At 37.9% G+C, this 72,089-nt stretch overlaps 1 protein-coding gene across 1 annotated transcript; it reads left to right on the plus strand.

Annotated features, from left to right (window-relative positions):
- Nucleotides 1-1,489: 1,489 nt before the first annotated feature.
- TRPA1 (transient receptor potential cation channel, subfamily A, member 1) lies at nt 1,490-35,098 on the plus strand. The gene is made up of 27 exons (XM_009071717.1): nt 1,490-1,540; nt 2,582-2,744; nt 3,791-3,966; nt 5,612-5,719; nt 6,147-6,255; nt 6,597-6,742; nt 7,839-7,975; nt 10,235-10,283; nt 13,981-14,080; nt 14,965-15,065; nt 16,389-16,558; nt 16,647-16,811; nt 17,881-17,995; nt 19,220-19,386; nt 20,226-20,319; nt 20,930-20,989; nt 21,908-22,006; nt 22,853-22,923; nt 23,397-23,544; nt 25,012-25,101; nt 25,313-25,482; nt 27,241-27,370; nt 27,503-27,685; nt 28,575-28,643; nt 30,532-30,642; nt 32,083-32,180; nt 34,674-35,098. The coding sequence occupies exons 1-27, from the start codon at nt 1,520-1,522 to the stop codon at nt 34,903-34,905; spliced, it is 3,282 nt and encodes a 1,093-aa protein (XP_009069965.1). The 5' UTR covers nt 1,490-1,519; the 3' UTR covers nt 34,906-35,098.
- Nucleotides 35,099-72,089: the final 36,991 nt, after the last annotated feature.

Consider the following 72,089-nt stretch of genomic DNA (forward strand, 5'->3'; position numbering starts at 1 on the left):
GTGCGGGACACGGGGATGTGCGGGACACCGGGATGTGCGGGACACGGGGATGTGCGGGACAAGAGGATGTGCAGGACACGGGGATGTACAGGATAAGAGAATGTGCAGGACAAATTAATGTGCAGGACAAGGTAATGTGCACGACTTGGACTCCTGTGAAGGTGTTGGGAAAAGGAAGGGTGCAGGTGTAGAGTGAGGTGGGTGAGAGTGAGATCGGTCTCCAGAATCACCTGTGTATTCTCAACAGAGGTTATGTCCCAGGAACCCTTTCCTCCAGGAGTCCCTTTCTCCTCACTTCTCAGTAGACCCATGAGGAAAGAGCTGTGCAGGGTGGGAGACAGGCTGAGAGCTGCTCTGGCCGTGGCACATGAAGGCACAGGACGTCCTGGTGTTGTGTGGCCAAGTCTGGACTGGGGGAAGCAGGAAGGCATGAGAGGAGGTGAAGGAGGATGCAGGTGGCTGCTGTAAGGCTCACATCCCACCTGGGCACATCTCCCCAGAAAGAGACACCCCTCTTAAAGGGAAGTCCAGAGGTCATGACAGACATGAGTAAACCATCTAGCAAAAATGACCCAAGAGGAAAGTTTAGTCGCACTGGAACTGTTATGGAGGGTGAGGGAACCAGCAATGAAATCCCAGCCAGGAAGGATGTGAAATCTTCCCGTTTTAAATAAAGAATAGGATGAAAAGTGATGTATTTATATTGCTACTAGGGAGACCTAGACTAGACTTCAGAGAGGCCTTTTATAGGGGTAAGAATAATTAAGCAAAAGAAGAGGCTGCTTACAGGATGGAAGACTTGGGTAACTTTGAAGATTATCAGGAACAGGCTGAACAAATTTGTCAAAGTTTGTAGGTGGGATTAAATAACTCTTGAGGTCATTTCCAGACATGTTTTCTGTGTGCTAGCTGTAGTCCTGAGCAACATAACATGGTTTGTCACTCCAGAGCGTGATCTGCTGCTACAGAGCTGTTTAGACAAAGGGCAAGTGAGCTGCTGTTGTTTAAAATAACTTGCTTTGCTGTTTTGCACCAACTGAAGTACTGAGAACACCCAGCTGATTTCTTCCTCTCCTGTTAATGAAACACTGCTGTATTGGCTGATAGATCTTACTTTTGTTGATAGAAATTGTCATCATGCCACATTTTGCCTTACATTGGCAAAAAAATCCAATGTTGAGTGGCAAAATGTGGTCTAAATCAAAAGAAATATTAAAGGTAGAATATTAGAAGAAATAGGAAATACTGGGGTCTGTAATAAGGTTTTTTTAAATAGCTTTTTAATGTGCATGAAATGTATAGATATTTGTGTATGTAATTGACGTCTTATTTTTGTGACAGTTGAGTCATTCTAAATACCCTTTCCACTATTATATCACGTGTTTTCTATTAGCTACCCCTCTGTTTGGCCCTAGTCTTCTAAATCTTCAAACACATTGGTAACATTATTGACATGAGCAACCTCACTGCAGTCAATGGGTCTATTAAGCTGAATGAAGTTAAACATGTGCTTAAGTGCATGAATGAGCTGCCCTATAATGTATATTTGCTTAATGACAGCAGAAATTGTTGAGTCTTTGTGACTCAGGGGGATCCTGGAGAGCAAAGTTTACCTTTTCTTTTGCAGCTGAGAAGAGAGATGTACTTTTATAGGATTTCCCTTTTTTTTATCCTTTACTTACTTACATGTCTTTGGGAAGGTTTGCATTACTTTTGATATGTATTTTTCTCTTTTTTTTCCCCCTCCTAATTCTTCTGAATTATTTTTCTTTCTTATTTCTTTTCTTTCTTAATTTTTAATATCTGTTTGTTAAATTCCTCCCCGTTCAACTGTATTAATTTTTTAATCACTTTTCTTCACATAGAAATATGGGACTTGAAACACTCTAATGAAAATATTAGGAGAATATCACAAAGTAGGAATCAGAAGGGTTTCCATAATGGGCTTTTGTTGCAAAGTACGATACCAGAGATGTATTCAGTTGTCAGTGGGCTCAGCTTTCGGAGTATAATTGCGCAGATACTGCAGTGTTTCAAACTGACATAGTAGCCTGTGGGATGCTCTGAGCATGCTGCTGAAAGTAAAAAACATACTGGCTGCTCTGACGTAAAGAACATCACAGAAACCCAATGGCTGAACTTGAAAGCCCAGGACATAGTATCAGACTCTGTAGCAAGGTCTAAAAAAGGAATTTATCAAGATTTCTCCTCTCTGTTGAATTCATTTGACATGGCCACCGCAGGAAGGAGTATAAAGATGTAAGTGATGAATTTGCTTGTTTGAGATTTTCCATGGTGGAGGAAACATCTTGAGCTCACTGCAGAAGAGAAAATAATGTATTGAAGATTATTTCCATTTTAGTTATTTTTATGTTTCTCCTCTGGATCTGATTTTGCAATCAACTAAATCAATCTGAGTTTCACTGTTGGCTCAATCTGATCAAGATTTGTGAACTTCTATATGAAACCAGTTGGGAGAGAATTATTGAGTGACAGCATGTCTATTGAAACACATTATAGCATTGCTAAATTCTTGCCTATTAGGAGAATGAGAAAATGAGAATATTTGTATCCAAAATAGGTTATTTCAGATGGAAGTGCCTGTAGGCTACGGAGCTTCATAAAGAAGAATCGTTCTGGGCTTGCAAAAGTGGATGAATTAAATGCCACCCCACTGCATCATGCTGCAGAAGGAGGACAAATAGAATTAATGCAGTTGATCATAGACGATTCTTCCTGTGAAGGTAAGATGCTTTTTATGGACAATTTTATTTAACAGAAGAAAAAAGTTCAATAATCAAAGTGTCTGTTATCCAACTGAAGTAGAACTGGCTCATCTTATTTCCATTTATATATCAAATATGATTCCAACTCTATGCCACAGTTTGCACTGCTTATGGGTGCAGTTTGGGTCGCCCTTAATCTGTTAGGACTATTTTCGCTCTAATGCAGTGAATTGGCATGTCTTACTTTATTTGAGATTCAGAGTTACATCTTCAGCTGTGAAAAAGAAAGCTGTAGTGATATACAGTAGGCCTGACTTTCTGTCCTTGTTTATGTTGTGTGTCTGTGACATAATAAGCATTGTGAACTACATTGGACTCCATTGATAAGCTGTAAACTACTGAGCAAACCTACAACAGCTCTAAAAAGCTTAGGGGTTTTTCACCTAATGATGACCATCTAATTTCAGGTTATTCTTGATGAAATATATTCTTTTATTTTTGGTATATAACTTTTGTCCTGATTTTTTAGATTGTTATTGCAGTTTATCTTCAATTTTCAAGCTCAAAATATATGAAGAGCAGACCAGTTTTATAACTGGTGTGAATTGATTTACTACTGTGTTCTTAAGTGAATCAGAATAGATATGGTCTTTATTTTTCTTAAAATTTGCAAGCGATTCTTTGTTGTCTATTTCAGTTATTTGCACTCACTTGTTTTGTGCAGCCTCTAAAGCAATAGATGCAAAGTCAAATAAAATAGGAAAAAGAAGAATCAAGGAAAGAGGGAAATCAAGTAACTCTTGGAGTGAGGAAAAAAGGTATCTAATATAATGGGCAAGAAAGAAAGGTGTTTCACCTCTCCATTTTCTCTCAGCAATACTTGATATTCAGCATAATATTTAATCTATTTAACACAATGCACTGCATGACATGCAATCTTTTCCTTTCTTTCTTCAAAGCAATGCAGTAGCACAGATCTAAACCTTCATTGAAGATACTTTTTATTTTGGAGCAATCAGAACAATTGGGTTTTGTTTTGTTTTGTTTTCTCTCCTTTGACCTAGTATTAAATGTGATGGATTCTTCTGGAAATACCCCACTGCACTGGGCCACAAAGAAAAACCAGATTGAAAGTGTTAGTTTGCTTCTCAGCAGAGGAGCCAATCCAAACATTCTTAACTCTAATATGATGGCACCTTTGCATATGGCTGTTCAGTCCCTGCATAATGAAATTGTTAAGGTAAGTCTAAAGTCCAGGGAAATATACACACTTGATAAGTAGCTCAACAGCAGCTGCATGCAGAACACCAAGACCGTGTTGATGTATGCTGTATGTCCTCATATGCTTTGTTTAGCAAGAAGGATGTGTAACATACGAAGCTTATAGAAATGTTTTGTGTCTTCTTAGCACAGCCAGTAAAAAGTAACTTACTGATTTATAGAAAACCTGATATTTGTGCTATGATAGTAGTCATTATGTTTCATGGAAAATGCTTTTCAATTTTGCAAACACAACGAATTTTCTTTAAAAAGGTTCTTTTTAACACTTAAACTTCATGTAGACATGTTATTTCAAATTATGTTCTGAGGCATTTGTTTCTTGAAATTGTATAGGGAGTCGTAGAAATATCAATGCTTTCTTGAAACTAGTTTTCAATTCATATGCAGTATTTGGATAGAATTTTAGAATTTGCAGAGTTCTTCAATTTATTAGGTGAAGACAACCTTAACACCATATCACTTGCTTTTCCCTTTAAATTTGTCACGTTTCCTAGCTCATTCAAACAAAAGAAAGAAAAAAGTATCCCTGTATTCAATCCTTAAAGTCCTTTAGAAATATTTAAGTGTCCTAACATCTTCTACAAAACCTCTATGTATTATGAATTAAGAACAATAAAAATCGAAGATATAATGGCACTTTTTTAATGGATCAGCTTCTGGATTTGGGTTCTTTTACAGCTCTGCTCTTGACTAAATATGTGCTTGCATTTTTTCCCCACTCTGTTGTTTGTTCAAGATAATTCTCCTTTGATTTTTATTGCCATATTGCCTAAGAATCATTAAAAAGTGCCAGTTCCTTGAGTACAGAAAAAAAAAGAAATCACTGAAATTACTGAGAGGCAATTAAATAAATATGTAAATCGCCTTTGGTATTTAGTGCCAAATTGCCTGAGAGTAAAATGGGCCACTTTCTTCAGTACAAAAAAATTTCAGTGGAATTGCTGAAAGACAGTCAAATAAACAAAGGAATAAAAATATGGTGCAACATGGTCATTATAATTTCCAGATCCTTTGTGTCTCCAAAAATGCTGGAAGCAGTCATAGAGGTACTTGATGATACTGATAGTTCAGTGTCAGCTGTTAGCATAGAGAATGAAGCAGGATTTCAGGACTGGAAGGGTCCCTGTTTTCATCACTGTCTCCCTTCATCTTACATAACTGTCCAATAGATGCCTAGCTGAGCAGATTCCACAGCATTGCCACTTTCCAGGGAATACAGAATATTACAAGACATTGCAAGAAATTTCAATTGAAAATCTCTATGTGCAATTTGCTACAGAAGATATTTTCTCACATTATTGGGGAGTTTGTTAGATCAAACTTTAAACTACTCTGCAGCTATGTGCAGAGTTTAGCTTAGTTCCCCAGCTGTCTGCTGTAAAGAATTGTACTTTGCTTTGTTTGCTCTTACCTGCATTTTTCACCTGAATATTTTTACATTTTCCTGCACTTTGTCCCTCCTCTGCCTATGCATTGTGGGCTTTTGGCACGCAAAATGAACAAGTTGCAGAAGTGTTATGGGTGATAAACAACAAAAATAATGGACTATGCTTTTGTTGTTGTGTTTGGCTTATGATTGACTGAATGTTTTCTTAAATATTTAGATTTTAGTCCAGCATAGCAGTACAGATGTTAATTTGGAAGGCGAAGCAGGGAACACACCTATAATTGTAGCATGTTACAAGGATAATCCTGAAGCACTGACACTCCTGGTAGGTATAACTATCCATCATCTTTTGATGTGACTCTGTCTACCTTGATACAGTGTTAGTCTGTTCATGTGCTCTGTCATTGTTCAGTGCAGGAAGGTTAATCATGGGCCTAGTATTCAAGTAACTTTGCATGGATTACTGAGAAACTCTAATCTTTTAAGAGCATACATATATATATATGTGTTAGTGGCAAACTTAAGGAAAAAGTTAAACTGATTTATAAGCTCATGAGAAGAAAAAATGAAGCGCATGTATGTATAGATGTATGGATATAAAGTGCAAAAGATGTTTGTGTATAAACTTCATAACGCATATACAACATTAAAACAAGGGAGATGGCTACCCAGGAGACTATATCTGTAATAGTGTGTTCATTGGTCAAATTTTTCTGTGTGTCATTAAGCTGTATTGAGGCATTATTTTTCAGATTGAAAATGGAGGGAAAATATGGAAACCAAACAAAACAGGATGTATGCCCATCCATGCAGCTGCATTTTCAGGTGCAAAAACATGTATGGAAATTCTTTTAAAAAAAGGTAAATATGTTGTTCCTAAGCAGTGAGTAGAATGTGGCAATACCAATTTACTGCTTTTGTTCTTGAAGATCTGTGAACACAAGAACCTATAATTGTGTTTGAACCTGCAAGAAGGTAATGTAGTTATTCCTATCAGCAGTTCATGCTCACAACTTTTGTATGACTGCAGCAGCAAACTCACTGCTTTCTATAATGTGTTCATCCACTGTTAGATATGACAGGTTCATATTTTGAGAGGGGAGAATATTATTCCACACACTGTTTTACTTGCTTTGAAAACCTTTATATTTTCTGTTATATCATTCTTGCTTTAAAAAATTCCATTTATTTTCCTCTCTCAGGTGAAGAATTGGGTCACTCTGCTAAAACCCACATCAATTTTACCAATAATGGAAAGTGCAGTCCACTTCATTTGGCAGTTCAAAGTGGAGACCTCGAAATGATTAAAATGTGCATTGAATTTGGAGCCCAAATTGATCTAAAACAGGTAAAACAGTGGAGCAAAATGTAATTTGGATATAACCTAGGTATCTCTAAATCTCTGAGTGGTATGAAAAAAGGATAAGCAAATAGTCATTGTTCATTGTCTCTTCCAATGCAAAGCTGAGGGAGTAGTGAATGGAAACCAGTCTCTAGTTCAAATTAGGCAAAATGTGAAGTTTCTTTGCTCAAGTTACATAGGATCATCCCTTCCCAGAAGTGGATTCTTCAGTCTGACCCTTTCTTATTCTTGTTTATCCTCAGCCTTCCCTTGGCCTTTACAGTATCTTCTTTGTAATCAAACACAAATTCATGATACTACTGCTGCTATAAGGGTGTAGCACTGCTGATGTAAGGGTCTGTGCTTGTCTTCATCCATAAATAAATCTTTCTAAAATTATCTATCATTAATCAAAATATTTGCAAGGCTGAAATAAAAAAAAAGTCAAAATCCTCAGGTATATATCAAAGCTGTTTTGCCTCATGTAACTAAATAAAATCCTGTTTTGGCAAATACTCTTCTAATCATTTATATATTGCTTAATTATTTTATGACTGTCTAATTTATAATAGTTTAATAATATATTAGACCAAGTTATTTTTGACCTGCAGAAAAATTGATTGAAGAATTGCTTCTAAGGAAGATTTCATTTAAGGAAGTAAATGACATTCTAAAAGAATGCATTTTCTGGGTTATATAGGCCCATTTGTTTCCTCATTCATTTGTACTGGCCTACCTATGGTTTTCTGTAGCTTTCCTTTGCTTCATGTCTTATATTAAAGGGTGCTGCATCTGTCTGGTTTTTAACAAACCACAAAAAATTATGAAGAGTATATTCATCTCATATCTTAGGGACTTGGCATAGAATGATAAGAAACTTTGTACCAATCTTTTAAAACAATCTCTTTAGTCTTTTCTGATCTTTACAATCTCTTTAGAATTCTACTACTTTAGTTAAAGACTGAAGCTTCATTACTTGCATAAAAATTTAGGCATTTTTGAGTTATGAGTCCTGGGCTAGACCACTAGTGTGTTTAAGAGATTGAAAGTTAGGTTGTTGAGATTTAAATATTTTAATATTGTCTTCTTTTCCCATTTATAGAATGAAAAATGCACAGCACTTCATTTTGCTGCCACTCAAGGAGCAACCGAGATTGTAAAGTTAATGATGTCATCCTATGCTGGTGAGGAATCCATTATTGACGCTGTAGATGGGAATAAGGAAACATTGCTTCACAGGTAGGAGGCTGCTCTGCCAGACTTCACTATAAATTGTGAGCCATGATTTCTTAGTTCTTCTCTGCATCCAGTTATACTTTCTATAATATACTTTGGAACATGCTTCCACATGACGTGGAACTTCTCCATATTATGGGTGATGGTTTTTGTACAATATGAAGGAGTCAGTAATTTGGACAGAATATTAAATATTATGGTGCCGTTACCAAAATCAAAACAGTTCCAGTTACCTTGGAACCATGTCAAGGAATGGTCACCAACAGTTTGCATTGAAAATTTACTCCAGTAAGTAGTAGAACAAGTTTTTGGAATTGTTAACAATTTCTGATGTTGTGGAAGAAATTCCCCCATCTTATGGGCTGATGTTCTCCAGGAAATTAATGAAAAATAATATAAACCATATAAAAGAATTTTATTTTTTCCCCTGGTCACCTACAAGGACATGTTAGTACCCTATGACTTAAAAATTGCCGATGGCATTTTTTTATGTAACAGTCCTCTAGACTTCCAGTCTCGCATGCTCCACTTGAACCCTGAGCACTAACTAGACTGTGAAGTATCCTCAGTCTTTTCTAGCAGAAAGATACTTAGTTAAACGGGCTGGTTACCAACTCTATGGAATATAATGTCATTCCCCATCTATCCTTTTTTTTTGCAAGAAAGATATGACTCAACTGCATTTAAGTATAATAATTTGCCTGTTATTCTACAAGAAGTTTTACAGTATGAAATAATTAGTAGAATGTCAGAGACAGCAGAGATGATTGTTCTTTGGACACAGTATAAAGTGGAAAGATTCAAAGATAATTGAAGACATTAAAAGAGGAGTGTGTTGTAAAGTTAAGATAGTGTTTGGGTACACTTGGAAATGTTATCACAATAGAACATGATTGAAGACAAAGTGATGACAGAACACCAAATAAAATAGTGCAGACACACGTTCTACTCAGTAGATAACTGGCTGACATAGCCATGAAAATTATTGTCCTTGGAAAAAGCTTTTGAAATGAACGACACTCTTTTTCTCCCTGTGTTGGTGAAACAGGAAAAAAAATTATCATGAATAATCAGAAAGGCAGAAAGTCACCCAAATCTCTTAGAATATAAACTGAATAGGAACTTTAACTTATTGAGAAACAAAGCAGCAGTGAAGCACAGGCAGGAACTGATCCTTTCTCATTCCTACTCTCATGTTTCTATATAAATATTTCATAAAATGACTTTGCTTTCTCTTCAGTCACATTGGAATTTGTTTTGAGTGTGTGTGGAGCTTTCAGCATTTATGCCTGGCTGGAGGGGTCTAGTATAGATAATGGAAGTATCTCTACTTATTTGGAACCATGACTTGATTTTTGAAATGCGTCTTTTGAGTAATCAGTTCTAACTATAGTACACCCGATGTTATTACCTCTTACAGTGCTAAGACAACTGTTATCTTTGAGATACAGTACAACCTTGCAACTGTCCTTCTGTGTTACTTATTGAGACGCAATATTTAACAGAGGTCTGATGCCTGAAAACATTTAGATTGTGTGCATTTACTGTGCTTTGACCATTTTTTCCTGTAATATATAATCCTGTGTGCATTTGCTTCCTGCTTTGACCATTTTTTCCTGTAATGTATAATTCAATGCCTTACTGTTGAATAAAACCTGAGAATTTTTTGTGTGCATTTACAGTTTTAAAATATCTTTGGCAAATCACAACAATTTATCAGTATGTTTAATTAACGTTACTGACTCTGCTCCATTTATACCAATTAATTTTTTCATACTTTTTCAAGTAGCCTTGCCACAGTCAGAACACGTCTAGCCATTGCCTTTTTAACCTCATGCTGCCATTATTACACAAAATATATGGCAAGTTACTTTTGAAGTTCAGAGCAATGAAATGAATTTGAGGCTCTAGATATGCCTGGGACAAACTGCATCTGAAATGTATGGAATTTTGACCTTGTTTGAAAGATCTGACATAGGAAATGACTGGTAAAATGCCTGTTGAGCTACCAATGATGTCTTTGTTTCTCATAGTGAGTTTTCAATGCATTAATTCAAATGAACTTAGTTTAAAAAGAAAAATCCAGGACAAAGATCAAACCAATTTATTAAAAAGAATTACGTAATAAGGCTATATCTCTGTCTTTTTTAAGTTTATTCATTTGAAAATAGAAAATTCAGGCAATAGAGAAGAATGCTGCTCTTGGCTTGAAACGTCTGTGTCCTTTCTAATGTTACTCTATTTCTGCATTTTTCTTCACAGGACGGCGTTGTTTGATCATTATGAACTGGCAGAGTATTTGATTTCAATGGTAAATGTTTAATCAAGCAATATGTTTATAAAGATTATTGTTATCTATTGCTACAGGTCTGCATAGAGAAATTCATAGAGGAGAATGTGTTTGCAGGTATAGGCTATTCAGATGGGCATAATATATAATTGACAGTTGCAGTACAGCAGTAGTTATGTATCCATAATAGCATCCCACAGTTACAGAGGATGAAACCTTGCATTTTTATTTCCATTTTCCTTACTCAGAAAAGTTTCATAAACATCTTTTACCAAATAGGATGAACTGATCTCGTCACCCTCACTTTTCAGATATGAAATATAAAATAAATGTTAAACATGATTGAATTTAATCTGATTTTTTCCAGAAATAAATCTTTTCTTTAGAGAATGTACATATGATTGCTCTGGGATCACATAGCCATATATTGAGGTCTGTGCATGATCTTGAAACATTTTTTATTCTGTGTAGTTTGATTATATTTCTTCACTGAATAATTATGAGGGACAAAGAAAAGGAATGTTATCAGGGATACTACTGGCTATGGTCCCAAAGTCCATTTGTGCCAATTAAACTAAGGCTCACATAATCATTATGTGCCCCACTCTGCTGAGAAAATTTTCAGAAGTCATCAGGCTTCTTTTTTGTTTTATATGTCTTTAGGGTTTTTACTTCGTTTCATGAAAATTCTATTAAGAAAAGTTCTCTTCTACATACATTTTTGCTTCTCTCAGAAACTCTGGCACAGGGATTGGATTTAGTCAGAACTAGATGTGCTTATTTTTGATTCAGATGTGAAATGGTGAGGTTTGACTGCTTAAACTTGTCTGCCAAATAAACCTGTCTACAGAATTTATTACCTGAGAAATTCAAGCACAAGTTTTTGCATGTGGAGGCTTGTGTGCACAAAGTATGATACAAAAATCTCTAACACTGCATTTGCTAAGCACCAACCTTTATTCCTTGTGTGCTATTTGACTATTTTAGCATCTTTCATAGAACCTATGCTGAGGGTTTGTTTGGCTTTCCGTGTAAAGTATGTCAGTTTTGAAGCTTTAGAACCATTTTAATTTGTCCTGTCAAAATGGATCAAAATATGTTAGCTGGGGTTAGCAGGATGCAACATGTACAATCCGTGCTGTCTTCTCCCTTGGAGTCCTGGCAAGATCACTAAGTTTTGCCTATACTATGGTGTACATGAGGGTGAAAAAGAAAATGTGCAGCAATATTACTGCTTAAAAGGACTAGCAAATTCCAGTTCAGAATGGCTTTCTAGTTCTAGTAAATAACAACATTTATTTATTTTATGCATTAAAAATTCACATTTCATGCACATTAACTTACAGTGATTACTTCCTTTATTTTGTTCTTTGTGCATTTTGTGTCTGAGAATGAGAGACATTGTAAGCAGATACAATGTTCCATCTAGGTGTACTAGACAGAAAAGGTGAGACTACCTATGTTAAGCAGAGCTGTCCAGGCACACTATGTGTGTTGTTTGCATTTAAATTGCTCCCATTTTTTTGTCAGCTGTAGCTCAATGTGCTACACAAAAAACTGAGAATTAACTCTACATATGTGTCTTGCAGAGTTTTTCCTTATTTTGCATTTGGACTCAACACAGCATGGCACCAAACACATGCTATTGTTTTATTGAGATGTACAGCAGTGGTCTGACATAACTGAGGGCTAACCAAAGCCTGAAAAAAAAGGGAATAGACAGAGACCTGGATCAATATTCCCAATCTCTAAACATTTCAAAGATTTATAGCTTAAAAGAAATACTTAGAAATTGGCTTTCAAATTAAGCATTTTAACCACAGTGATTTTAACAATAACGTCAAAGTGGCCATTATCTCATCTGACAGTTAGGTGTACAGGGTCTGGGTTGTGCATGCAAATAGTGTGATTGTATCTGCAAGTTATGTACACAACTATAGAGACATGAAAATCAGATAGTTGTCATGATTTAGCTAGTATCTTAGTGTCTTTTAGATGTTTTTTTCTTATGTAGTGGACAATCTAGCACTGAGGTGTCTGGTGCTTCCTGAGTTTACTGGATTTTTTTTTATTGAATTGTGCTTATTCAAAGTCAATAAGCAGTAAATTTTCACATTTTCTTTTTCTTTTTTTTTTCACTTCCTTTGCCCTCTTTTGCTTCTCTTGTCTTCTCTAAAAGAAAAATTAAATATTATATTGGTATAAATACTAATTTATATTTACAAGATTGGCATGTTTATTTTTGAATTAATATATGTTTAATTAAAATATATTACTATATATTAATTTAGAAATTCAAAGGTAAATGGAATTCAGAAACTAAATTTATAAACTCTTAATTCAGCTGTGCCATAAATGTGGTAAATATGTGGCAATATGTAAGTTACTCCTTACTGCGATGAGTAATTATGAATGCTGCCAGATTCATTTCATTGCTGAACAAGTATGTTAGCTGGAAGGAAGGTGATTAAATATTGTGTGAGGAACTGGAAATTGCTGGCCTGTATTCATTGAAATGAATGAGACACTTGGATAAAAAGGTCTTTTTCTTTGATGAATAAGAACATTTTTAAGAGGTTGTGTGACCTTGTAGAAAGGTGACTGAGGGAAAAGGTCCCACATGTATTAATCCCAAATATTTCATCAACATATGTTGGAAACTTCCTGTTCACCATGGTAAAGTAATCATTGTACATTTATTAAATGTTTCTTATTACTACGTTACAGGTGTTGCCATCCTAGAAGGTAAATATTGCTCAGGATTGTGATTAATTCTCTCCTGAATTAACACTGGACACAAAGATGATTCAAGTTAATAGAAAAACTCCCATTGATTTTTTTTTCAATCATCTTTGTATTTTATCTGAAATAATATAGATTTTTTTGTGTACTTTGTTCAGCTCATCAAGTTTGACTTGCAGCTCAATATCTAGAAAAATGATATCTAAACCATCATAAAATATACACACATCTCATTGGTTCATTTGCTTGTCTCTTCATTATTCTTCGCTGGAGGGATTTTTTTAGATAGATCTGTTTATGTTCATTGTAGTATTTTGCTATTATCATCATGGTGATACTATGACCATAGTGACCATATTGGCCCGGCAATATGCATCTAATGCAAAATTAGACAAAACAACAAAAATATGTCCGCTGTTGATACAGCTACTTTGGAGTTAAAATTGACTTCATTTATATACCTTATGATGAAGAATAGAAAATTAAGATAGATTGAACTACATGCCGATTGAGCTATACTAATCTCTGGATGCACTGCTCCTTGAACAGTGTTCTTATAGTGTAGATGTGCAGAAAGGTCTTGTTCTGGTAATTGTTTGATAGGTAAGACCACATCATTCACATTTTTCCATAGCTTCAATCCCACTATTTGCAAGTTAGAATTTTATATTTGGGGTATTTAAGTGCATCAAAAGGTACTGTAATGAAAGATCATGAGGTGTGTTCGGTTTACCTAGAAGTAGGCCACTGTTATTTAGGCACCTAAATTCTTATATATAGATGACTGGGCTGTGGCTGATAGTTAGAAAATGTACTAGTTTTATGTAGAGATGTAATGTGTTTGTTGAAATTACTTGCATGGAGCATCTGGAATTACTAAGTGTGTCTGTATTTCTGCTATGTTTATAAAGGGAAGTACCATTATAAAGTTTCATTCATTTATTATTCACAATAGACTTGAAATTCTTCATTGCAGGGGGCTAATATTGATAGCGTTGACATAGAAGGTCGATCCCCACTTCTGTTGGCCACTTCCTGTGCATCATGGAAAATAGTGAATTTACTGCTCTCAAAAGGTAAAAAGGAATATAAACACATGAAATACTTCCTTTGAGTGGACTCATACATGTTAAAACTGCATCTAACTTCCCTCTCGATTTCAGTTCAGTAGTTCAACATCCAGTCCAGGAGCAGCTGAGCTGAACAGCTGCACAGTGTTGCATCCCCTGAGATAAAGGAAGAATTAGTGTGATGGTTTCACCCTTTTTATTACAGAGTGAACAGGCTGTAGAAAAATGAGTGTGCCATGTGTCATGCTTCTCAAAGTGGCACTGCCAGTCCATCCCTGTATTCCTTTGCAGTTCACAAAGTAAGCAGAACTGCAGAATAAATGCACCACTTGCACAGAGTTATGTTTTGTACCCGCAATCAATCTTAAAGCTCATCTTTCAAGCATTACCTCTGATTTCTTATAATCACAGTCGCCTTGAAAATGTTTGAGCTGTATCTTTCAATTGCCACACTTCTGGTGCAAGCAAATGATTGTTATTGTATATCCTTGTGAGTCATATTACAGCTGATTTTGCAAGGAAACCCTAAAGTAAGTTTTGAAACTGTAGCAAGATTGCAACTTTAAAGATTAGAAGAGGTGATTATCTGCATTTTTAAATCACCTCTTGATTTGTGGGTGCTCAGCATCTTTGAATATAAGGGCCCATATAAATCCCAGTGCTGCAATGAAATGCAAGATGCATGCACACAAGATAATGATGAAATCTGAATGTCAGTAGAGATTGGGGTTTTTTTGAAGTAAAATTATATCTTATAATGTTGACTTGAAAGAATATTTGCTGGTTTATAGATTTATCAACACGTTTGTTCGTTTGTCTTAAACATCTTCATGTAGTGCCAGGGGCCAGCAGTTTTGAAGTTGCTGGTATTTATTTCCATATTTATTTAGGAGCAAATGTATGCTTAAAGGATCATCTTGGTCGGAATTTCTTGCATTTGACGGTACTGCAGCCTGGAGGATTGCAACATCTGAATGAGAAATATCTGCAGGTACAGTAAGCATCAGTGTATGCCTTTCTGTTACCCTTACTAGGAAAACATAAAGAAAAAAGAAACTACCATTTTATTTTGGAATGTTTGTAAAAGTTTGTGGCGCTTGTTAAGTAGCCCAGTATAACAAAAAATGGTTTGAAGAGGTACATATCTCTCATGAAACCATTTCAAAGCAAATAATACAGTTTTCTTATTGCCAGGCAAAGGAATAACATAATCCCATAAATTATTTTGCTGTTGGGGGATTGAATAGCTCAAGAGGTAGGCAATAAACTATAGAACTTTTCACTTCTATTTTCCTAGCTTGCATGCAGTAAAGCTAGGGAACATGCTCATAATCAGTCAAGCTCTAGGATTTAAATAGCTTACAGTATATTTTGCAGGAGCTTTCTGTGGACTGGACCATAATGAAGTCTTGAATTTGGTTTTAAAAAGATTTCAAACATAGATTTGTATTTGGCTGTGTAGAGGTGAAGCACACATATTGATAGAGCCCAAGCTTGCTTGAACAAGTTTTGTTTGCTAGCCTCCAGAGCTACAGAAACAGCCTTTTAAATGTGAATCGACTACAACGGATCTTACAACATCTGCTGAAATCTGTAATCAGCTTTGATTAGTAACGCAGAATGTATTTAACTGCCCATTTCAGCAGATGTAGTGAATCAGTTTTAAAACAGAGTGATAACTCTCAGTTGTCTGCATTGGCTTTCTGATTATCAGTCATATTAATAATTCAGAGAAATAACTGGATTGGACCATGGGAGGAGGCTTTTAGTTTCTTTAAGGAAGTTTAAACATAGGATAGTGTTAGAGATGTTACAAAGGAAAATCAGGGAAATTCAGATGAAAAAGACAAACGGGAAATAAATTTATACTATGAGAAACAGGGGAAATAAATTCACACTGTAAACCAGTGAACTGGTGAGTTTTGACAGCCAAATGTTTTGCTGCTGAATATGGACTATAGCCTACCTTTACATTCTGTAGAAGCCTTCTGCTGCCAGCAGTGAGCATTATGATGGAATGAAAGCAAAGAAGAATTTCCTTTATTGTACTATGAATGGGTTGCAGGAAGGGTGCAAAGTGTCAAATTCCTGTTTCTTTGAAGAGTAGTTGTTTGAAAACATGGTGACCCACAAATCAGAAGACATTAAATGCTCATTATTCCTAAATATACTTTTCCTAAAGTTTGTTTCCTATTTTTAGATACTGCTTTAAATTATTAATGCTATTGTTGCAAGCTGTTAGAAGCTGTGGAACATTAGTGATATAGATGTAAACCTGTGCTTTTGTTTTTGTTTTTTTTTGGGGGGGTAACAGATGGAACATATTAAAAATCTTGTAGTGGATGAAGATAATGAAGGATGCACTCCATTGCATTATGCATGCAGACAAGGTGTGGCCCTCTCTGTAAATAATTTACTCAGCCTCAACGTTTCCATCTACTCTAAGAGCAGGGACAAGAAGTCACCACTACATTTTGCTGCCAGGTTAGTAATGCAGTCTGTGCAATGGAATCCATGTCATGGTTCCCATTTCTATTTTTTTGACATTACTTTTTATATCTATCTTGCAAAGCTATGGACGCATCAATACCTGTCAACGACTTATAAGAGATATGAAGGACACAAGACTTTTGAATGAAGGTGATAAGAAGGGTATGACTCCTCTTCATTTGGCAGCCCAGAATGGTCATGAGAAGGTAGTTCAGTTTCTTCTGAAGAGAGGGGCCCTTTTCCTCTGGTAAGTATACCAGTTCCCATTCATTAAGCCAAAAAAGAACTATCACCCTACATTTTATGTCCATCAGCTGGGAAATTCATGCAATAGAAATCCAAATACAGTATGTTAAAATATTTGATGTATTAATGTACACAAATATAAATATACAGTATAATAGCATAGTCACAAAATATTTGTTAAACCAGCCTGTTTGTGTCTTGCTTCAGCCTGACACATAGAATCATGTCTAGCTATAAAGCAAGGCTTCCAATGCTGGGGAAAGTGAGGTTTCTCTCAATCCAACTAAGAGAAGATTATTGAACATTTTCATGGATAAAAATGTGGTTTTGGAAATACTACAATTACTTCAGCTTCACTTAGAGGCTTGAATAGGGTTTCTTAGGATTGGTGGTTCACAGGCATACCTTGCACAGGCTGCCTTGCACAGTTAAGTCCTGCTTTCAGATCCTCAGGGCATTAACAGCTTTAAAAAGCTTCTAGGCTCACACCTGTAAAGCCACAAAACAAAGGTTGAGAGTCCTGTTCCAAGGTGCAGGTATGTGTGTATGTATTTGGGCTTATTTTGGACTTAAATCTGGTAATTTTTAAAGGAATGTCCTCTTATGTTCTATGAGCTTCATTAGACTAAGATGAAGTAATATTAATAGATTTGTGAACTTATAATGTTTTATATATTCACAATGTGACCATGATCTATGCCACGTTGCTAAGTATTAGTAACAGAATATTGCCAGCATTTGTGTCATTTTCAAGCTATGATCTATGCCACGTTGCATTGCCAGCATTTGTGTCATTTTCAAGCATGATAGAAGAAAATGGGGGCAATCCAGATGTATCTAGGAATAGAGAGAGATGAAAAGAGGGACACCCTAGTTTTATTGAGTTGAACCTTTTACTTATGAATGGTGCATTGATCATCATATAATAGTTGACAGAAGACCTGGACATCTCTGGAATAATTGTGCCAAAGAAAAGAGGTTTGAATCCAATGAGAAGGGATTTACATTTACTTTAACTTTATAAAAAGTTTTTAATTTATCATTGTTAATTTTATACTGTTACATGTAAGTGACTACAAAGGCTGGACAGCCCTGCACCATGCTGCCTTTGGAGGATACACTCGCACAATGCAGATCATTTTGGATACTAATGTGAAGTGTACTGACAGAGTGGATGAAGAAGGGGTATGTGTTCACTTTGAGGCCAAACATTGATGCTAGGCTATTAGTAGTTTTCCACTGTGCGTTACATGTGTAATATTTCATTTCCTGTGGCAGACTTTATGCCTTTATATTTCACCACTGTTAGAGTTCATTGCTTGGATAAATATGTGATTACTGAAATTGTTGTCTGATTCTTTTAAGTGGGAGACAAAAAAGATGTGAATAGCCTAACTGAAAACATAAAATACCAAGTATGTTACACACGTTCCTCTTGCCTCCTTTACAGTGCAAGAATATTTTAACAATGTAGTACAGACATTGGTAATTTAAAGAACTTATGCAGATTTCTAAAAAATTCAATATCAGCTATAGCTGATTAACATTTGTTTTGAATCCATCTGTTCTGCACAGTGCTGTCTAACACATACAGCTCCTATCTTGCTCAGGAGTTTGAACAAATGCAGTGTCTGTTGGGCCAAGACAGAATTCATGTCCTGGATTGGAGGCCTCTTGTATGAACCTGCCTAACATGTTAGAAAATATAAGGTGGCCATTTTAAAGAACTATTCAGTTTCCAACACAGAAGGTGTTGCTAACTTCTCTGAGAATTGGTGTTGAAAACATTTAACATTATTAGATTAGGAAAAAAATCTTGCCTATAAATTAATAAGAAGCCAAAGCTTTGTACTAAATTTCCCTCAGAAAAATCCAGGTGTACTCAGGCAGCTTTCAAAAGTCAGTTTTAGTGTGACTTGATTCCTAAACCTCTCATTGCCCTACTTTTATGAAAATACCAAAGAAAAATACTGTTCCACTTGTAAAACTGTGCCCACATATTTTCTTGCAGATTTGTTTGTATGAACACGTCTGGTTATAATTGGATGGTTCTCTTCCTGATTATCAAATGTGGGTGTTCTGTATCCATAAATATCATCATTTTTACTTATTTGTGACTTGCAGTTTATTAGTTACAAAATTAAAATATATTAGTGAATTGGCTTTTCAGACCTACAGCTTACTTTCCTCTTCAGATTGAGCAAGTCTGTAGCTATAGACATAAAATAAAGACCATGCCTATATTCTCTATCAGAACCTCTGACAATATTCTAATTTTTTATGTTGCTAGTAAAAGTATTCAGGACTTGCAACTGAGAAAAGCATGTGGGTTTTCAATGTGGGAAAGCACTGAAATATACTTTTATTATTTTAATTATTCATGTGCTGCTGTACTGCTTACCTGCACAGAACACAGCTCTGCACCTGGCTGCACGAGAGGGACATGCAAAAGCAGTAAGGTTACTTCTTGACTATGGCGCAAAAATTCTGTTCAACAAAGCAGTGGCTTCTTTTTTCCATGAAGCAATACACAACAGGAGAAAAGACGTAGTGTCTGCTATCATTTTGCACAAAAGGTAAAGTATGCAGAAAATGCTGTTTGAATTTCTTTGCCAGGGTGCTTTGTTCTGTTTTTTTAACCGAGATTAGGTTCTGAAAACCTGTCATTTAATAAGTAAAACTGAGTACATAGTTTAAAATTCCAGAGGCTATATTCTATTCTAAATAAAAAACAGCCTAATTGTAATGGACCTCAATTATGTGACATGTCGTTTTTCATATCGCATCGAGTATTCAGATTCTGTGTAGAAAAATCTTATAGGAGCCATTAGAAATAATTTTGGACTTTCACATATTGCTTCAATACCTACAGAATTTTAAACAGTATGTGAGCACAGCAGATACCATTCAAGAGATGTAATTTAAAATTGTTTTTTTAAATGTTGGAAATATTTAATAATGTGTGAGTTCAGCTGCAGTTTAGAATATTTTTATTACAACATAGTGAAGTCCCTCTTCAGGATTAAAGTGTTGTACCATTGCCTAATGATCATATCTTTGCCTAAGAGTAACAGGAACATCGACAGTATTTTACTGTATTTATTATTACTTGCCTAATCTTGTATCCCAAGACTCCAGAATTAGTTCCATTTTCATTTTTTAGAGGTCTTAGCATAGTTGAAACATTTCTGTTTAACTGCTAACAGAATTTAACTTGAATCATTCTTAGAGAAGAATGCAGAATGTTACTCAATTACTCCTCAAACAGCTGATTTTCCATTTGATGGTGTGTAAACTTGTTGCATATTATGATTTTCAAGATAATATCTTAAATAAAACTCCAATAATCTAACAGTTGTTAATTTCCAGCAGATGCAACTAGCTCATTTTCCATTCTCTTATACAATTTTTGTAGATGGGAAGAAGCTGTTGTGACATTTTCTCACTATTCCAGTGCCAATAAGTGTCCTTTGCTGGAAATGGTTGAGTATCTTCCTGATTCATTTAAAGTAAGTTTTCTGCACATACTAAAAAAATAACTGCACAAAACAACCCTAGTTACATTGCATCATTTGCCATTTTTTTCTGATGCTGTCCTCACTAGTATGTATTATTACCAAGTAGAAACAACATAAATTGACAAATTGATTTAATTGTATTTTAGTGATAATTTCAGTTTGTCCAGTTTAATTTATTCAGTATTGGAGAAGTTATAAGAGTATTAAAGTAATATAAAAAGGCTTATAAATGTGATGGTAGTCATAAGATAATAGTGTTCTAAATCACTGAGATATTTTCACCCTCCCAGCTAAATGATGCTACAGAAATGCTTTTCACTAAAATAGCAAGCGACTTGGTATGTATATATTCAGAAACAGATCACACTTGACACTTGTAAACTAGCATGTAGCCTTGTAAACTGCATAGTTTATATTTGACTCCTATGTGCAAACTCTGGAGTTTCATGTCTTCAAAACATGAATCATCAAATCCGATTCAATCATCTCTTCTGTTAGATGACTGTTGTATTTGAAGGTCATTTTCTTCTGGTCCAAACACATTCTTTCTGTTGAATGTTGTCTATATCATCTTAATTCACTTTTCTGTTCATCTGCAAAGCTGGTGTTGGACAACTGCATAATTGAGTCTTCAGAGGAAAAGACAAGTCGAGACTTCTATGTAAGTGGTTACAAAATTTGGGAAAATACACAATATGTATACTTTAATGTATATGTCAAGTTCTTGGGGTAAGATACACTTTTAGATGAATATCAGATCTTTACAGAAAATACAGGACTGATCTTTTTTTATCCTTTGGACTGTAAATGGCTTTGAAGGTCAAGTTCTGTAATCTTCATTCTTATGTGTTTTAATGAATAGAACATTAAACTTCCACAATCCATATATTTTATCTTTGCTCTGTTAATTCCTGTAATCAAGCTGGATATCGGAGGTTATGAGTATTTCAAAATAGCAGTGACAGAAGACAATATCCATGCATATCAAAAGCATGCCTGACATAACTAGTACAAGTGTCCTCAGAAATTCAGAGGCCAATGTCTGTCTTTTATTTTGTAAATTGATGTCCAAAATCTTAAGCAGTAGATTGCTTTCACAATGCTAAGGAGGCATGAATGTTCTACAGTTTTGTTACTTTTGAAACCATATTGAAAACCACCTTATCAATTAATACATTTGATTGTGTCCACATCATTAACAGAAAACTTGCAAATTTTCTGCTACTGTACATATCACTTTTAAATACAAACTTTTCTTCAAAGTGAACATTAAAACAAATTACAGTTATGAGAATGATCCTTTAAAACTGTGACATTTTAGGAAGAAATATGCACTTTTTATTTTACAATCCAAAATGTCTCTTTGTTTAAACATCTTACAGTCACAGATGTGTATCTTGATGGCATATGTTCACTGACATAGTAGCTAACAAAGACTGTTAACATCACTGTTCTTACTACTTTGACACAATATGCCTTTTGTTGTCTAAAGGATAGTCTTTTTATATTAAGAACATTAGCTCAGTCGTAGATTATCATTTGCATCACTTTTAAATGCTGTTGTACGTGTGTTATACAGATTGAATATAACTTCAGATATCTTCAGTGTCCCTTGACACTTAATAGGAAACCAAAGGATGGTGAAGATATTTTTTATGAGCCACTTGCCACTTTAAATGTAAGTTCTCATTTTATTCTGACATCATTCCCTGCTCTCTTGCTTTAGATAAACTCAAGAGGTTTGAGTTTTTAATCATATTTTTTTTCCAAATCCCACAGCTCTGTATGTTAAAAGTATATTGGAATGAAGTGTGGGCCAAAGTTCTTATGGACTCAGTAATAAATGAAATTTCTTTTAGATCTAGATAAAAATTATTAGTTTATTTAAACAACTATGAATTTTTCAAGAAAACATGCTATATGTGCAGGTAGTACCTCACAGGAAAGCATACTGCAGTCATTGTGGTGGCCATGCACTGGAATGTAAGGCATTGAAAAGCCTGACAAAACTGATTTTTGAATATGCTAATTGCTGTTCTTTCACATTGCCAGTCCGTTCTCTCATTCTTTGTCAGAAAATGTTTACAGAACAAACTTTATGGCTTAATACACTGGCTTTTTGGGCTTCCTGTTGGCAACTAGAGTTGGTATACTGTCTAATAATAAAGTAATAAGTATTTTCTTGTTAAATGTAGCTAGAAAAGCTTGGTCTCACAAGTAGGGTAACCAATAGTCTGTACAATTTTTTTAAAGCTTGAAATAGACCATTAGAATATGAGGTACTTTTCTTACTCATCAAATTTTTTAAAGCTTGAAATAGCAGTAGAGAAGCTGAATGCCTTAGCAGGCAGGGAAGGCAAGATAGTAATAACTTCGAGCCAGAGTGCATGAACAAAAGAACTTTGCAACATCCTACAGACATTTTTCTCTTCATTACGCTAATGAAGGTGGTCTAGCCAGTTCTGTAAGCACATTGCTTACCTAGACAAGTTAAGTTTGATCCCTCTGCTTTCTTGTTTTGTAGGCCATGGTACGTCACAATCGCATGGAGCTACTCAGTCACCCTGTGTGTAAAGAATATTTGCTTATGAAATGGTTAGTCTATTTTCATGTACACAAAATATAATACTACGTCAGGATAAAGGCTATTGTGCCTGAAAGTTGTTTATTAAGATGTACATATTTATACTGTTGACTGAGCAAATGTCTTTTCCATAAACCTCTCATAATCATGTTAAGAATGTGCTTATAATTATATTATAAAATGTAGCTTAGCATCTCGTAAAGATTTCTCTGATATTCATGACAAAGACAACTACTATCTGTTTCCTCTTTATTGCAAAGGTATATAATAGGGTTGCCAAGTTAAGAAGGAAAGGAAAGGAGCAGTGTTTCAGAATGGCAAATACACTTTTTTCCACGTAAATCTCATTGAACATACTGATCACAAAGGGACATTCCAAGAAATGTTTATTTCTTCAGCTTGAAGACATAGTTGGCTGTTACCTTTGAATGCATGCTCTTCTACTTTTGTGGTGTGTTTTAACTTTAACATTCTCACTTTCAAGGATGGCCTATGGGTTTCGAGCACATCTAATGAATTTAGGCATATATTCTCTCGGTCTCATCCCACTGACTCTTCTGGTCACTCACATACAGCCAGGAAGACCACTGAATGGAACAGAGCTCTATGAAGCAAGACCATTAGAATATGAGGTACTTTTCTTACTCATCAAAATATATTTAGGATTTTTGTAGCAAAAAGTTGCTATTACTTAAATAATGCCTGGATTGATTTATGATCTAGCAACTCTAAGAAAGAGAATTGAAGTGTATATTTTTTAACATTCAGCAGCAACTTTTGTAGAAAATTTTCAGTTTTCATTTCTTACTTTTAATATTTTTTTGAAAAATTCACACCTGGTAGATGGCTACTTCAGTTTGTTCCCTGAAGTGAATATTTCCTTAATATTGAAGAAAAAGGATTAGCATGACAGAAAAGACTTAAAATTGGTATGGGAACTCAAAAAGGATATGCTAGTAAAAATATGGAATAAAATAAACTCAAGGAATATAAAAGGTTTGTGAGGATATCCTGATATATGAAAAAAACTGGAGAATCATATATGCAGCCCAGCCCAGTACATGCAGAATTCTCGAAGATTCAAAAGCCAGAAGAACTAGCAGAACTTCAAGAATTCAAGCTCTGCTAACTCGCTCATCTTTCCAGTGGAAGAGAGGAGAATGAAAGGAGCTCAGACTGACCCAGGTCCTCAAATCACCAGAGACTAGGTAGAAAAAGCATAGCTGGAAGAGGAAATTCTGCCCTTCCGTGAGGAATGATGCCAGCTGATGGAGTAGCAGTGTGCTGAACAGGAGAGGTGAAATTGCTGCCTGAGACACTAGAGCAACAGCAGTGTATGTGAAATGCCATGTGCTGGAGGAGACAGTGTTGTAATGACCCAGTAATGGGAATGGAGTGAGGAATGCCATCTCTGCAGGGATCACAGCGTTACAGAGCATATGCTGTACTCTTAATCCAGGTTAAAAGATAGACGACGCGATGGGGCAGGTGCAGATGTGTATTGCAGCACTGCCGAAGAGTGTCACGAATATTTGGTCTGCCTATGAGCTAACAAACCCCTCAGGTGGGGAATTAATTCTACAAGTTATTTATTGAAGATGGCATTCACTATTGTTATCCATGTCAATAGAAGGCTTTTCACAACAGAATTGTCTTTGCCTATACTGGTGGTGAAGGGAGACAGACATATATGGACGCCAGGATTTTTCCAATTTTTCAAAAGACTTCTGTTGACTTTCCAGATACAATAATAGGGAATTTACAAAGAACACATTTTTCTTTATGTTAACCCAGTGGCAAAACATACCAAAAATGTGGCATAGATCCTGCAATTTCAGTTCCCAGATGCAAATAATAGTAATAAGGAAGCCACGCAACAACTGTTTATCATAGTAATACTCAAACTTTCGTATTTGGTTTGAATTACTTAAATACTGTATACAAGACAAGGATTAGTAAAATAGAATTTAGAGAAGTTTATGTGAAGCAAGCTAACAGTTTTTTAACTTGGCGATATAATGTATATGTAATAGGTAGAGCTGAAATGAATGTTCATTTAATAATTTCTAATTTGTTTTGTGCTCTGGTTTTTGTTTCAGGACTCATACTTCACAAGGGTGTGTATGTGTTTAGTTTTAATTATGAGTTTACTGGGAATCTGCAAAGAAATATTTCAGCTGATTCAGCAGGTAAATGCATAGAGAAGCAGGCATTAACCAAATATTGTGCTTGCAGAGCAGTTTGTATGATAGTGATATAAGTCTGATTTTTCCCTAATTAAAAGAGAAATACAAACTTATACAAGATTAAAAGTAAGAAGATAATTTAAACAGTGTATTGAATTCAGTCCTTTAATGATGCATGACTTGTAAATATGTATCTGTCTCTCTTAAATCCTAGAAATTGAAATATTTGTTGGATTACTCCAATCTACTGGACTGGACAATTTATACTACAAGCATAATTTTTGTGTCTTCTTTATTTATTAATACACCAGCTCATTTGCAGTGGGAATGTGGAGCAATTGCTGTATACTTGTCTTGGATGAACTTCTTGCTTTACCTTCAACGGTAAAAATTGTTCATGTGCTTTACAATAAAATACTTTTAATATTTTCAGATATAAGAGGCATAAGTCAGTTTTTATAACTAATACCTGGGAGAAGGTAAATTGTTTCATTGGTTTGCATATTAGATGGCACACTCCATTTCTCTACACTAGTGTCTGGTAAAAGAATTATAATGGTTGACATTATTCCTTCAGTTGACATTAGGTCTGTTTATTGCCATTCATTATTTTAATGTTGTCACTAGTACAATAGTGTCCAAGAGTTATGAACTGCAGGAGAGTTGGGTGGAGGGAAAAAGTGATGTGGGTGTAGTGCTTAAGACTAATAAATTAAACACATTTGTGCCTGAGCAGGACTGCATATGATAACACTGCATATATATGCTCGTGTAATTCTTACTGTATAGACCCACTAAGCACGCCCATGAGGTTTTGCACACTGACAAACACAGCATTTGCTCATTAATTTCAGGATCATTTTACTGTAGTAGAGATGTTTAAGGACAAGGTTTGTAAACAGAGTTAACGTCAAAGAGAGTATCTGTCTGGTACTGTCTGCACAGCAAACCTTGTCCTACCTGTGTCTGACCTAAGATGACTCATGAATGGGCATGTCCTGCCTGCTCTGGTAAAAATGAGGGCAGAACCTAAACAGCAAAAAGTAAACAGATGATTGCCCAACCTCCCTTCTGCTACTAGATGAAATGCTTCCCTGGCCTATTTTTCATGTGGTAGAACTCTACACATGATTTTTCTAACTCATTCAGGCTGTCTTTTCACAAAGCAATCTGTAATTCCATTGAAGGCAATGGAATTTTGCCTAATAAATGGGATAAGATCAGGTTTGCTTTACTTCCAGCTTGATCTGTTCAGTCTTGCACATATTGTTTCAGGGTGAAAATCATGTGGAAGGATTTTCACAGTTGCTACTGTTATAGCATAAAACAATCACCTGGTCCCTAGGTCTGGCAGAGAACAAAAATTCCCATGTTCAGTTTTGGAGGAAAAAGTAACTTAATCTGCCTTAAGACAACTCATGTTCTGAGATCTAGTTTATGTGCTAGCCAAGAATGGGAGTGGCTTGACAGGTGACAAACTGTTGTTGGAAACACAGATGTCCTAAAATTATGCTACTGCACTTCTTTTCCTCAGCAAAGTGTTTCTTTTTGTTTGCTTGTTTTTTATATGCTGTATTATACAAATCTACATGTATGTAATGTTTCATAGTTTGTAAAAAGTGAAAGCTTTTAAATCAGGGATGTGGGTGCTAGATGGATTATGGTGCCAGTTGTCCTTTGTTCTGGTTGCTAATTTGCTTTGAGAAGCAGAAAAATAAAAATGGATAATTTCATATTATTTTTCTGAATGCAACAGTTGTACAGTACTGTGTTGCCTGTGGATATGGAGAGAGTAAAGGTTTTCCATGAAAAATATTACCTTGAAAACTGTCCTAGTGCATTAACATATAAGATTATGTGGTTTAGGCTTGCTGTAAGCAGGACCACTTGCACTCTTTAGATGTGAAAGTGCAACAGACAATCTCAAAATGTCTCAGAAGCAAAATGTCTTTTGTCAGATGAAAAATCAGGATTACTTGCAGCCTTACATAGATAACTATAAGGGACTTCAACTTCATTAATTAATGGCATAGGGGTAGACTTTGCATTACTAGGTTAATGGTTGAAGTTGATTATCTCAAAAGTCTTTTACAACCTAAATGTTTCAATGACAGTGATTCTATATCTTTTCTTATTCCCTAGATTTGAAAACTATGGCATCTATGTTGTGATGTTCTGGGAAATTTTGAGGACTTTGATCCGGATTGCTGTTGTTTTCTTTTTCCTGATATTGGCCTTTGGGCTGAGTTTCTTTGTCCTTTTGGGTTCACAGGTTAGTTGAATCCCATAGTTAATTTTTTATCATTATAAATATGATCTTTTATTAAAGTATCTCAAGGCATTATCTACAAATTTCATCATTTAGGGTTTTTTTGTTGATTTTGCTGTTTATTCTGTTTTGCAGCAAACTTACAGCACACCTCTGCTTTCTGTAATGAAGACATTTGCAATGATGCTGGGAGACATTAATTACCATGATGCTTTCCTTGATCCATTACTAAGCAGTGAATTACCATATCCATTCCTGAGTTACACAGTTCTCATTATATTTACCTTGCTTATTCCAATCCTTCTTATGAACTTGCTAGTAAGTAAACTACTTATTAATGTACAAAAGTGGTTAGGCACAGGTATAGAGAGAGTTCGAGCATATGGAATTGATATTTTCAGTAACATATTAAAAAATTGCCTTCCTGACTCGTTTTCCCTCCAGATTACTGTTCTGAGTATTTCCCCCACAGTTCACTCTTGCAGGGTTATCTTGTATATCTTTAAGTAGTAACTGGATAGAATTTGAATTGGAGTTGCAATGTATTATTCTAATGTCTTGATAAATCCAGTGATTTTTGTTCAGTCCTTTGCTGTATCATAACCTAGCACTAACAAGATTTTTTTAAATAAAAAATAAAAAGCCCAAACCCAGATCTTCATTGTGCACAAAACAGCAATCAGCAGTAGTGTTAGAACTAGCTAGCAAGCCTGAACTGTACAGAAAGAGTCAGAAAGCCTGATAACGGTGAGAAAGGGGGAAAATATCTAATACATCTTCAGCTCTGTTCTATTGAAAGTCTTTTATTTTTTTAGGAAATCAAGTTTTTATATGAACTGAACAATAAAAATCAAACAATGCAGGTTTTTTTAAAGCTTTTTATTGCTGCATGATCCTATTCAATAGAGATCAATAGGTTTCTTAATTTACAGAAGTCATGAAGAATCAAAAAGAAGGGATGCTATTCTTGACAGATCTTTGAAGTAGCCCTTTAGTGCCTTACTGGTAGACAGACAGTTGTCATTAAAAAAGGTCTCTACATTTTTTGGCACAAATTTTCCACCTATGTACAAAATGTTTTAAAATTCAAGCAAAAAAAATTAATTTAACCTTAGAGTATTGTTTTTATTTAAATGTGAATTAGAAATACAATTGAAGTCACAGATTATGAAAAAATAGATAATGAAATCTTTCATGGTATTTCTAGATTGGTTTGGCAGTTGGGGACATTGCTGAAGTACAAAAATATGCTGCTCTCAAAAGGATTGCAATGCAGGTGAGTAGAAACACCAAGTATAGGAAGTATATATCATTGTTAGCACACCGTTTAGCTGATTTAACATCAACATTTCTAAATAACATCACAGTATCTCTGTGAAGCAAGTTTCTGAACGTGGACATCCTATTCTGAATCTCATTTTCAGTCATGTGAGTCATTATCAAGGAAATATACAACCAAATGCATTTGTAAGGAACTTGAACAGTAAACAGAATTTTCAAGGAATTCTGAGTTGTTCCAACAACAGATTTTCAAAATCAGTTAATGCAATGCTTGCAATTGGAGAGTTGTCTTTTAAGAAGAAAATTTATGTCATGGAAAGAAGGTTGAAGTACACAGAAATCGAAAGGGACAATCAGATTCATTGTGGTGTACTGAAGGCTCATGTTGGTCTCTGTGTTGAGGAGTTACTATGCAATACCAGTTGTAACTAAAGAACTTCACATTCACACCTAACAGAATTTTCATTGAAATCAGAAGAGTTTAGTAACCTATATGCTGTTGAAAACTATATGCATCCTAGATATTTTCAAAGCACCTTTGCAAGTGCAGTCCTTACAGCTGGCATGTGTCCTGGGGCTAGGGCAATAGCACAGCTTCATAAAATGTTCATTTTAAGAAATTATAAATTTGGCACACCGTTTTCACAAGATACTTTTTTCTTGTGAACTGTCGATCAAGTTGACTTTCACAACTGGAAATACACACAAATATGTACCTGTCAAGCAAAGAATGAAGATTACTTCTCACTAACGTTCTTAGAAACCATCTGTCCACATGCTTCCTTGAAGTTCTGCTCTAAGTCTGTATTGTGAGAGGAACTGACTGTTCATAAAATTGATGCTTTGCCTATGTTCTCTGCTGGCTCTGCTTTTTCTAAAATGTTTCAGGGAGTACCTAGTGGCTGAGCCTGAAAAGGAGAGGCGTGCATAGGCAGAATACCGAAGAACAAGAACAGCTCAGAAATAACTTTTAGTAATCACTTTAAATTGTGTGGTATACTTGCTTAGTTCAAGCTTATTTGAATAATTCTCTTTTAGAGTAATATCTCCTCCAAAGAGATAGGTCTTTTACTAGAGATACAAATGACTAGAGCAGAGGAATAAAGGCAGTTCTTGTAGTGGTTATAGCTTTTCTCCTGTTTTGGTATTTCTTTGCCAACAGAATGCTCAGGAAGGATGTTGTCTTGCAGCTTCACACAGTACTATGAAATTAAGCATGTCATCTTCTGTATACTTAACGGGATTGTAGTTGTCTGCAATAGGCTTACTGTACACCCTGTTCTTTTAGATATATCTGTTTGGTATTTCAGCAGCAGTTTGAGAATGATTGGAAAGGTAGCTTTGCCTGAAAAGGCACTCATATATAAGACACTTGTTTCTGCCTAAAGGAATTTTTTTCTCACAGGCATTCCACTGGCATCTTCATCTATACGGACTCTGTCCTGATGTGGTAAAAGGATGTAGGAAAAGTTCAGAGAGAAAGACCACTCTCTTTTCCATTATTGTTTGGTATTAAAACCCATGGCTGTCTTTTGAACATTTCTTCCCTGTAATGCTATACTGCAACCCACAGTGTACTAAGGAGCTCTTCAAGCCATTACACAAAAGCTAACTCAGTTTTATAACCATTTTAGTTATAAGAGTGTACATCTATGTGGAATAATTAATTCTGCTAAGATGCTCACTATTGCTATGACTGTGTAGTTTTAGTGTCTGGGCTGGACTGTTCAAATGTTATAGCACTGACTGCAGGGGAGTGTCCTCTGAGATTTGACATCTAGTAATAATGATTTGAATATAATGACATGATGGTTAATTTCACATGATAACATGCCTTTATCTTGAAAGAATATATTTTATTCTAAATGCAAAACTACTTTCAGGTTAATCTTCACACCAACTTAGAGAAGAAACTACCATTTTGGTTCTTAAGTCGGGTGGACCAGGAATCAATCACTGTGTATCCCAATAGACCAAGATACTGTGGATTTATGGTAAGATAGTGAATCTTAGAGTGAAGAATTCTTACCAAAATGTGATATAATCCACTTTGCACACACATTGGTAGGAACATTGCATTAATAAGGCTCAATCAGTAACTAATATTAAGGGAATTGTGATTAGACCTTGACTAAAGTTAGTGAAAAATCAGTTTGAGTGCATCCTTATTCAGATATAACTAGTGTTTGAATTCTCAGTCATCTCTAACTTTCTTAACTGAGACAAGCTGCAAAAGGTGTTCAAACAGAAAATAAAAGTACTCCCTTTTGGCATTTCTTCTTTCATTTGTTTGCTTTTCATTTCAGCTGTTGTTGGTAGACTGAATTTTCAGATAAAACATATTTTCCTAAGCAAGTCATAGACTCATCATGGTTGCAAGAGGCCTTTAAGATCATCAAGTCCAACCATCCATGCAGCACTACCACTGTAATCTCTAAACCATATCCAAGATCCAGATGCTTCCTAAACACCTCAAGGGATGGTGACTCCACCACCTCCCAGGGCTACCTATTCCAGTTCCTGACCACCCTAAGAGTGAACAAACTTTTTCTAATATCTACTCTGAATTTTCCCTGTCTCAGTTTAAAGTTGTTTGCTCTAGTCCTCTCACTGTAGGCATGACAGAAAGCACCAGCTCTCACCTCACCACAACCTCCTTTCAGTTAGTTGTAGAGAGCAATGAGGTCACCCCTCAAGAATAAAAAAACGATGTCCCTCAGCCATTCCTCATAAAACATGTTTTCTAGGCCTTTCATGAGCCATGTCTCCCTTCACTAGACTTTCTCCAGCACCTCAATGTCCTTTTTAAATTGAAGGGCTCAAAACTAAATACAGTACTCAAGGTGTGGCCTCACCAGTGCCAAGTACAGGGGGATGAGCACTTCCGTAGTCCTGCTGGCTCCACTATTCTTGATATAGGCCAAGATGCTGTTGGTCTTCTTGGTCCCCCTGTGCACACTGTTGGCACATACTGAGCCACTCTCAACCAGCACCCCCAAGTCCCTTTCTGCAGAATAACTCTTGTTCCACCCTTCCCCCATCCTGTAGCACTGCTTGGGGTCGCTGTGTCCCAACAGCAGGACCCTTGAACCTCATGCAGTTGTCCCTAGCCCATTGATCAAGTCTGACCAGGTTTCTCTTAAGAGCTTTCCTACCCTTAAGCAGATCAACACTCCTACCCAGCTTAGTGTCAACTTCAAATTTATTTAGGGTGCACTCAATCCCCACATCCAGATCATCAATAAAGATGTTAAACATGACTGGCCCTGGGGAACATTGCTAGGAAATGTTTTCATGTATAAAAAAATAGCATCATAACATAAACTCGTTCCAGTGTTAACACTGCGTGGAGATTTACAATTCACCTATTTGGGAATTTTAATCTATTATCAGACTATAATATCTATTTCAGTTTAATTCCATGTTTTGTTTAGAGCGTGTTCCAGTATTGCTTTGGGTGTGAGGACTCTACCACATATGCACAGAGCACTGATACAACATTAGAACTGGAAGTTCTGAAGCAGAAATACAGGTAATTTTTGTGGGTTTTTACTGATGTAAAAATTAGTAGAACCAATATCACAAACACACTCCTATTTAAAAAGTGCTCTAAAGCTCCATAATGCACCTAAAAAGTAAAGTTTCATGTATCTAGTGTCCTTAATTAAGCTCCTTTACTATGGCAGCTTTGTATTTTATGTTCTGTAATGCATTTGCCTTCAAAATTCTACTATGATAGAGAAATATTTTTTATCCCATGGCAGAGAAAGAGTACAGGGTTGTGTTGTGGTTTAATCCCAACCAGCAACTAAGTCCCACACATCTGCTTGCTCACTCCCCATGGTGGGACAGTGGAGAGAATTGGAACACTGAGAGTTATAAATCTCATGGGTTGAGATAAAGACAGTTAAATAGATAAAGCAAAAGCTTCTCACACAAGCAAAGCAAGGAATTCATTCACCACTTTCCATGGGCAAGCAGGTGTTCAGTCATCTCCAGGAAAGCAGCGTTCCATCATGTGTAATGGTGTCTTGGGAAGACAAACACCATCACTCTAAATGTCCTCCCCCTTCCTTCTTCTTCCCCCAGCTTTATAAGCTGAGCAGGACACCATATGGAATGGAATATCCCAGTGGTCAGTTGGGGCCAACTGTCCTGTCTGTGTCCCCACCCTAATTCCTTGTGCACCCCCAGCCTCCTTGCTGGTGAGGCTCTGCAAGAAGCAGAAAGGTCCTTGATATGCTGTACAAGTGCTGTTCAGCGCTAACAAAAAATCGCTGTATTATCAACCCTGTTTCCCTCACAAATCTAAAACACAGCCCCATGATACCTACTGTGAAGAACAATACCTCTACCCCAGCCAAAACCAGCAAGGCTTGTTGCTCGTAAAAGTAAACTGAAGTAATGGGGAAGATGCATTTTCATTTCAGAATTAGAGATTTGTTTGTGGAAGTTTTCAAGGGTTATTTTAAACTCACGAGTGACGTAATTCCAATTGGTTTGCAAGTACACACAATCTGCTACTGACTTTCCGCTGGTCCTGTGATAAATAGGACCAGATTATTCCCCCAAAATTAGACTGCTGTCCTGATTCTCCCTTGAACAAATAATGTTTCCCAAACCCTTGGAATTCTTTGTACTTCATGTCTTAACTCATCAATATATCCATCCATAAGAATGGTTTCAGAAAAGACCTCTGTGAATGTACAGCTAGAAAAATGTGTTTTTTCTCTGTCTCACTTTTCCTTGCAGCTTTTTTCTCTGGAGGTTTTTTTTTCTTTCTTTTTTTTTTTTTTTTTTTTTTTTTTTTTTTTTAAAAAAAATCTCCCAAACATTTGCCTCCCTGGGCAGACTCCAATTGAGTTGGGTTTTTGCATGACAGACTCAGTAAGAGTTGGAGAAGGTTGAGAATACACCCTACAGATGTAGGCAAACAACTGACTTTAGCAAGTCTTTCTTCAAATCTGTACTACATCAATGTATTAGAAACCAGCACAGAGAATAGTCTTGGTTTGATTCTATTCCTACAGAGGAAAGAAAACTATCATTTTATAAAATTATTTGAAATAGAATAACATGTGGTCATTTCATCATGGAGAGTTGTATTTACTGCTCTGAAAATATTGGCTAGAAAAATTTTGCTGACTTGCCAGTATGTTTTTATTGTCAGAACTCAAACCAGAGTTCAGTTCCTACTGCAGCTAGTTGCAATCAGTGCTAAGTGTATATATTTTTGAGTTTTGGTTTGGGGTGAGATTTTTTTTATTTTTATTTTTATTCTTGTGAGTTTCATGTATTTTAAGATGTATTAACTTCTTTTTGCTAAAAAAGACAAAAAAATAATAATATAAAAACACCAACTACATTTAAAGAAGCCCCAAACTGTTCTTCACAGAGAACCTTTACAGTCACAATGTATATTTCACGCTGTAATATTGTGAGTTTAGTCATTCTGAAAAGTAGATTTGCTTGGTAGTTTCATGAAGACAGTTTCTAGATACTTCCATTTCTTTCATTGTTTTTTGAAAGATAGGATACTGTGTTCAGTATGTGTAATGCTAACTTATGTAACTATTTGCATCAGTTGCACTTTGGATAGCACTTTGAAAGTGATCAGTAAGTGCCTCATCAGTATTTCTCACATGCTGCAAAAGTAGTTGGGAGATTCACTAAATGTCTGGCCCTTCTTCTTGCCAGACAAGAAAATAGGTCATTAATGAATACTTTTGATAGAACTGTCAACAATTTTATTTTGAGAGTGAAGTTGCTCTTATCTTAAGTATATAGCAAGTTACTTTTCTTGAGAACCAGGAATTTGTTCTTTAATCCTCTTTCCTGAAACCTAGAGAAGTACCTCAGCTTAAAAAATTAAATGTATTTCAGGTAATAGTCTTTGCTAGCAGAAGGGTGAAGTTAAGTACTGTCAGATCTTTGTATCTGTAAGTGTAATTACTTAAATATCCTTTAAAATCAAATGACAGAGCCTGATATATGCATACTTTTTTTTTCCATTTTGTTTTGTTAGGCTCAAAGATATATCGACATTGTTGGAAAAGCAACATGACCTCATTAAATTGATTATCCAAAAAATGGAGATAGTGTCAGAGGCTGAGGATGAAGACAGCAATGATTTGTTTCAGCATAAGTTTAGGAAAAGGCAGTTAGAGCACAAGAATAGTAAATGGGATACAGTGTTAAAAGCTGTTAAAAAAAGTGTGCCTAACCCAAGCACAGAAAAGAACAATAGCTTCTTCTAAACATGGCTGTGATATCATGTTGTATTATCATTTTGTTTTATTTTAGGATCACTTCTCCTGTAGTCTTTGCATAATGTTAATGTGATTCATCATGTATTCAAGTATAAAAAAAGGCCAGATCCAAAAAGAGGATGCAGGTGCTCAAAACAGTATTTAAGGAATCAGAAGATGTCTACATCCAAAAGTGTAATCCTAAAAGTGACTGGCTAATCAGGAAAGTGCCTAACTCACTAGATGCCAGCCTTGCTGTCCTGACAGTTCCCAAGGCTTCTTTCTAGATCTGTTCCTGGATTTGGCCCTAGTACACTTAGGTCTGTGTGTAATGACGTTATTTTCTGTTACGAGTATTTTTAGAATTTCTAAATTTTTAGAACTCAGACTCTAGTCATTTAGTATTCAGGTGTTTTGAGAGAACTAATGGGCTGTATGCAGCTAAAAGAAAAAGTATGAAACTAACCTGAGAGAGTGCATTGGAAGTCTTGCTGAGTAAGGACTGCAGGATCAGGCCTGAAAGGTAAGAAATAAAAGATCATGAAGTTGTAATGCAGGAGAAAAATTGTTTTCTTTTTTTAGCTAACTGTATGCAGTTCTCAGAGGGATCATTTGTACTAGCATGCATATAGCAATGATAGCATGATGTGTTTGATATTAGTCATTTGCAACTTGCTGTTCTTATACTGCTAATGTGATTTTGGCTTTCCTGATAACCTAAAACTGACCTTGCTACTTTCACCTGCATTTTGGTTTTATTATTTATTTACTGGATATTCAGTGCGTTATGTAATATACATTAATATATCAAATGCAGAAATAAACATGAATTAAACTGTGTTTAAGCACCTGAGTATATTTGTTTCAAAACCAGTGCTAATAAACTAATTATGACTATATGTACTGGTAATGCTCTGTGGTCTGCTTTTTAATTCAGATATTTTCTTTGAGAACTTAATATACTTTGATTCTTAAAGTAAAGAAATTATGATTCCTGTTCATTTAAAATGTAACTCCCAGAAGGTAATTCACACTGTATAGAACTTTTCCAGTCTTCAGAAAACACAGGAAGATGCACTGAAAATTAGTGAGACTTGTGCTTTAAAATTGCCATGGATGACATGTTGTTCAGTAGGGAAAATTCTTTCTCACTCAACTGGTCTATCCCAGCTTTGAGTCTTTAAATCCTTGCCTGGTAAAACAGAGAAAGGAGAGGCTTATCACTGCCCCTTCTACTATGCTTGCTAAAGTGAACTCTTGCTTACTCTCACATGGAGAATGGCATATGTAGAGATTCAGAAAGTGTTTGGAATTTGTTTACCAGCAAGATTCATTGATACTTTTGAATCCTGTAGCATAAGTCCACACCAGTTTTAACTGATGACGTTGGCTGTTAAAACTGAAGTTGTGTTCTGGATTCTGGAGAGGCATTTTGCATTTAAGCATGACTGTACTAGTTCAGTAAGCACTTGGCTCCTTCATGCAAACAGCAAACTGGGGTCGTAGACATGCACACTGCTGTGTGACCGTGTCTGCAGATGTACTCCTGTGTGCTCCAGAGGACCAGTCCTGAAGTCTGCCTCTGGGTTACATTCTACCTGTGCTGTTGAGATCTGGTGTGTACCCTCAGTCTCACTCACCCAGGTGGAGAGAAATGTATGGCATAAGTATTGCAGCATACCAATGTCTCCAGTTTTCCCTTGACAACGAGGGTATGAGGAATGTGTGCTGCAAAGCATGCTGTGTCTCCCTGTGCAGTATCAAGAAAGCAAAACTGTAACTGTAGTCATCGAAATTGCATTGTGGCCTGTGAAGCCAACTCTATTCCTGCGAGCAAACTGTTCGGGTCCTCTGAGATAACTGCTGCTGCTTGCTGCGTCTGCAGCTCCCTCTGTCAGTGGAAAGAAGAATGCCCAGGTTCTCAGGATGAGGCCAAACTTGAAAAATGTAAATGTGTTTTAATTCTTAACGGCAGAAAAGTAATTGTAAATCCCTGACAGTCTGGACCATTAACACTAGATGGCAGTGAGGGATAGCATTTTTAAATAAGTAAATTGGCCCTAAATGCATCATTTTAAGTGAAGAGGAACAGCATTTTGCAGAAGCAAAGCAGTCAGTATTCATAGTTTTAAAGTCTGAGCTTTTCTGGGCATTTAACTTACAATACAATAAAAGGTTTCTTTTCCAGTTTTATTTGGAAAGATAGAAAGAAGGTATTTTATAAATTACTAATGTTACAACATTGAATTTGTTACTTACTGTCCTGTGGGAATCATCAAACTAAGATTATTTAATTGCCATGTGATAGGAATGTCTCATGGAGTAAGTACAAGAGGTGTAGAGCTTCAGAAACAATATAAATCACAGTTATGGTTGAAAAGAATTGTGTAAACATGTGAAGATACCGGGCCATTTCATCAGTCTCCAGCTGTCCTGTTAGAATCAGAATCATTAAGGTTTAAAAATACCTATAAGACCTTCAGGTCCAACCTTTAACCTAATGCTTCCAGGCCCACCACTAAACCATGTCCCCAAGCACCACATCTACATGTTTTTTGAACACTACCAGAGACAGTGATTTTACATCTCTGGGCAGCATGTTCCAATGCTTGGGAACCCTTTCAGTGAAGAAATTTCTCCTAATACCCAATCTAAACCTCCCTGGACTCTCAAAACTTGAGGCCATTTCCTCTTCTCTTGTTGCTTGTTACCTGGAAGAAGAGACCAATCCCCACCTGTCTAAACTTCCTCAGATATGTTACATGTTAGATACAACCAAATATATGTTAAATGAAAGTGTCATCATGTGAATTTTTAAATTCACACTTAGGAATTAATATGGGTAAAAAGTGTCTGTAAACTGTGATGGGTGTATATCTGTATCCAATCCTCACCCACTTGCCTTTAGTCTGTATAGAAATAACACCTGTTCATTTGGGGTATAGACAGTTCTGTAGGTATATGTGGTCACCATTTCTCTCTGACAGGACTGTATATCAAATATTTCTGATAGTGAGGGAAAATATTCTGATTCAGTTCCTGCTGTTCAGCAGCTCCTGCACTGTTTTTTCCTTGAAATGAATGGCAGTATAGGTCAGGCAATGGCAACATCTCCTCCCACCAAAACCAGATCATTCCCAAGAGTTTTTGTTGGGAAGGTTGATTTTTGTCTCACCTGTGTGACATACATGCAGGTCACAATTTGGGACAGGCAATGCCATTCTTGTGTGACTTGATAGTCTGAAGCAAGCTAGCAATCCTTTGCTGAAACCAGAGGTCCAAATGCCTGGCTTTCTAGCATCAGACTCTTGCTGATAAGGACAGACTAGCAAAATCCAAATTAAATTAAAATCAGCTAGAGCATCCTTAAGAGAAAACCTGAAGTGCCTGAATTTGAAGTGGACTAGAGTAAGACTATTCTAGGGCTGGAAAACCCAGTAGGTAGGAAATAACTTGCTTCAAGCTGTCTATTGTATGTATTGGTGTTCTTTGCTTCTGAACAAAGACAAAGTCACTCTGTAACTAAGCTTCCATCATTATTTAACTCACATTTTCTCACCAAAGAAACAGCCTTGCATTTTCCTTACTCTGTTGCATAGTACCATTTCCTTATTTGTAACACACTGAAGATGTGGCTTTGTAAAATGTTTGTAAACAAAATGTTATCCCATCAGGTTTCCTAACAGTACCTGCTAGGTGAAAAATTTGATTATGGGGGAGAAATCCCCCCTGAAATCATCCAGGAAGGATGTGTCGAGGGCTACACATATTGAGGAAGAAGAGAAATCTATATGAACAAAGTGATGATTCTCCTAACTGCTTAGGTTTTTATTTTATAAGATGAAACATCCATAAGCAGAGCATGTAGCAAGGGAAAGAAAAGATGAGCAAATATCCTTAATCTGTACTGGAGGACTCAAGAAAAGAAACCAGAGTCAGATTTTCCTTTAGGTTAGTGCTTTTTTTACCCTGCCCCATCAGTTTAAGGAATTGTTTAGACTGCAACATAGCACACACACATCAGTAGTAAGTTATCTTCCCATTGCCTGTCGGATAGCAGGGCTCTCACTATGGGCAGGAATTAGGCCTTTGTAATGAACAAAGTCTAGGAGTGCAGCACACCTTGCCCTGGAGTTACAGACAGCAGGAGAGTTTTTTGAGCTTTCCTTTTTAAATGACTGAAAAGATATAGAAAATGGCAGAGGGGTTGAGAAAATACCTGATAACAAGGGTAAGAGCACTGCTTAAAGGCAGCATTTTCTGAGCAGCAAAAAGATACTGGATGGTGCCATGGTGTAAATTTGTGCTGGCATATGAAGTGCAAGAGAGCTCCATGTGACCCTGGACATGGGTTGGTCTGTGCACAGATCACACAAGCATACCTGAACCTGTTAGGTAAAGATGTTGGCATCCTTATAGAAATGCACCAAAACAATGTCATGGTAATAACGAAAGCAGGTGCTTCAGACACTTAAACAAGTAGTTCAGTGTCATAGACATTATCTCTATCTATTTTTTACAGAGAGAGTAATCAGGCATTGGAATGGGCAGCCCAGGGAGGTGGTGGATTCACCATCCCTGGAGGTTTTCAAGATGAGACTGGATGTGGCACTTAGTGCCATGGTCTAGTAACCATGGTAGGGTTGGACTCGATGATCTTTGAGGTCTTTTCCAACCTGGTTGATTCTATGATTCTATCCCAGCTGAAACAAGGTCACTCAGGAGGGAGAAATCTCAGCAATGGTAAAACTTGGTTTAGAAGTCAATATGGGAAGTCATCCAAGTAATGAAAAGTGATATATTTAATGTTGTTTCATAACTGAGAATCACATCTTAGAAAGCAGAACAAATTTTAAACCTATGCATGTCAGAAATTTGTACTAGCCTTGTTAGTATTTATTATCCATAGAGGAGGCTGCAGTCTAAAAATTGATCAGCATCAGGAAACTGGGGATTGAGAAAAACAGAAGGTTCAAACAGGTCAGTAACTTGGAGAAAAAATGAAGGTGTAGAAACTGGGAGCAACATTGATGTTAGTGTGACCAGACTAAAAAGGACTTAAAGCCCCAAGGCACCACTGGCCCTGTCCAAGTACAATGGTGCTGCTCACAAGAATGTCAAATTCAGTTTCATTCAGCCACGTGGGATCAAGGACAGGGAGAGTTAAGATCATTCAAATTTTTAAAACCAGAAAGAATGCTTCTCAACTCAGTGATCCCTGGCGCTGGCAAGGCAGCATAGAAGTGATGCCGTCAGAGATAGCCATAATGTGCCTAAGAGTCCTTTCTCATCACCTGAGCTGACTCACTTCCTGCGGATTCAGATTTTAACATTTATTGGCATATCTTCCTTGTCTGTGTGATAATTACAGTTGCATTAAATGGCTGAAAGTAATCATGGTTAAAGGCAATGTTACTGGGTTGTGAGGAAAGGAGCAGGTGTATTTCACAGGATTTGGTCTACTTCATTTCAGTTTGAAGGCTGTGTCCACATCATGCATGCACGAAGACTTGGAGTGTGGTGGCTCCACCCTAATGAGGGGAAAAGATTCTCAAGGCAAAGAGCAGGTGTACTTTCCTAGGCTTAAACAGTTTGTGTAAAAGGTGTATCTGCTGGCACTTGCAGCTGTTTTCAGTGCTCACCAGGCCTCTGCAAAGCTACAACAAAAATGCTACACACAGCTGGGTAAACCCTTCAAGCACTCAAACTGAAAAAGAAAATGAAGCAGGCAACAATTGCCAACAACATTCCAACAAGTCATCGAAAATTAATTCAGAATTAGACAGAGTTGGATTCATGTGTTTGCCTTGGGTAGAGTATTTAATGAAGGCACCACCACCTTTATTTTGTTGCCTGAGAGCAACATAGCTGTAGGAAACCATTTAATTTACATATAAATTGTATTTTAGATATAAACTGAGAAGCAGAGAGTTGTTATAACCTAGAACCCCTATTTCCTTCAATGGGATCTTGCTTTCACATATCCATGCTGATGACAGGATGTAGCAGGTTGACCCTGGCTGGATGCCAGGTACCCACCAAAGTTGCTCTATCACTCCCCTGCACAAATAGACAGGAGAGTGAAAATAAATCAAAAGGTTCATGAGTTGAGATAAGGACAGGGAGAAATCACTCATCAAATACTGTCATGGGCAAAATAGACTCATCTTGGGGAAATAAAGTGATTTTATTACTAACAAGATCAGAGCAGGATAATGAGAAAATGAAACAGACTTTAAAAACATATTCCCCCACCGTTCCCTCCTTCCCAACTCTACCTCCTCTCCCCGCTGCAGTGCAGGGAGATGGGAAATGTGGCCGATTGCCAGTACATCACACGTCATTTCTGCCTCTGCTCTCAGGGAGAGGGGTCCTTCCCCTGCTCCAGTGTGGGGTCCCTCCCGTGGGAGACAGGTCTCCATGAACTTCTCCAACATGAGTCCTTCCCACAGGCGACAGTTCTCCATGAACTGCTGCGGCATGGGCTGCTCTTCACAGGGTGCAGTCCAGCCACTCAGGGACAGCTCCAGTGCGGGTGCCCCACTGGATCACAAGTCCTACCAGGAACTCTGCTCTGGTGTCAGTCTCCTCTCTCCATGGGTCTGCAGGTTCCTGTCAGGAACTTGCTCCAGCAAGGGCTTACCACAGGTTCACAGCCTCCTTCAGGCATTCACCTGCTCCAGCATGGGTCTCCTCCACAAGCTACAGGTGGATCTCTGCACTCTGTTACCCTCCATGGGCTGCAGGGAGGCAGCTACTGCACCATGGTCTTCACCACAGGCTGCAGGGGATCCTCAGCTCCAGTGCCTGCAGCACCTCCTTCTCCACTGACCTTGGTGTCTGCATAGTTATTTCTCTCACACATTCTCACTCCTCTCTCCTCTGGCCACAACAACTTGTGCACAATAACTTTTTTTCCTGTTGAAATACAGCATCTATATTGTTAGAGGTAAAATGTACAAACACAATTCCTTCTGTAAAAACAAATAACTAGAGGATAAATTCTGTGTTTGCATGCTCAAGACATCTGGCTGGGAGTGTGATGAAGAGGAACCAAGCAAGTATTTGTTTTAGTAAAAAACCAACACTGTTATCGTTCAGCACAGGCTCATTGCTTGCATTTACTAAGACAATGGGATGTGTATCATGTAGAGAAGAAGGTAAAATGTGAGAATATTGCTCTTTCAGCCCTCTGTTGGTCCTAAACCATTTTGGCTATCATCATGGTCAGTCTCTACCAAAAGCAGAGCAGTAATAAACTGCATCCATTGCTCTCCAGCACAAGAACTTGTAATACACTTGCTAATTTTTTGTATCAAATTTGACTTTTAGTGTAGAAAGAGAAACATACTGAGTTTTGCCTGTGGCCTTGACAGATGGCAGGAGTGTTTTGTGTACTGTAAGGTCTCACACTTAAAATGAAACAGTCCTCATTTTTACCCACATGTATACTTACTGCACATATTTTATTTACTATATGTATCATTTATTCAATATATGGTTGCATATATGTATAAAAATAGTTAGCAGATATTTAATACTTGTGAGAGCAGCAACCAGTACACAGGGTTGTGGGGTGACTCCCATTTCCAGGTAGAGGTAGTCCATGGGCAGAGGGGCATCTCTCCCCTGAGCTGTGTGGAACATGCTGGAGTCTGGCACTCAAGAGACCCATCTGGGAGAGGTGTCTCCTCTTGCTGGATTTTAGTTGTGTTGCTGTCAATATGCCACAAAACAAAAGGCAACAGCTTGAAGATCAGATGCCTTTAGTAAGACTGTAGGGTGCTTTGAACATGCTTGCCTCATCTATTTTTGAGGAGGCCTAGGATTAATGTTAAAAATCCATATCTGGTCTAAATTTGGTCTCCCTTAAGAAAGCTGGCTGGTAGTCCTGTAAAATGTGTACTGCTTTGTAAACAAGTTTCATACACAAAGGAAAGGTTAGGGAGTCAGCATCATTTCAGCCTTTAACTTCCACCCAAAAAACTTTGATAATGAGTAGACCTGGACTGATTTCATTTCATTACATTTTGTTCCCCTGCTAGTTCCTTTTTGAGCACGTGAAAAACACTCTGTTATTTCATGTTTCTTCATTAATACATGAAGCTAGCCAGAAGATTACTCTCTTCATTCCTTCATCTGACTCACGTAAGTGATACTTTGCTTTGAAAAGATCTCTAATATTTTGTAACATAAGCGAATAAGTACTGGGGATATAAAAATACATGCTACAATTATGTCAGATGAGACAGAGACCAATGCCCACAATCAGAAGGCTGCACCTTTAGGCTCCCACCCACCAAACAGGTGGGGTCTTGTAGAAGGACTGAGGGACAAAAGTCAGGCTGCTACAAGAAAGGAATAACAGTTGGAGAAGTGAAATAAAGTGTTTCCCACATAAAGTTGGTACAGGAAGCTAAGTCAGAAATATGCCATTCTAAACATGGTAAAAGGAGCTTAAAAAGTGAAGGCAACAGCCAGAATGCACCTCTGCTGCCTCCAAGACACAATATGAGCTGTGGCCTGAATCTGGGAGGTCCCCATGACCTGGTGGTTCCTGGTGTCTATCCTAACTGTTGCTTCACAGCAGCTGAGGTGCATCTATGATGTCTTTTCTGCCTGAAACCTATTGTATGATGGATGTCACCACAGGAAGAGGTCAGACACAGGTGGCACAGAGGATGCCACTCCCGAGTATCCCTTACTGGCCAGGGAACAGCTGAGGAATACCCTGAGGTCCACAATGTTTCTCCAGAAATCATGAGCAAATCAACATGCACTGTTAAAATAATGATTTTCTTAGCTATGTAATCTTATAGCCATGAACAAAGAGGCTAAGAAGGATCAGTGTGAAGTAGTAAGTGCCAGATGAGGAGGAGGAAGTGAAAATATGAAGCATATTTTACCTAATTGGGGGGCTGTAGGCAGTTATGGCCAAACTTAAAAGGAGAGGAGAAAACATGAAAGGTGCTATATAGAAGCTGGCTTAGAGGGCACTTGTGAACTCTGGTTTTGGGACAGCAAAGCAACTAGTGCTATAAAGCTTCTTAAGTTTGGCTGCTGAAAGAAAAGGCAAGGGGTGATGGGGAAATTAAAGATGGAGACAGGGGTCCACAACAAAGGCTGTGTGAGTCACCAGGGAGTTTTGTTTGTTTTCCAACAGAGATAAAAGCATCGTCCACTTAGCTGAATAAACACAACAATGAAGCAATTATTCCTGAGGAACTCATAAAACGTGTATTAATGACTCCAGAGTGAAAGAATGGAATCCTAGCTCCAGCATGCATATTTTCTGATGTAAAAGCCTGGTTTCTGGTGTATGATATCCTAGTTTACTAAATAACCCTTAACTAAAGACTGAATGCTTGATAAAGTGCTTACTGTTGAATTTTGAAACTAAGTAATCATGCATTTCTAGGCCTGTGGGTTTCTTTCCTCCTAGGCTTTAAGAATAGTTGAAATCTCTACCTAGAGAGTAATAAGATACGCTGAAGAAAATAAAAATAAACATCACAGAATCACAGAATTACTGGGGTTGGCTCAAATGCCTGGAGATCCTCTAGTCCAAAGCCCCTGCTAAAATAGGTTCACCTGGAGCAGAATGCACACAATCACATCCAAACAGCTTTCAAATATCTACAGAGAAGGTGACTCCACGACCTCTAGGCAGCCTGTTCCAGTGCTCTGTCACCCTCAAAGAAAGGAAGTTTTTCCTCATACTCAGACAGAATTTCCTATGTTTTAGTTTGGGTCTGTTGCCCCTTGTCAAGGCCCTGGGCACCACAGAAAGGAGACTGGCCCCATGCTTTTGTCCCATGCCTTTAGGATGAATACTTTCATGCATTGATAATATCCTCTCTCACTCTTCTCCAGGCTAAACAGATCCAGCTCCCTCAGCCTTTCTTTGTAAGAGAGATGCTCCAGCCACCTAACCATCTTTGTAACCCTCAGCTGGACCCTCTCCAGTGGTTCCTTGTCTTTCTTGTACTGAGGAGCCCAGAGCTGTACATGGTACTCCAGATGTGGCCTGAATGCCACACCACTGTGATGGGACTTGAGTCCTCACCCAGGGGACTCCGAGCCTTGTCATATCCCTTCCAGGTCTATCTGTTTACCTGCACCCCAAGAGAATGGGATATATAACTGCTCTGCTCTTTAACTCTAATGGAAGAAGTAGTCTTAGGGTAGTTTATTACAGACACTCCATTTTTCAGTCATTAGGGGTGTTTTTTGCAGTAAATCATCCCTACTTTCCTGCCACATTTACCCTTCAAATTGCCTAGGAGTTTAGAAAATACTTGAAGGTCCTACTGATCACAGATGACATTCCTAGTCCCTGCCAGGGTACACACACAGGTGGTTGCACCTTAGTTAAGATGCATTCCCAGCTTGACAAAAATTTAGAAATGCTTGAAAGGTTCATGCAATCCTTCCAGCAAGTTATGTCAGATTTCAGAGCACATGTGGGACATCTAAACATATCCAGAGGAGAACTGCCAGCAATGTTTTGCCCTGTGTAACACAGTCCCCCACCGAGCACATTCTAGTATGAAGGAGTAGCAAACCTGTACTTCCGTCAAAGCACAAGTAGAGTATATGGTCCCTTGATGCTCAAAATGCATCAGGTTTCTGTTTACTGCCAGGACCTCCATGCTAGCACAGCACTTGCTTCTTGGTTTCTATCAGCAAGATCATTTTCCACGGGAAGCAACATACAAGTTGTGGCAGCATTACTGTTACCATTATTGACATCCATCTTAACACCCTGCTATCCATAATTTAAGTTGTTCAGAATCCTTCTGGGGGTGAGATTTACTCAGTTTTTGTCAGGAGTGGCATGGCACAAGCAATTCCCAGGGTACCTGTGCTGGTGTGTCAGCATCGCTGTTCTCTCTGAGCACACAGCAGCAATGAGCTGGTCATCCAGCATGAGCAGAAGACACAGAGATGTGAAACACAACCAGTGCTGCATAGGGGAATCCCCTGACCTCCTATCTGTTTGCAGGGTGTACTTTACAAATGGCAGCCAAGAAAACCAAACAGCAGGTGCTACAGCACGGGTTATATATTCCAGGACAAAAAAAAACCCTCCCAAAGTTGTGTTGGCCTAGTTGACTGCCCCAATCAATTAGAATCTTCTAATCTACTGTAGAAACTGAACTTTTACCATTTCACTTTCACTGTTTCAGTGCCCTGTGCTCTTCCTGAAATACACCCTCAGGATGTTTATAAGAAAAATATGTGTTACTGTGATATTGCTATCAAAATAAGCTATTTTTCAAGATCACATGCTACACCAGAACCAGCAAAGCAAAGCAGTGACTGGCAAGACACATGTAGCAGGTGTCACAAGTACTGTAACATGTGTGGTCCTTCCCAAATTGAAGCCATATGATGTTTCCTGAAGTGGTGCCTGACTGGGCCAAGCCTAAGGTGTTCATACTCATCTCCCCCACTTACACCAGTTTCGTGTGGCAATCTCCAGGAGCAGTTAAACCAACTCAAATATTTCTGTGTTGCCATGGTTCACAACTGTGGCCATTTTTTGATTTCCTAGCAATGACAGAATTTTTGTTTACTATTTTTCTCCTTTTCCCATTAAAAAATGTTTGCTGTCTTTACATAAGGATTTCATCAAATAAAATAGAAGACACACCCCCCCACACACATAAAACAATACATCTGACCCTGAGATGCTCTTCTTCCCATCTCAATATTTGGTAGAAATGTAAATTGGATAGCTGCTAGACAAGACAGTAAGAATAGATTCTTACTTCCTAGTGGGAAAAAAAAATTTAAAAAATTAAATCTGAGTTTCACTTAATCAGGGTACATATATTGTGTGCTTGGTTAAAACAAGTGACAATTTACCAGCCTGAAAAGAAATTTTTAGATAGCCATCACAATTCTTACAGGTTTTTTCTTTAAAAGTGTGCTTTAAAAATACAGTTTTCCAGTTCTTTATCACCCAGGAAGCTGAGACAGCTTTGTAGACACTACTTCCTGGCATCTTCATGAGGCTACTGCTTTTAACTGCTTGATATAAGCAAGGAAACATCAGCTTATGCTCATTAGTTTATCTTCAAACATTTTTTTACAGAAAGAGTTTTTTTAATCATTTAACCATTAGGTTTAATTGATTTTCTTTTTCAGAAAGAAAATAAACATGAAAATAAACTATATTTGTTGAAATTAGGTATCAGAATTAAATGCAACACATTTTTAGTTATTAACCATTCATTGGGTGGGATTTATTTTGAATTGAGATTTTTAATTTGTTGCCTTGATCTGCACTGTGAAATATATTTTCAAAATCCTGAAAATTATCACAGCAAGGTATATTGTGCCCACCCAGCTCTAGCTGTAGATTGAGTGCTCCTGAGTCATCCATCAGCATAGGTGACAACATCTTGGACCTCTGAAGCTGAAAACCCAAACATCACCACTCAACTCCATGGGGCTGAGCTGTGCTTGCCTCTCTGGACAGCCGGGGGAAGGTGGAGTTCCTCAGTTTGTACTCTCCTGATCAAAAAAAATGTGTGAAGATCCAAAGATAGGGCTCCAGCCCAGCTCTCTGGAGTGCTGTCTTAAGCCTTTGCTCCTCCAGCCAATGTTTTAGCCTGATTGTATCAGGGAAACCAGATAGGGAAAACTCTTTTGTTCTTCCTGCCAGCTCTCAGTTAACCTCCAAACCCTTTGGATTAGCAATATGATGAGGATGTTTGCCTTGTACATTGTTTGCTGACTTCCAAGTTGTTCTGTAATGCTCCTTTCTGGGAAAGCAAGTGGTGAGGACTAGGGACTTCAGGGGAATTGCAGTTTGATGAATGTGGGAGGTTTTCATGTTTGGAAAGAAATGTTCCAATTTTCTTCTGATTACTTTTTTTTTGTATACGTGCCCAGAGATGTGGCTATGGTCCCACTTAGAGCTAATTAACAAATACATTTGATGCTTTGGCTGCTTTTAAGGCAAAGTTAACCTACTCGAGCATCCACTACAGTGGTGTAGTGCAGAGAGGTTTGCTAGTCACACTCCTTTTTGTAGCAAAGGCAACATGGCTTCATTATCAGCTTCAAGCCTTGTCCCTGACATTAAAGTGAGATTCAGAAGAGAGTGTCAGCATTAGCAAACCAGCTGCCAGGAGCCCACTAATGTCTTTGCCTTATGCCCCTTCCTTGCTTCCCTCTTGGGCTTCTTCAGCTGCCCTCTGAGTGACGCTCGCTCACCGCTGGACATCAGTCCTGCTCTCCCCTCTTCCCCTACCCTGCAGGCAACAATCCCGAGGTGTGACACCCTGCCCTCTCCTGCCTTCGTCAGAGAGCCCAGGGAGCTATTACAACACTGTTATAAATCATAGTTATGATTTAAGACATAGTTACTATGTAAGACTCATCTTACAGCACTGAGAAGGAATCTCCAATCTCACAAGTGCTGCATGTCTCTCACAGAGAGCACTGGGCTGATGAGCCTTTATGGTATCCTTATCTTGCATTTCCAACAGCAAAAACCAACCTGTGTTTTACTCATGCTGTTTATATATCTAATCAAAGTGGGTCAGGAAACGTGGAAGACAGCACCAGGGCTGCCTGAGAAACATAATATTTGTCAGAGAGCATTAACTCAGCCTCTTTCTTTCAGGGAATGATAGATGAAGTGTGCCTGAAACTCTGTTTAGATTATGTGAAGTAATGCACTGGTGGTTACATTCATCCTAAGCAAATCATTTTCACTCACTTGAGCTGCCTTACAGAATTTTCCAACAACACTTTAAGCAGCCTAAAACAAAATGAAGTCTTCACATGTCACTCAAGTGGGAGTTCCTCCTGGAGTCCACTTGCACACAGACAGGTTCAGAGGGCTCTACACCTAAAATAGAAGTGGGTCCCAGGCCAAAGCCTGCATCAGCATTGGGACCAAAGTTTGGGAGGTGTCAGGGCTGGTCTCCATGTCCACTGTGCAGTATTTAATCTGGTTTGACCGAGAGAGCCCAGCATTAAAGAAACCACAGCAGTCCTTTATGACACTAAGGTGACCTTCATGGAGGCTCTGAAAATGTTCTGCATCCCCACAGATATCCAGGCAAGGGCAACCACCTTCTCTCTGCTAGGAACTGCTCCTTCCCTGACTGGCATTGTCCCCAGGTAATGGTCAGTGTGGAGCCATCTCTTAGGCCCCTCAACTCAGGGACCATGAGGGCTGTGGCCCTGACCATCCTCCAGCTCCACTAGCTCTTGTGAAAGAGGAATAAGCCAACGTGATGAGCCTTTTCTTCGCCAGGTGAACGCAGCTCAGTCATAGCACAGGGAGCCTGTGCCAGGTCACAGGTCAGCAGAACAGGCTCTCGAGCCAGCCTTGAGACCCATTCTTGCTGCTCAATGACCATAAGTTAAAGGGTTGCTTCTCTTCTGAAGCCCAGGGAATCTTACTAGTAATCATTATGGCTTGCCCAATTTAATAATTACAGAGGAATATATTTCATCTGCACTCAGTGTCAGTTCAAAGATAAAGTGAATGTACTTGCTTAAGTTTAATATTTTTTAGGGAGGAGTGCTATAATTTTTGGGGGAGAAATGCAATTGGATGAAGCCAAATGATGTTTCTGCTAGCCAGCATATTTTTTAAAAGTTTTGCCTTGATCTGTTTTTAAAAGGAGCCTTTGTCAATATCAGCTCCTGCTTTCATACGTGCTGTGCCCCCTGCAATTAGGAGTTCTGGGGATTAACTAAAAAGTCTCATTTAAAACTTTTCAGAAAATACTTTGAAGAAGAGGGGGAAACCACTTAAGTCAGCTGCTTCTGTGCATGTCTTTTTGTGCTGTGAAATATGACTTCAAAGAAAACCCTTCTGTTTCCATTTCAAGGTCTTTTTGTAAGGCAAGGAAGATAGGCAACCAGTGCTGGAATGCTGCTGCTGGGAGATTTATTGTAAGTCTTGAAGGGCTCAGTAGACTGGGAAGGTAATTTTTGTATCCTACTGCACTCAAGACTGATTTAATTTTGTGTCAGTTCTGGAACTGCAACCAGAATATGAGCTGCGAGTTTATAAATTGCTCCTCTGAGTGCCTGACCTTGCAGGGGAGGGGAATCTAGAAGGGGTTAGAAGATAAAGAGATCTTGCACAGCCGATCATTTCACTGGGTTAGTGGACCTCTCATTTGTTCCTCATTTCACCCTCAAGCACTCAGTCTCTGACAGGCTGCCAATCTTTTTGCCAGTCTCCATGCTGCAAGGGTGCCACTATCCACCAGGGCACGTCTTGCATTTGGATTGGATTTTTTTGAACAGAGGATATAGCTACCGCAATAAATTATGCATATAATAATCATTATTAGGAAGACGTTTTTATTTCGTTACTATAATGTATATAAATCTTGAAGTGGAATTTCAAAGAATATATTTAAGGGCAGCAAATTTCATTCAAATAGCAGGAAGAATATTTTAATTGCTTGATTAGATTTGGGAATATTCTCTAAAGAAGAATGTCAGAAGTCTCATCATATGAGTCATTTAAAAACATATTAGACAAAGCTTTTGGGAATGCATTTTAAAAAGTAGTGGTATTTTGGCCAAAATTAAAGAGAAAATGACCTAATAGCACTGCAGGATTTTTCATTATTCAGCTCCAGCTCAAAAATCTATGATTCAAGTTCTGAAATGTGTATAATCTATGAAGTCCCATTAGAATCTAAATTACATTTCCAAAGAAAATTTTATTAGAATAAATTTTACTTCTTGACATTAAATCACTGCTGTTCATAAGATATGAGGTACAGGGTGACTGCCTTTAAAAATACCTGATATTAATATAAACACTACATTTTAGTTGCAACAAGTTTCAATTTTTCTACAATTGATCTTCTCTGAAACAGGCACAGAGTGACTTAAATAGCACCACACATATCGATCAGCATAGTCTTATTGTAGATACAATTACCATCACACAGCAGATCCTCCACGTGGTGGATGCATAGCACAAGACAGGGAGCATCAACTGGCAGCCCCTGAGGTGTGGCAGGATAATGGTCACATGCTGCTGAATCCTATCATGGTTTGCATTTGATATTTTTGCTAAAAGAAAGCTAAATTATACCACAGACGTTGCCTGAATATCAACTTACCATGTAAGCACTCATTGCAGCACCAGGAGTGCTGTGCAATCAGTAATGGAAAGCCAAGTGATCCATGAACTATGTCGGTGAGATAGAAAAACTGGAATCCTCCTGTTACATATCAAATCAACAAAGCCTTTACTATATTATATACAGTTCATTAATAAATGTCATGTGCGATTAGCAGTGGTGGAGTTGTTAGGGAAATAAATTTTGTGCCTTTATATTTGCTGCATTGTCCATTTCAGCAGCCACTTCTCAGTTCAATCTTTTGGAGGAGTTACCTCAAGCCCAGGTGAGAGGGAAAACATGTATTACCCCCTGATTCCCCCTTATCTTGCTCATTCACCACTGCAAGCCAGAGGCACGGAAGGACTGGCACAGAGATTTCCAGGGAGAAGTGTCTCAAGCATTGAGGTGTTTCACTGAAATGGAAAATACAATACATTCCATGTATTCTATATCTTTATGAGATCACCAGACACTCTGACTGTAGAAACATGCCAGTCTGTTGTCCTCTCCTTCCTCTTTCCATTCTCTATTTTGTTTGATTGTTATCATCTCTTATTGTTCCATCACCTTTGGGATTTTTGGATGCAGGGAGGAAAGGGTTATCCTTTGTAACTGATCTATTGCAGCACTATTTTAAGAGTCTGTTGCAGTCCAGAGCACTGTGAAATGTTCTCGGTGTGCAAATCCCATGTGACATAGCCTATCAGATATCACCTTGGAATCCTTTGAATTCCTTTATTCCCACCGGCAGTGGGGAGTCCATGTATCATGCAATATGCTGTAGAAAATCTCTGTAACAGTGGTTAGTTGATTTCCTCTGCAACTAGCAGTGGAAATCTCAAATGGAAATTACATATTTTTTCACCTCAAATGGGGCTGGGTACCATGCTTCTCACCTTCATGCTGTGATCATACCCTCTGCACTTGATTGTGGTGACATTTTCTGTTTCATATTCAGAAGACTATGGAAGACAGTAGAAATCAAAAGACCAGCATTTATTCCCCTTTAAATGGGAAGCTGATCTTTCAAGTGCTCATTAGGACTAATTGAACCTCTAATTGAAAAGTAAACGCACACAAGGGGAAAAGCAAACCCACACAAAACAAAAACCAAACCATTCTAATAGGTAGCCGTAAGGAAAGTTTTTGTATGTCCATGGCCATATTTGCTAGACATATTTATTCTACCTAAGAACTGCAAAGACAGAGGCCACTGGAAACTCTGTAGGAACTAGGTTAAAGGAGATGACACAAAGCCTGTGTTGAGTCATTGATGCCAACACATTGATGCTGGAGATACATTTCCTTCCTGACACATGCACAAAACAGAGCTGGTCACCTCTCCATGGAGGACTGAGACCCAGCCACATCTAGGATCCAGGCTTCTGTTTTCATGACAAGTATTTAATTCCAGGTGCTGGCTTTGCAGGTGTCTTCTCATTTTAGAGGGTTATGTTGTCACATTATAAACCAAGAAAATGTAATTACAAAAGGAATATCAGAAAATGAAACAAGACCATCACCTGATGGACATTTAGCATTTTCCCCCGTACTCCATCCCCTTTTGCACCATCCATAAGGGATCAGGAGATGGAAAGCAGCTCTGAAAGTCCATGTCTCTCCAGGCAGAGGCTACCTCCATTAGGGCCCTCTTAGAAGACAGTTTCAAGTCACCTTCAGAGGACATCACAGAGCCAGACTCTGAGCATACAGGATTCTGGTGGGAGGGAGCTACATCTCTAGGGGTTCAGGTGTTGATACTGCTCACTGAGAAACCCCAAAAACACTGCCATGTTCCTTTGCAAGAAACCTGAGGGGCAGAGAGGGAAAACATACTTCTCAAGATCAGCCTCCCACTCAAATGGGTTTATCAAGACATGAGAAAATCACCAGCTGGATTTTGAAGTTGTTGCATTGCAGCGGCTGCTTCAGGGACCTTTTTGTGGATGCTGGGTGTTGGGATACTTCCTTTTGGCCAGATTATTAATTGCATGCCCTAAATGAAGGTGTCAGGCATAACTTTAGCTTGGAAAAATGTTGTCTTTGCTAAGTGTGTGGAACCCTGAACCATTGCAGAAAAGCCTCTGCAGTCAGCAGCCAAATGAAATCTCCAGGTTATGTCTGCAGTGGCTGTCTGTGCACGACACTAATGTCTCCTTTTTGCCTGCCCATAGACAGGATTATTCCACAAAAGTGAGGCATTTTTCCACTGTCTATCTACACTGTCTGCAACAGGCACATTGTCAAAGTAGTAGCTGCTGCATACCCAACTCTGCAAATATGTGCCTCTATTGAAAAAGTCTGTTGCATCTGCAATATTAGCAGGACTATCCACATGAAAGCCAAGAGTACAAGAGCTTTGGACATGTCCATTGGAGCTAGCATCGTGTGACTATCAGCTTTGGTTTTGTTACTCTGGAAAAACTTACATACTTGAGGCCACAGCAGCTAAGGTGTTATTTCTACTGTTAATTCTACTGTTGTGTCTTAACACCTGAATTAACACTTCCATTAATATTTAGACCTGTCATGCTTTAGAGAGCATGCTGAGCTAAGATATTTTTGTATGTAGCAAGATTCAAAATCATGGTTCCATTCCATCATGAATGGAAGCTCAGCAAACAGAAGACTACTTGAGGCCACAGCAGCTAAGGTGTTATTTCTACTGTTAATTCTACTGTTGTGTCTTAACACCTGAATTAACACTTCCATTAATATTTAGACCTGTCATGCTTTAGAGAGCATGCTGAGCTAAGATATTTTTGTATGTAGCAAGATTCAAAATCATGGTTCCATTCCATCATGAATGGAAGCTCAGCAAACAGAAGACCTTCAGTAGAGTTTAAACTGAGATATAGTTTGATCCTAACTAAGCATCATCTCCCATCACAATTTTTTAGCTGAATGGAAGCTCAGCAAACAGAAGACCTTCAGTAGAGGTGGGTATCATTAGGCATGGGCTGGCACTGATTTTACTCACCTTGCATATGTGCTCTTTATTTTCAGATGTATTTGCAGGAGAAATATGCCTCTTAGGGTATTGTATGTTTATAATCAGTAGCTGCACTGAGAAGTGATGTATTCACTAGAAGCTCAGTGAGGCTTATGTGGAGAGAGATGTATTGAAATAAAAACACTTCTGTAGCCACAGATTGGAAGATCTTTGCCATTTTTATTCTTTACTTTTCCCAGTGTAATTCATGCATTGTGTCTCCTTCCTGAGCAATTTGCAATGTGGAATTGCACACAAAGAAATCTGTCTTAAATCATTTTATGGAAGAACCACCCAACTTGTCCTGTTGTTATTGCAGATCTCCCAATTCACCAGGTACTTAAAGTTTCCCTTCTGCCCCACAATCTAATTTTTCAGGTGTAACCCAGTATGTTTGACAATAAAAGTATGTTCTGGAAAAACAGAAAAGACCCATGCTATTAAGTCCTTGAAAAATCTTTCATTTGGCTCTGTGGTACTACTATTTCAGTTTTCACATATATATTTTTCTTCCCAAAATGAGCAAAAATGCTACATGATATTCTGTTCATTTTTCCCTCTTGGCAGTTACAAGGGACTTTCCCAAGTGGTTCTGATAAGTATTAAGTATTTTTGTTAAAATGAATTATGTCAACTACCTAAAGCACAAAAAAAGCAAACTTAAATAAATATTTTGGGTAAAGGAGGGGAAAAATTTTGAAAATCCTCTGTGTATTTTCCTGGGATCTGATTTTTTATGATTTGTCTGCAAACAAGCTGAAAAACTTTTAGTTGTTCCTAACTGGATCCCATTTTTCTCTACCACTCTTCCCCATTGTTTATTCAAAACTATAAGAGATCCTTGGATATTTTGCTAAACTGTTATTTAGTCAGAGGACGAAAAGTCTGAGGAATGCCATGGGATTATTATAACAGTATAATTAGCTTGCAGACAGCTCTCTTCTCAACAGCTTTCAAAAGCTCTTCTATCCATCTCACTTACCCAAGTAATTAATTAAACACAGCTGCAGACTAGAACAACTGTTGAAAAAAAAGTGTTTGCCATTTGCTTTTCCTGCTCACTTCTAGGCAGTAGAAGAGGAAGTCACGTAGGAGCAGTTACCACAGCTAAGGACCGTCTGCTTTGAAATCCTGCTAAGGAGGACAGAGGGGCAAAGGTGTCTGTGAAACACAGCTCTTGCTGTGCCCAATTCATGCCCAAAGCAGGAGAGAATCTTTTAAAATCGTTGCTAATCTCATGTGACTGTGTCCTGGAAATGACCCAAGGAGGAAAAGCCCTGAGGATCCTTGCCAAAACTCCTGTCATGTCTCTTTTACACAGTGTTAGAAATAAAGTACATAAGTGAGAAAAATGGAACAACTGAAGCAGTCTGAGTCTGGAAGGGAACTGGCAGAAAGCTGGAGCAGGTGACTTTAATATTTTCAAATGTTCCTGGAAGCCAATGGTGCTAAAAAACTGTAATACTGGAAATGGTGCTGTCTTCTCAACTGCTATATGTGGCAGGCTTGAAGGTGAGGGGGACTTACAAGAGATTCCTCTGGGATAACTAAAGGGAAAGCAAACTCCACTGAAAATTCACTCAAAGCATTCAAGGCTATCATAATCTGTGGAAGAAAGTGACTTTGGAAAGGTGTATTTTCTGTCCAAGAAGCCAGTTATCAGGCCAGATAACTGAACATGTCAGAGTTATACAATAAAGGTATCATTAAATGTGAATGGTTAAGCTGAGCTAACAGACAAGCTAAGCAATACTGGGCAGTCCTGTTATTCTTTCCTTTTAGTGGCCTTTACCAGCCAAACATAGCAAAGACCACAACAGTACCACCGACCATAGCCAGTGTTACCTGGGGCCTGGAGGATGAAGTAGCTTTGCAGGTAAAGACTCAAAGGGCAAATGATAGTGCACCTTTGTTGCCTTTTCACTTATCAGGTGCTTTCCCAGCAGAAAATGTAGAGAAGCACAAGAAGCAAGGGTTAGTCTTTTCCAAGGGTGTCTGAGGGTGCCTGTGTGCTGCCACAGCCTTCCCTTTTTCACAGCTACAAATAACCTGCTACAGCACAAAGTATTTTATGACCTGTTTGATTGCTTTTCCACAAAATGCCTACACTGTCAAGGAGTAAGGAAGACTTGTATCCAGGGTTTGGGGTTTTTTTGTCAGTGTGTTCAATGGCAAAGATTCTGGTTTAAAATGAAAAAGGGATTTGTCCTGGAAGGGGAAACGATTTATCCTCACAAGGCGCAGGTTATATAATGTGGGGAACATCATCATCTCTGTCCCATGCAGTTTTCCTCACCCTCTCCATGATGATGGAGGTCCTGCCTGCTTGCCCTGAATGAGCCAGGGACCATAATGAAGTTACCAGAGGCATGGCTGGAGCCTATAGCTCTTTCCAGACACTTCTGAAGATATTTTAAGGGCAATCTAAACACATATAGACTTGTCATGAGCTCCTGTGCAGACTTGAGGATGAAAGATACAATTTTGAAGGTCAATGTTTGAATGTAGATGTATAGACTGTAAATAAGTACTTGAGACGTTTCTGAATTTTTTTATTTGTGTTCATAGAATCATGGAATGGTTTGGGTTGGAAGGGATCTTTATGATTATCTAGCTCCAACCATCCTGCCACAGGCAGGAACATTTTCTATTAGACCAAATTGCTCAAAGCCCCATCCAGCCTGGCCTTGGACACTTCCAGGAATGGGACATCCACAACTTCTCTGTTTCATACATGAGGTGATATGCACTGAAGACTTGCTAGGGTTGGACTCGATCTTTGAGGTCTCTTCCAACTCGGATGATTCTATGATTCTATGATTCTTGTCTCCTCACTGACAAACAGGACTGTAAGAAAGCAGAGTGTTTTTAACTGGTGAACTAAAGATACTCTGAATGAGATGTCTGAAGGTAATGCTTGAAACAAAGTGTAGGACTCTGGCTGTCTGTGTACTGCATATTACTAATAGTACTGAGATGGATTGTCTTACAGAACAGGCTCAGAAAACAGAAACTTAACTAATCAAGAGAATAAAAAGGAAAAACAAAAGGTCAAACCCCAAGTTACAGCCCTTAGGACAATTCTTCAGAGGAGGAGGCATTCTTCAAATAATATCATATTGATAGGTAGCTGGTATTCAAATTATACTGTTCTGGATTTTGCTAGCTATCACATAGGCAGCAGGAAACCACCACCTTTCCTGTGGTCCTGAGGCAATGCAGTTAGTAGGAGCTCAAAGCTCTGCCCTTTTCAGCCCCTGAGCTCTGACAAAAAAGGGGTAGAGCAGTTTCCATACTCTTCAGAGCACATATCCTACAATTTTTTCAGGGCTTTCTTTAGTCACTGTTGATGGTTTATACTATTCCTCCTTGCTGTAAGTTAAAAAGCAGGCTATATCTGATCTTCAGTGATTTCCACTATTACAATGTCATTTATGGGCTCTATAGATTTAATGTGCACATTGACTTCCTTACAGGATGTGGTAACAGAGACCCAGCTATCTTCTTACACGGTTTCTCTTCAGGGTAATTAATAAAGCCATGCCCTAGAGGCTTAAGATAGTAACTCTGCTTTTCTTTGTCCAGCATCCCTCACGTTCGTCCTTCATTGGTATTTAACTGCATCATGTTTTAAATGAAGGAACCTATTCTTTTTCTTTCCTCAAAGCCTTTAAGTCTGATCAGTAGTCAGTTACCACAATTTATTTTCCAGCATCTCATACATGCTACTTAGTTCACAGCATCTCTGGCAGAGACTCTTATTGCACCTTCACAATACACCACCATCCCTCATGATTCTCACCATGTGGCATGGAAAATTACATTCCCACTGCTGGCTGAGCTGCCTTGGTCTCCTGTCACCAGGTTTTGTCCCGGGTCAAGCTGAGTGCAATGACAGACAATTGTCAGTAATCAATGCATAACTATGGCATGGATCTTTATGAGAAATTTCTCATGGGTCTGCTATGGAGGAAGATCAGAGTGAGTACACACTGCCTGTCATCTCTTCCTGCTTCAGTCTCTGCTGCCAGGCAGAGAGCAAATGGAAGGTAAATAATCTGTGTGTCACACATTTACAGGTACAGTGGTGATAAATGTGTTACTGACAATATTTTTCCAGTTCCTACCACAGAAACCAGATAATTTGATTGGTTTATGAGTTCCAGACATAATTTTAAAGGATGCTTGCTTCTCTTTGTCCTATCCTAGCCTGTCTACCTTTTTGCTTCTCTTTTTTTTCCCCCTGAGTTTCTTGCTCTGTGGACAGGCGATGGACTTTTTTGTGTTCCACCCAATAACCAAGACTCAATAAGATGTTGTTCTTGACTGTCCCTGACTCAAGTCATGTGGGAGTCTGGGTGGGATTTACTTTCTCTGTACAGTTCATTACTTCAGCTGATCTGAGATATTCCAGGTTATTTTCCACCAGGCCTGTCTGCTGATCTGGAATTTCATTAAATGTCTCCTCTGAACAGCAGTAGATAATTTAGATTCAAGTGTAATTAGATCCTTTCTGGACTCCAAATACTGTGGTTTTAAGGAAACTTGATTGACACTTGTGTTTTTATACTAAATTATGACTATAGGAAGATCTGCTCTGACAAAAACTGTAATTCTTACTGAAATGATTCTCTGAAAGGCTCTAAAGAGAGGAACCCCAAGGACTGAAATTCAAATATTTACTTGGCCAATGGATATTCCAGCATTAGTGCAAGGTCCTGTTGGTGCTGATCTAACCGTTTCCATGAGTAGACCTTCAGATACCTCACTGTTTCTGCAGCATACTGACAGTGGGAACCCCCTGGCCTTAAGCTTCCTGCTGAAAAAAAAGAGGCTGGCAAACAGAGGTTACAGAAAGTTTTCTAAGCTGAAGGGTGTCTCAGATCATCCACCTTTCCCATGCAGCCTACAGCATGGCTTTAGCTGTTAGCAGCTCTCAATTTGGTTTGATCCTAAAGTCAAAGAAAGGAAAGAGCTTAAGCTTAGCACCTACACTGCAGGATGGATGTGTTCATTTCAAGAACATTCAGAAAACAGGATTTAGTGAATTCTGGAAAGTTTTCTAAGCTGAAGGGTGTCTCAGATCATCCACCTTTCCCATGCAGCCTACAGCATGGCTTTAGCTGTTAGCAGCTCTCAATTTGGTTTGATCCTAAAGTCAAAGAAAGGAAAGAGCTTAAGCTTAGCACCTACACTGCAGGATGGATGTGTTCATTTCAAGAACATTCAGAAAACAGGATTTAGTGAATTCTGGAGCATCATTCATTAATTATCTGCAGCAGATTCAGCTGAAATATGCCTCTTTATTTGACCTTTTTATATGCCAACTTTTTTTGATCTAACCCAAAAATATCAAATATCTTCAAAAGTAACCAAAAAAAATACAAAAAGAAAAAAAAACAAAACCAGACAAAACCCAACCTGATAAGTGTATCTCAACTGCTTCCTCTGTAGTTACTGTTTGTACCACTTTATGAAGGTGCAAAGAGAAAATCTTGGGGTGGATCCTCATCGCCTTAGTTATCACATTCTGAATGAACCTCCGTAAAGGTTGTCCCTTTTCCACTATATGTCTGCTTAATTCAAGTATTTCATAGAGTTTGACTTTTGCTCTCTATCAGACTATGGAGAGGCATATTAAAAATAGGGAACACACAGTCTTCTGAGGAAATTTTGATCAAAATTTGCCAGCCGAGGCTGCACTCTCTTAAACATCCTCCTAACAGTTTTTTCCTGTATCAGTATACTTCAGATTTTATTTGCTCTTCAAGATTATCTTGAGGTCTCAACAGTTTGCATTAACTGTGACATGGACACCTGTTGGCAGACAGACCCTGGCACAAAAACTTTTTAAGTTAACGAGATTGGAAAAAAATATATCTAAGTAATGGAAAAAAAAAGTACTATTCAAAAATATAAAAATATGGAACAGAAGCACAAGGTGGTTCAGACACCTGTCCAAAACCACCCAGAAGGTGTGACAGAATCAGAAATTAAGTCCAGGTCTTCCTCATTTAGATGCAGAAGGATGTGAGCAGATGGACTACCATAGCACATACCATAGAATATAAGATTTTATTGGGACAACCTCTGCCAAAGAGGAATGTTGCATATGTCCCAGCTGACACTTTCTGGGAGGTGTGCTTAGTTGAAAGTGAATTTTGCATCCTTTCTCCATATATTCCAAAAGAAATCAATTAAGCAGGCTGTATTTCAATCACGAACTTGCTGCTGTTCACGAAACAGCTTAGGCTGTCCTCTCATAGTTTATGATGTCAACAGGCCCCTTGATTGAAATACAGCCTTGAAATCCACCTCTTTCTTCCAGACTCCAGTATATATTATTCTTGTAGTTTTTAAAGACAGCTGTGTGAATTAATGAACTGATCTGAGAATCGAGGTTGGCCAAGAGCACCATTTAAAAGTCATGTAGATGACCTCATAAAAACTGCAAAGAATGCTTACAGCTTGCTTGTAAAACAAATCTATTCCTTAATAACTCAAAATGCCCACATAATTCAGTACACATTTTAACCAGAGTGAGTGCTTCATAAGAGAAGATGAAAATTTCCCATGAAAAAGACATTTAACCGGTACAGGCAACTATAAACTTTAATTGATATTTCACAGTATGTACAAGTTTGCTCTCCAGGGAGTGTAGAATATCATTTTTGCACCTGCACTCTAACTGCAGACTTATAGTATTTCAGCCATTAAACATTTTTCATTAAAGCACTTCATATAGAATTAGTATAATCTGATTTTAACAAAAGCATTCTATATATAGGTTTTTCACACCATATTAATGCAGAATTGTTAGTACTGGAGAAGCAGTATTGTGCAGGCAAACCCCAGGTTTCTATCCACAGTAATTAATAGGGGTGGTCTGTACTCAGAGCATCATATTTGTAAAACATATTTATGGTAATGTACTTGACTGTATCTGAGAAGAAAGGTATTTCTAATAAATTAGGGGGTTTTCCACATAAATTGTTGTTTTGCGCTAGATTTCCCCAAAGAAATTGGGGAATCTAGTGAAATAGCAGTTTATGGTATAGCACAATGATATCACATTCTTTACAACTTCCATCCTCGGCAGTCATAAAACCTAACAGTAGAAAGGGTGTTTGCACATTGGGCAGCAGAGGGAATATTTTTGGATGGCTATAACTTAGCAAATCTGCAGAAACATTTGTCTTATGGCTTGTATTTTATAGCTGTTATCTAGCTGGCAATCAGAGGTGAACAGCTGTGCAGTTTTAAGATGTATGATTTTAAAACAATGAACTGGAGGCTTTGCTAAATGGCTCAAATTAGATGTGGGTAGTAGCAAACATCACAGGACTTTTAACCTTGTGTTGGAGACAGAGATTGAAGCTGAAAGTGCTCTACAAACTCAGTGAAGGCAGCACTTCCTGAGTCGTTTGTAAGAAACTCTCAAGAACATCTGCAGGTTTCCTTGAAAATATTTTGTGGGATTTTGTGAATTTTTTAATGCACAGTATATCCCTCATATAGTTCTCACAGGTCCTCACCTCAAAAAACACTTCCCCTGCAGAAGAGCCAAATTTCACAGGCACTACTCACCATACTTTTGACAGTGATTTTAATGTTTGAGAAAAGAGGTTTGCTGAAAAATAAAGAAAATAAAATATGTAGAAACTTGTAGGGACATACATCTTGCTCTCACAAAAGCCAGGAAATTATGACGTTTCCATCACACACAATCTGTGATTTGCACAGGGCTGCAGGGAATGGTGGTTTTGCCTATGCCAGTGATGAAAATATGAGACATGTTTTGTGTTTATTGAAGGTACAGGGAAATACAGTTGTTTTGTATAAAAATAACTCTCCTCATACCCCACAGACTTACACAGGAGGTGTTTGAAGGTGTGACTGATTGATTTTGTGATAACCAGCTTCAGACCACACACAGGAATCACTTTGGTCAAGGCCCTTTTTTGCCCATAAGACAAACACAAAATATAGTTTAGGATTCAGAACAGTCCAGCAAACAGTATGCAAACACTTCAGAAAAAAGATGTGGAAGGATGGTTTAGCACAATTTCCCACCTGAACATTTCTACCATAACTTTCTTCAAAGGACACTACTTTGTTTGTGATGGGGAGCTGGTCATATCCATGCTTACAGCACAAATGATAGACAGATAATTACAGTATTCTTCCTTCCATTGTCCTGAAGAAGAAGGTTTTTACTTTCACAACCGCAGAGAAAATGAGTGAGCTTTTGTTTTGCTCTGGATTTTGCACAAGATAAGCAGCTTAAACTTAACAACTTTCAGCTGGTGTCCCAAAACACTTTGAGCCAAAGTTCTCTTCTGAACAGAAGAAGTGCAGACACAGTCTGTAGGGTTACATGACTGAGTGTTGTTGTGCTCTTATTGTCAGTATTTTGTCCCTGGGCTTATTCTACTTTTGTGAATACTAAGCAATCTCCTTTTTCCCTGTCAATCTCCTCCTTGTGCATGAACCAAGGTTTTATGATAGTTTTACACACTCTCACTAGCTATTTATCCTTCAGGAATACTTATACCAGGTCACCTATCACACTAGATTTTTAGTAATGGCTTCTTTAGTGAATATTTTAACTGGTGTGTTGCTAAGATTGACCTTGCTAGGAACATTAATGATCTCTTCAACATGGTAGAGCTTAGGAGACTACTCATCTGCCCTAATTTAGCAACCAGAGGCCTAGGCTAGGCTGTGCTTCAAAAAAATCCCAGTACTGTGCACTCCCAGTACAATCCCATGCTGATCACTTCACTGTCCATGGGTTGCTGGGTTCCTCTGCTCGTGTTTGACAGACCAACAGAAAAGCATCAGACTTGAGATTTTTTTTCTTACATTGGCCCATTTTTTGCTCTGCAGGACAAGGTGAGGTTACATTTCCAAAGCTGTTCTGAGGCTTATCTAAACAAAATCTCTGGGTTCAAAAAGGGATGTGCATGCATGTAATGGCTGGTGGGGGAGGAGAATACAGCCTTGGGCAAACAAGGTTTTATGGAGCTTGCCAGGGGCAAAAGGCAATGAAGTTCACGGGCTGCAGCCAGAGCAAGGTGTGAGGTGCAGCAGCTCACCTCCCTGAGACCCACATCTCAGTCTAGCTAAACAGCTGAACTGGTGACATGATTGATTACAGTTCAGAAAAGGGGATTGCTAGACGATTAAGGCTGGTTGTCACATAATATATTAGAAGATAAGGTACCTCTCAGAGAAGGGTGAGGGGAATAAACAGGAACAGATCTGAGCTAGGGCAAAAAAGCACTTTTGATGTTGATTTGGGGAAAGTATTGGTCTTCTTTTTTAAATGAAATAACTCGTGCATAAAAGAGCAGTGGAATTTATTTCCTGGTAGAGGGCCTGATGCAGTGATTAAAGAGGCTGGATGGAACTTGGGAAGCAGCACAGCAAGAGATCCCCTGCTCCTCTCCTCAATTTGGAGGTGAAAGTCCTGCCCTTCAGATGTGTGATCAGACCCACTCACTGGGGAGTTTGCACGTGAGTTTTTAAGAGGTTTCTAGTACCTGGGAACCCAGGCAAACAATCCTTTTTATGAATATAATTTATAAGGGGAGGAAATTGCTTTCATGCCTCACAGAATTTTCAAACAACAAAAAATACAAATGTTGTCTAGGAGGCAAACCAAGTCAGGTAAATTTAACTAGCAGTGCAGCCTGTGGAAGCCTTTGGGAGGTATTAAATTTGTCAAGTTTGATTTTGTTTTGTTTTCTCTTTCTACCCCACAACTGCAGAAGAAACTAGGGTCCTAGAACATCACAGAGAAAACAAAATGCCCAGTAAAAATTCTGAAGCTCACCACTATTTATTAGCTCTTTGTCAGACAATATCTACTTCTAGGAATAGATTAAATACTCTGTTCTGTGTGCAAACTCAAATGCAAGGCAAAACAACACAATAGCAATGGAAGCAAAATAGGATAGCAGATGCTTGGCTGTATTGCCTGGTCTTCAGCAAATCTCTCTGTTGCCTCTGTTACTACTCTGACCTCAGTGTCCTTTGCCCAGGCAGATGATAATAGATGGAATTGATAGAACTTCAAGGCTGAGATGTTCTCTCATAACAGGTAGAGCACAGAGAAGTTCTGACTTCCACTGGCACATCTCAGCATTACTGCTCATCATTTGTCAGTAAAGGCTTAGACAGAGGCTGCTGTGGAAAATCTTAATTCTCATAAGTTGAAGGATGATGGCTAAACTCCCTTGACTTGAATGGAGTTAGGATCTTAAATTTAAAATTTAATTTTTAATTGGATAAAATATTGAAAAAGAAACTTACCTTCTTTTAAACATAGATTAAAACTTAGATAGTGCTCCAAATCATATGTTAGTGTTTGCAAGCCTAACTGGTCCTTATTGATGGCATTTATACCACTGACAACTATATTATTCTTTGGATGCTATTGTGAAGGCAGAGACTGGCAGACTCATCTCTTATTGTGCTCACATACTGACTTGAACTTCATTTGCCCGGGCTAATATTTAGTGAAGCAGCAACAGTACATCACTGATGTAGGGTGATCCGTCTAATAGTTAAAGAAAAACAAAAAGCTAAGGAGCAAATAACATGTTCATAACAAACTATTTTTGTTTGGGACACCTTTCTAATTGCTTGAAACTCAATTGATTCTGTATTTATTCCCATATTTCAAATGTTAATTTTTCTTGATTATGTGTGAAACGAGTTTATCTATGGAGTAATCAATCAGTTCTGTCCATTTGTACAGTTCACATCTGTGATGGTAGCCACTTTTATAAATAAGACACAGTAAATTCCATAATCTGTGAAATAATTTTAGCCCAAATGAGCATTTTGTGCCTTTCTTTCATGGAGATTGTTTAAAACAAGGCACACATGTTTCAACAGTAACTGTACCCTTACTGAGAGAGGGAAGTTTTGCATACTCTCTTAAATCAATCATTCTTGCATATTTGAATAGGGCTGGGTACAGCAAGCTGAGCAGCTAATTTAAGTCCAGCTCTTTCTTTTCTCAGGATCAGGAACTTATATTTTTTCCTTTACCTGACCGGTGGGGATTTTTTTTCTGACTTCAGTCACAAGTTCCTGTAACGTTCCTTACAGAAACGCAGCTGCTCTCTATTGAAATACCAGTCATTGTTCATGGATTGCATTTATAATCCACCCTACCGGTGAGATACATAATTGTATTTGCCATATGTGAAAGTAATTACAACACTTTGTACAGATGAAATGCCTTCAAGTGTCTGTTTGGCTAACTAAACCCAGCCTGAGTTTTATATTTGGGAGTGAAGCTGTATTTTCTTAAAAGTGGCTGCTTATTCCTACTAATGGGCCAATACTGAGAATTTTAAGTCTACATACAAGCACCCAGGCTCTTTGCCATCTTGGTTTTCTTACTACAGCCATTTTTGTCCATACCAAGCAGTTGGCTTTCAGCTAGCATAGCTCTACTGATTCCAGGGAAGATATGTCTATTTATTTCAACTACAGATCTGGACTCTAATACTCAGGTTATATTATCTCCTTAGAAATTAGGGGAATTTTTTCTGTCCTTACCTGAAGTCTTATATATCATTCTTAAAAGATGGCTTCCCATTCCTGGTATGCTTTTGATGAAAACTACTTGTCAAACTCTGATCTCATTTTCTCACAGAGTTTCTTAGTCTGTAGATTTATTCATGGGGTTTCCTATAAGTAGCTACATAATTTTAAAATGTCAGCAAAAAAAAATCAAAAATATCTCTTCTTCCATTAATAGAAATTCCTGTCTCAAATTCACATGGACTGTTGGCATAACACCTGTCAAATTCCCTGTAAGTAAGAGAGAGAGTTTTGGTACTCTACCTTTCCCTGCTTTTTTGAAAACAAATATTCCATAATAACATTTCTAGGGTTCTTTTGCTCAATACTGTGTAAATCACCTCAATCTTTTTAATAGGATTTTGATCACATAATTTAATACCAGAGAACAGCTCTCCTATGTTAAATATGAGTAAGTCAAGGCTTTACATTTTAATGCATCCTTTATGCTTATTCTGCTCCTCTGCTGTAATGATTCAGGGCATTAATATATCATGTTGCCACCTAACCAAGTATACAAGAACAGCTTTGTGGGGTTGATGTTTTGTATTATTCCATGAATCAACTTAAAAGAGGTTGCCACAGACACTGCCAAACTCCCCTAGGGTGACATGGATTTAGACTCTCCTAGGCTTTAACCTGCAGAGCATTGAGGAGTTTAGACATTCAATGGGAGCTCCCTGTTTACCAGAAGTTAGCAAAATGGGGCTTTTAATTTATTCCTGTGACAGAGTGGTGTATTAGATGTAGTGCTGAGGGGCTTCAGGTTTCTGTCCAGTATGTCTTCAGGTTTATATTCAATTCAAGCAGTAATGATGTAAAACCCTTCCCTACTGCTCACAAAGTACTGAAAGCAGGAAATATAACTTACATCATTATGATATATATTAGACATACCCTTGTATAGGAATAAGGATTCAAGGTATATCTGAAATTTATTGAGTGTGTTTTTAAGACCTAACCCTAATAAAATAGGGCATTCTTATTTCCTAGCAATCTTTAAGACAAGAATGCACACTGTTCTAGAGAAACTGAGTGTCAGCATACTTGTGTCCTACTCCTAGCTAAAGAAAGCTGTGTTTTCTGAAGCTGAGAGGTGAGAAACATTCTGTGATTCTCTTCAAAAATGTGCATCCTGTAAACCAAACAAACTGTACATCCCTTGATGTGCCTCACAAGATTACTCAGGGAGGATTAGAATGAGGAAAATGAATACAACATCACAGAATCATTGAATGGATAATGTTGAAAAGGATGACTGGAAGTCATCTAGGCCAACCTCCCTGCTCCAGCAGGGTCCCCTAGAACATGTTACTAAGGACTGTGCCCAGATGGCTTTTGAATATCTCCAGAAAAGGAGACTTCATAACCTCTCTGGGCTACCTGTTCTAGTGTCAAGTCACCCAGTTCATCTTCATGTTCAGGAGAAACTTCCTGCATTTCAGGAAATGAGTTTTCTATATTGGAAAAGATATTTTGTTAACCAAAATAGCATTCAAGCATAATCTCATCAGAAATGTTCTTGCCTTTGTATAGTCTTCATGACAAATAGATGTGCACCTGCAAAGACAGGCAGTCTGGCTGCCCAAGTTAGTCATACAGCTTTCCTTTTTTTTTTTCCCCAAACACCAACATCTGCCAGAGATCACTAAAGGCATAAGTACATTACAGATCTCAATGTTCTGAGGCACAGCACTTAATTTTCCCTTGGGTAAGCAAAGCAAATAATGGATAAATACTGTAGGATCAAATGTCTTCAAACGATCAGAGTTGTGACTGCAGGCTTTAATCCACATCAGGAGTGAAAAAGAAAAGAGAGTTAAAAATTGCCGCAAAATATTTTTAATTGTTTGGGAGTTGGCAATAACAGTATAATAACAGCATGCCACTGCCAGTATAGCATCTGAGAAGGACTTCTTGAGATGAAACAGTGAAACTGAAGAGCTTGGTTTAAAAGAGTCATTCAAATAAATTACATAGTGAGTCTTGGTGTCATAACTATATTCGAAGTATTTTTTAAATCTACATTTTCATTGTGAGCATAGTACTACCTTAACTTGACTATAACACTATGCTGGACTATGTGCAACAGCTTGCTGCTATGTTGCAGTTCCAGACAAATTCTGGCATGCAAATGAACTTGTGACACTGCTGCCATTTTAGTACACGGTTGCTGTCGTATCTGAGGAGTGGATTCCTCAGGGAAACAAAGAGCCTCAGTTTATCCTTAAATTTATGGTCCTGGATTCTCTGGGGATAAATATTCTAAATTAAGTCTGAGGAAACCACATGACTGTTTGCATAACAGTAATTAATTTTTAAACAGGCAGTAATTTCAAGCCTAATCAGCCAATTTCTATATAAAAAGGAGGCTTAAAAAAATAAAAAAGGGAAAACATAATGTTCAGAATTCTGTTCTACTCATCCATCGCAGTCTTGTTTGTTGTTTTTAGATGTTGATACAGTGAGGGTGGAAAAAATACAAGGAGCATGGACCTACAGAACAGTTCATTCAATATGTCTGGAGTCTCCAGCAACTTCCTTCAAAAACACAGAGAAAAGAAAATTTTAAAAATTGAATATTTATTATCTATTCTCAGTCAGCAAATGCAACTTTTTCAAGTTTCAAATAAAGTGTCTCATTTCTTTTTATAAGAAAAAATATTATTTTAAAATTAATACCTTACTTCAAAAATCATTTTTGTACCGGAAACACTTGCAGTGGTTTGAAAGCTATAAATTCAGGCTTGGCCATAGATATTTCTGAGTAAAGAATGTGTGTCCTGTCTCCTAGAGAAAATACTGACAGAAAATTAAAAGGGTCTGGACAGTCTGGGTGTGTGAAATCTGGGCCAGGTAGATAACAGTTTCTTTCCTGATCTTGTCCATTTGTTCCACAAGCAGGCACTGTCTGATTTGGCATGTTGGAAAGGAAACTCTTGCCAAGGGCCTGGGGACAGGATGCTCTCACTCTTCTCCTCACACAGTGAGGACCTTTCCAGTGTGAAACTTGTACTGTCATTTACAACATTGCATCCACACACTTTGGGTCAAAACCTAACCCAGAACTGTGAACATCAACACGTACTTTGCTATTCATTCTTTGTGAAGAGACAGTAGAGCAAGCAGCAGTGCATAACCTTCCCTTGGAGCATTCAAGGCCAAGCTGGATGGGGCTTTAAGCAACCTGCTCCAGTGGAAAGTGTCCTTAGACAGTCCCTTCCAACCCAAACTATTCTATGATAACAGGTCTTCTGGATGTCAACCCAGCTCAGTCAGCAGGACACAGTGAATCTCATCAGACCTTTCTCTCTCATATTGTGTGCAAATTTTATGAATCATCACTTTGCTCAGTTCTGGCTAGTGGGAGGTTTGAACCCCAAATCAAAGCAAATGCATGGTATAAGGCAGTTATGCTGTTTGTCTCAAATAGTGCCAAATTGCTTCCCACTGAGCCTCCAAAGGCCATGGAAGCTGTAAGCTCAGCATAAAGGGTTAATCTGGCTGCGTAAAGGCATTTGGCTCAGAAATGCATTGGGTGCAAGAGAACCCTCCTGAGTGGGTATAGAACATCTCTTTATAGGATTAAACGAGATGAACTGCTGGGTATGATTGGAACTAACCTGAGAATTTACCGAGAATGCACTGCTGCATCAGGACAGCTGTAAAAATGTTCTTGGACAAGGCCATTGACAGAGCACAAAGGATATAATGTTGAACTCCACTGTATGCTGCTGTCTCTTACCTTGAAGTTTTGATGACAATATCATAATAATTTCCTAAGTATTTTTTGTTATCTTTTGAAGCAATTCTAGCCCAATCTGAATATTTGGAGACTCTTGACTGCATTCTAATTCTACTGAAAGTAAAACCAACTGTTATAAACACAGAGTTTTTCAAAAAATCTTGGAGGTTATCTTTAATCAGTATTTCTGAGTAGCTTGTAAATATGTTTTCTTAGAGGCTAATATTCATGGACTCTGATGGAGAAGTTGAGAACAGAAACTGATCAAGCTCCACCCCAGTGCTCTGACCAGCCCAGTTTTTCCCCTAAGTTTAAGCAAGGCGTTGATGGTGTTTTGCTTTATGCTCGTCCAGAAAACAGGGGTGAGTTTGCAAAGCTGGCCTCCTTCTTTTGCAAGAAATAATATGTGGTGAGTGGAAAAGCAAGGCCCATTTACAATGGCATGTGGGATGCTGATATTAAACTGCAGAGAGTCTCTTCCTGGCATGAAAAGCATTTGTAATGGCAGCAGCACAATGAAAATGGGACTTTCAGAGCTGCCCTGCTCTGGTAGATCTTCTGTTTTTAGAAATAAAAGGAAACTTTACCAGTGACTTCAGTGAGAGCCTCAATACTGTTTAAAAAGCTTCTTTTTCATGGCCTCATTTGCTCCATCTAAAACTGTAATAGAGCTCAGCTGTATGGAGTTCTTTGCACTAAGCATGCCTATTAAAAGAATAAAGTTGTTTTCTTTGGCCAAGAAATTCTTGTTTTTACTTCTGTGCTTTCATATACTTTCAAGGTCAGTTGGGGCTGGCTTGTCTGAGCTCACAAGAAGTTTTTGATTAATTAGCAGAATCTCATTTCAAGATGTTGGCAATAATTGGTAAGGATGGATTGAATCTTTTTAAAGGAAAAAACACTACTCAACTGAAATATTACAGTAACTACAATTATAATGCAAATTAAATTTTAAACAGATTCTGATAAGGAGCAGGTAAACTTCTAAACTTCCTGTGTCATGGAGTAATTTTGCTTTTACTGTCCATGTCTATTTCCCACACCAGTGTAAATCCTTAAACTGATGCAGCTATAACTTCTCAAGGTCAGTTTTTCATGGTCTGTCCAATCGAAAGGATCTTAAAATTTGTTTGTGAAGCTCAGAAATAACTAAGCCATTTAGAAGAAAAAAAATATCATGGAAATTAACTGTGAGACTTTTGGTCCCAGCTCTCTCCAGACCTTTTGAAAACCCATATTTTTAAGAGATTTATATTCTGAGACTCTATAAAATATAGCAGCAGTTTTGTAAACTTGATGGATTTGGTATGTATAAGGCAAATAATGACCACATTAAAAATGTTGACTTTTACCATCTGAGACAATCTTGCTTTCCCATTTCTTCCTCTGCCTAATACATCAATAGCAGGAACTCCATGTTAAATATGAATATACATGATTGTTGATAGAGATAAAATGGAAATTATACAAAATCTACAGACTGCTTCTCAGCATTGCAATGTGAAGGTACCTAGAAAACAAAGTATCTGTGAATTCTTGTGTCTAATGAGCTAGTGTGCTCTAACAGCATTCCTGAAAATATTGCCATCCAGACAGGTTGCTTCTGGCACTTGCATGTTGGCCAGAAATATGATGACGGAGAAGGAATGAGCCCCCAGAAACATCCGCCCTTGCAGCAGAGGACTGATCTTGTGATATAAACATTTATGATCCTCTGTGACAGCTACTGCAATTGTAGGTGTCTCAGTTTCTCTCTCCGTGCCACTTGGAGATCGTGAGCAGTCTTCTCAACCTTTCTTTCTGCTACCATGTCATGCTCTTACTGACCCCAACCAAACTGTGCATATTTACCCATGCTGAGCAGCAATTTACTTCAAGTGGGTTCCTATTTACCACCATCAGCAATGGGTTTTGAAATTTGGTATCCATCCTGTGAAAATTATGACCCTATAGCAGTAATGAATCAGCACTTCCAGTCCTACAGCTTGTTTCCAGACATTCTTCTGGGAATGAGAAGGAAAAAAAAGATATGTCCAAGATAAGAACTTTATGGATAAACATCAATTTTATTAATAACTCATAATATTGCTTGCCTGTGGATTGATCTTAAAGGTCTTTTCCGATCTAAATGGTTCTATGATTCTATGAATGCAAATAAGATTTTTGAAAGCCAGTTTAGTCTACCCACACAGAGTTTGCATCCAATACTTCATTTAAATCAGATTTTCCCTGCCTGCATATGTGTTTTTAAAGATTGAAATCTTCATTCTTCTAAAGTCTTTGTCCCACTTCACAAAAATTGCTGCACATATTTACTTCAGCTGAAAGCCATTCCCTCACCCTGCTACTTTCCCTCCTTACAGGATGTGACTTGGTTTATAGTTGCAGGATGAATTTAGCCTAGATGAACAGAATGATTTGTACAACAATTCATATCCTGTAAGACATATATTTTTGTTGCATCTCTAGCATGTGAGGGATTTCCTTTTTACATGACATCCCAATAGCACTCTGAAAGTGTGCTGCCCTCCACTTCCTACCATCAAAGACCAGAGAGAATACACAACACATTGAAAGCACTAAAGAGGTAAGAATATTGCTCTTTTACTTTGTCTCATATTATTTGTTCACTCTTTTGGATGTCATGAATTCCTGGACAAATACTCAAAAAATCTTCTTCCAGAAAGCACCTTATTAATCTTGCCCGTACTGCACTTTCCTCACAGCTATCAAG

The sequence above is a fragment of the Acanthisitta chloris genome, unplaced genomic scaffold (genome assembly GCF_000695815.1).
Source record: "Acanthisitta chloris isolate BGI_N310 unplaced genomic scaffold, ASM69581v1 scaffold7283, whole genome shotgun sequence".
Taxonomy (NCBI): Eukaryota; Metazoa; Chordata; class Aves; order Passeriformes; family Acanthisittidae; genus Acanthisitta; species Acanthisitta chloris.

What these genes read in the sequence shown, in the direction of transcription:
- TRPA1 (XM_009071717.1), top strand. Translation starts at nt 1,520, where the DNA reads ATGAATGAGCTGCCCTATAAT. An exon ending in GGAAATTCTTTTAAAAAAAG is followed by an intron (nt 6,256 to 6,596) that starts GTAAATATGTTG and finishes TTCCTCTCTCAG; the next exon opens with GTGAAGAATTGGGTCACTCT. An exon ending in CAAGATACTGTGGATTTATG is followed by an intron (nt 30,643 to 32,082) that starts GTAAGATAGTGA and finishes TGTTTTGTTTAG; the next exon opens with AGCGTGTTCCAGTATTGCTT.